General features: G+C 40.7%; 2 protein-coding genes across 3 annotated transcripts; one reads left to right on the top strand and one right to left on the bottom strand.

Annotated features, from left to right (window-relative positions):
• Window positions 1-20,911: 20,911 nt before the first annotated feature.
• On the bottom strand, window positions 20,912-22,246 carry LOC147630722 (uncharacterized). Its single transcript, XM_086810695.1, has one exon. It carries the CDS (start codon window positions 22,118-22,120, stop codon window positions 21,113-21,115), a length of 1,008 nt encoding a protein of 335 aa, XP_086666821.1. The 5' UTR covers window positions 22,121-22,246; the 3' UTR covers window positions 20,912-21,112.
• A 42,299-nt stretch (window positions 22,247-64,545) lies between these two features.
• On the top strand, window positions 64,546-68,673 carry LOC147630721 (protein KINESIN LIGHT CHAIN-RELATED 1-like). 2 transcript variants are annotated; one of them, XM_086810693.1, is made up of 5 exons: window positions 64,546-64,712; window positions 64,869-65,014; window positions 65,280-66,741; window positions 67,024-67,910; window positions 68,013-68,673. In XM_086810693.1, the coding sequence occupies exons 3-5, from the start codon at window positions 65,419-65,421 to the stop codon at window positions 68,260-68,262; spliced, it is 2,460 nt and encodes an 819-aa protein (XP_086666819.1). In that variant the 5' UTR covers window positions 64,546-64,712; window positions 64,869-65,014; window positions 65,280-65,418; the 3' UTR covers window positions 68,263-68,673. The 2 variants fall into 2 exon arrangements, with proteins under 2 accessions (XP_086666819.1, XP_086666820.1); XM_086810694.1 differs by having other exon boundaries at window positions 64,547-64,712; window positions 67,024-67,888; window positions 68,013-68,275.
• The last annotated feature ends 3,416 nt before the right edge of the window (window positions 68,674-72,089 follow it).

Genomic DNA, 72,089 nt, shown 5'->3' with positions numbered 1-72,089 from the left:
GTCTGCTAAATCCGCATATTCTGACCAGGCCGATGTACTTTCAGAGCTAGAGGCTCTCAAGCGTCAAGTTAGACGCTATCGTGAGAAGACAGCTAAATTGCGGTCTCTCAAGAATGACCCTGATGTGCAAAGGGTTTTGAATGAAAAGAAAAAGAAGGGTTCAGGTGACGATGCAACCTTTGAGGCCATAGTAGCAGAGATGGGATAGGAAGATCCTAAAGAGCTGGCCATATCTTATTTGAAAGGCAAAAAGGATGTATTGGGTGATGCAAGTACAAAAAGGAATCCCCGCGTGAAAGCACATGCAAATTCCAGTACATCAGAAGATGTAGATCCTCGTCACCGTTATGCCTCTTCACGTCGAGAGCGTTCTTCAAGTGAAGATTCTCACCACTCCAGGAGCGTGTCTCAAGTACGTGGGAAGAGACCCAAGCATGAGTCTCCTAAGCCTAGACATGAGGCTAGAGACATGTCTCGTTCCAAAAAGAAAAGCCGAGAGTTCAAGTCAAGAGACAAAGATGTGAAGTTTGAGAACTTCTATGGCAAGATGGATTCTACGAAGGCGCTTGCTTTTGTGAGACAGTTTGAAATTGCTTTTTACAATGAAGATTTCTTAGAGAAGTCTAAACTCAGGCATGTGGGTATGCATCTCAAAGAGACAGCTAGTGATTGGTGGATGGCCAAGCTTTTGGATGCAAGTGCTGCCCGCACATGGGATGACTTTAAAATTCAATTTTATGCTCAATTCTTGCCTCCAAACCTTGCCAAGAATGAAAGCGCAGAGTGGGATTGGTTAAAGCAGGATGAAGGGCAGACAGTGCAAGCATATATAGCTAAGTACTGGAAGGTACTACTGAAAGTTATTCCCTTTATGTCTCTTTCTAATGGGGAGAAGAAACGGGCGTTTGAATCAGGTTTACAGCCCATCATTCAAGAGAGCTTATAGGTGTACCTGTCATGTGCACAGTGTGTGTCTACCGTGTGCTACACGCACGCAAGACTAGCTTCGAGGTTTGGGGAAGCTTGGAGCTAGGCAGGCTGATTGGCGAGCTGAGTTAGGGATAGACTAACGGGCGAGCGTCCAAGTGTGGACGCCCAATGACCGGCCAAGAGCCTATAAAAGGGTGGCCAAGGTTAGTCATTAGTCATATTGAGTCGCGTGATTTGTGAGAGCTCTATGGTCTGGAGCCTGGATCTAGTGCAGACGTGCACCTGCTTCATGCAGCCGAGACCGGTAGCAATATCGAGGCCCGTGAGGGTAACTTCGTGGCGGTATGGGACGTCGCGAGGTGGAGATTGGTCGGTACGTCAATCTAGTTAGCTCAGCTCATGGCTCGGTGGAGACAGCCAAGACTGTGGGCTTGCCCACGGCTGTCATGGTTGGGAGGTGAGTCAAGCCTGCACCCCCTTGTTGTTTGTTTGTTTGCAAGTTTCAAGTCTCGTACCAGGAGCGTTCCACGAGGAGATCCGATGGGGTTTTGACAGTGGTATCAGAGCATGCCTGGTGAACGAGCAAGTCGGTAGGTAGAGAAGATGAGGTCAAAGAAAAGGTATGAGTTCGAGAAGCTTGCTGTATTTTCTATGCATGCTACTGTTTTTCAGATAGTATGTGCTTTTTTATCAAAGAAACCCGTGATGAGGGTGTAGGTAGATGGTAGGGTGGTTTTGCTTTGCAAGAATAAGGCTGAAGATTCGTGTTTGTGCAGTCGCATGAACTGTTGAGAGAAAAACGGAAAAAAAGCATGTTTGCTTTGGTTGCATGCGAGAGAGAGAGAGAGAGAGAGAGAGAGAGAGAGAGAGAGAGAGGACGCCGACTGTTGTATGCGCAGTCCGATGCTGGCCGAGTCTGCTAGTCAGGTGTGCTGCTGGTCGCGTGCTGCAGGTGCAGGTGTTTAAGCTGAAGGCAAGCCAGGCTGGCGTAGGCAAGCGACTATGCCTACGCAGGCAAGCGCCCAGGCCTACGAAGGCTGGCGCCCAGGCCTACGAAGGCAGGCGCCCAGGCCACGCTTACACAGGCAGGCTGGCGCAAGCACAGGCCACCTGTACAACTCAGGCGCAAGCAGATAAAGTCAAGGAAGCACCTATCTGAGCATTACTCGATCCTAGTCGGCCTTATGTTCTTGAAACTGATGCCAGTGACTATGCCATCGGGGCTGCTCTATTTCAAGATAGTAGACCTATTGCTTTTGAAAGTAAAAAGCTAGATGACACTCAATCTCGTTGGTGGCCGACCCTTGAGAAGGAGCTTTATGCTGTGATTCATGCTCTCAAGGTTTGAAGACATTATTTATATGGCTCCAAGTTTGTGGTATTGACTTATCATAGTCAATCAAGTATGTGTGTGATGCGGATAATTTGAGAGGAAGGAAAGCTCGTTGGGCTGAGTTAATGCAAGATTTTGATTTTGAAATCCGTTATCAGAAAGGGTCCATGAATAGTGTTGCAGATGCGCTTAGTTGAATTAGAGAGGTGAATACTTTGTCGTTCACCGAGATTTCTACTGACTTATTTCAGTCATTGAGAGGGCTTTGTAGGACTGATAGTTATTTTGGTCCATTTTGGCAAAAGATCCAAGACGGGAGCTCATTGATTGACCAAGACTCAATGACTTTGAAGTTGTAGCGTCGTCCTCAACACGATCCTTCCACTTGATCTTGTATTACGTGATAAGCGTATTACGCGATCTTCTTTCACTAAATCCAAGAATCTTTTCAGGTTCGTGTGGAACAAATGTCATGTCCTCGACATCTATAATTTCTTGAGTAACTAACTAGTCTCTTCCACCCAGTACTTCCTTAAGTCTACTGACGTGAAATACAGGATGAACTTTCACATGAGAAGGCAAATCCAATTCATACACAACTGAACCAATCAACCGTGTAATACGAAATGGTCCACAGTATCTAGGAGATAATTTCGGAGATCAACCTATCCGTAAAGTCTCAGAATCTTTCAGAACTCGCAAATACACCATCGTTCCTTCAGAGAACTCTCTGGGTGAACGATGTCTATTAGAATAAAATCTGTCTCAGTCTTGAGCACTTCTAATAGATTCCTTTGCAACTTGAAAAAATTCTTGCATATCTTGCAAAAAATTATGTGCTACATCATGCTGAAGTCCTGAGAATCCCACTGTAACAGGTAATCTAGGTTGAAACCCATACATAAGCATGAAAGGACTAAAACCTGTACTCGTATACTTAGTACTGTTATATGCAAATTTCAACATAGAAAGATAATCCTCCCATGAACTCTGTCTTTTGGATACATATGCTCGAAGCATATCCTCCAAAATCTGATTCACTCTTTCAGTTTGGCCATCAGATTGAGGATGATATGAGGAACTCAAATTCAAAGTTGTTTCCAACTTCTCAAAAACAAGTTTCCAAAAATCACTCGTAAACTTTCCTATCACTGACTATGTCATGCGGTAACCCGTACAGTCTAAACAATTGCTCGATAAACTGCCTTGCTAATTGCGTAACTGTAATAGTCTTTCGGGTCGATAAAAATCTAGCCATTTTTGTCAAGCGATCTACCACAACCCAAATAGAATCGTGGCCTTGATGTGTTCTTGACAATCCGGTAATAAAATCCATGGAAATACTTTCCCATTATTACCTGGGATTTGCAAAGGATGCAACAATCCAACTTGTCTAAAGCGTTCAGCTTTATTTGCATGACAAACTTGACACTTCAGAATATAATCTTCTACATACCCTTTTATCTTTGGCCAATAAAAAGTGTGTTTCACTAACGATAATGTCCTGTGTACCCCAAGGTGTCCGACAGAAGGGGCGTCATGACACTCCTTAAGAATCTAAGACCGAATGTCCGGGATCTGTGGTACACAAATTTTGTCATTACGGAATAGTAAACCATTCCAAATCATCCACTGGCCTCCTGCAACATGAATGGTAGGCTACTCAGTCATCAAGTCTTGGTCAATCAATGAGCTCCCGTCTTGGATCTTCTGCCAAAATGGACCAAAATAACTATCAGTCCTGCAAAGCCCTCTCAAAATGACTGAAATAAGTCAATAGAAATCTCGATGAACGACAAAGTATTCACCTCTCTAATTTGACTAAGCGCATCTGCAACACTATTCATGGACCCTTTCTGATAACAAATCTCAAAATCAAAATCTTGCATTAACTCAGCCCAACAAGCTTTCCTTCCTCTCAAATCATCCACCTCACACACATACTTGATTGACTGATAATAAGCCAATACCACAAACTTGGAGCCATATAAATAATGTCTCCAAACCTTAAGAGCGTGAATCACAGTGTCACAAACCCCTATATTCTAAGGACATGCGGATGCGTGTCAAGCCTAGAAACATGCGGATGCATGTATGTATTATACCTGGGCATGTGTATGGATCATATGAGTGGATGCATATGAGTCCAAGGACATGGCAGGACATTTGTGGACTTTCAGGCGGTGCCCGTGTGGATTCCGGCCATGCATACATGGTGTGTTATGATGGCAGGCGGAATATTTTCAAGTACAAGAATGATGATAGGTGGTTCTCCAAGTTTACATGTGCACAATGCATAAATGTGCATGCCATAACTTTATTTTATTTTGTGTGACATTGTCTTGCTGCCTGGACAATGCTTGTTATTTCGGCTTGTGAAGCCCGAGGGACCGGAGACGCCCGAGCACCTTGTGGACACGTGTGTGCACTCCTGTTTGGGCCTAAAACTGTGGGCTTATGGGTTTTGCAGGTGGTAAGTGCGTCCACACTCAATTTACAGCTTACTTCATTTACTACTAAGGTTTATTGGTTTGCAGGTCCACACTCATTAATAAGTGGCCGGACAACTTATAATGCGTTCGCATTTGGTTGGACCAAAATTAATGAAGTCCGGATAGCTTATGGCCATTTTCCATTTGGTTGGACCTAAACTTATACAAACAGGACAAATGGAGCACTATGGGCTGGACACCTACCTGGACACCTTATGGGGACACATGTCAGCCAGTATGTGTACCCACCAGGCCCCTTAGGTGGCACTGGAAAAAGGCACCTCCCTCAAGAGGCCCTTTTGGGCTGTTTTATTCATTATTCAACATATTGGAGAGCTGGTTGGAGCTTTGGGAGTTGCTACAGGGCTGGTTGCTTGCTTCCCGGACTCACACAAGCTTGGGCAACGATCCCCACACTCTTCTAAAGGGCTGGTTGGTAAATTTCAGACCTGCAATTTCTGGTTATTGCGAGTTTTGGGCTGGTTACAGGTGTCCAAAGTCAACTTGGACAGTACAAGACAGCTCTAGGGATCTCCACAGGGCTGTAGGACCCTTTACAGGTGGATTTCTCGTGACAGAAAGTTGCTGTTTTAGACTGATTATTGCACAAAATAGGCCGGACAGCAATGGAATATGTGAGCATGGATGTGTCTCAAGGATTCCTGGTATAGCAGGTGCTTAGGGCAAGCATTGGGGACACTTGCTCGCGGAGAACACAAGTTTCTGGATCAGTTTCTCGCGTGGAAACAGGGCCTAAAGATCCATTTACATCTTGTGCAGGGCGGAGTACCTGTGAGGATTGTGATACTCTTGTGCAGGGCGGATGTACCTGTGAAGAGGCTTGTGTAGGGCGGATGTACCTACAGATTCTCTTGTTTGAAATGTATTCATTCATAATGTATTTGGAAGAATCAGGTGCAGGCTGGTGGTGAATCCCCAGGCACCCGTAATCTTGTACTTTGCAGACTCTTTTGGTAATATAACCTAAAAGAGGGAGGGTCAGCCTATCATCGGCCCCTTTATGTGGTGTACCGTCATTTTCAGCTTTGTGGTTGTAATGCTCAAGTGTTAAGTACTCAAAGTCTTGTTCTCATTTATACGATTCCAATACATGCGTCCGCATCCCGTTACACACAGCATAAAGCTCCTTCTCAAGGGTCGACCACCAACGAGATTGAGTGTCATCTAGCTTTTTACTTTCAAAAGCAACAGGTCTACCATCTTGAAATAGAGCAGCCCCGATGGCATAGTCACTAGCATCAGTTTCAAGAACATAAGGCCGACTAGGATCGAGTAATGCTCAGATAGGTGCTTCCTTGACTTTATCTTTCAAAAGTCTGAAGGCCATATCCAGATCGTTATTCCAAGTGATAGGCTGATTTGACTTACATCCACGACCTTTCAACAAGTCGGTATCGGTAGTGTGAGCTAAGAGTATTTCCGCACAGATTTTCGAAGAAAAACAACAAAACCGAGAAAAGAATGAAGTTGTTTCACTGTTCGTGGTCTAGGCCAATCCAGAACCTTCTAAACTCGATCATAGTCAATGCTCAATCCATCTCTAGTGATCTTGTGTCCCAAGTAAATGACGTCTGTCATAAAAAACTCACATTTACTTAACTTAGCATATAGTCGATTCTGTCTTAAAATAGATAAGATAATCGTAAGGTGTCTTAAATGATCCTCAAGAGTACGACTATATATAAAAATATCATCCACGAACACAACCACAAATTTTTCTAAATGTTCACAAAAAAGATCGTTCATCATTTTGCTGGAAAGTGGCTGGAGCTTTGGCTAACCCAAAAGGTAATACGAGAAACTCGTAATGGCCATACCTAGTCCGAAAGGCGATTCTTACAACATGCCTTTCATGAATACGTATCTGGTGATAGCCAGTACGTAAATATATCTTCGTGAAATATTTTGCTCCCGCTTATTGGTCAATCAAGTCATCTGATCTAGGGAGAGGATAACGGTTCTTAATTGTCAACTTGTTCAATCTCTTGTAATCTATACACATTCTCCAGGTGTTGTCCTTCTTTCTCCTAAGCAACACAGATATACCCCAAGTTTACTTGGACAGATCTGGCCCATCCTCAAATAATCTTCGAGTTATTTAGCCAACTCATCTTCCTCAGCTTAGCTCATCCTGTAAGGTGAAATACTGACAGGATGAGCACCAAGGATCAGGTCAATACAATGATCTACTGCCCTTTCAGGTTGTAAACCCGATGGCAGTTCTTTAGGAAATACATCTTGACGCGAATCAAGTATCTTCTGTAATTCTTTGCTTTCAAATACACTTAATTCATTGATATCCATGAAAGGTATGAGAAATGAAGAAAGTGGAATCAATACACAATGAAAAGCGGTATACAAAGAAGAATCCATTATATTTCCAAAATCAACTGTATTTACAAGAGGTCCATGAGAGGGATGTATACAATCACCTAAGATACTAAACTCGGTGTTCATATGTTAAAAAGAAAAAATATGACTAGACCAATCTATCTGGACTTGAAGAGTCTTCAACCACTCAATCCCTAATAACAAGTCTACATGTTCTAGGTGCATAATATAGCATTCCAGAGTATCTTTGTAGTCTTGAATCCGGATTGGTAGCATCCCCACCTTTCGTTCCCATACTTGCCGACCCGCAAGTAGGCGTACCTCATAGATATGATCGTTGGGTGTCATATCAAGACCCAATTTCTGCACAAGTTTATAGTAAACAAAGTTGTCTGAGCTGCCAGGGTTTAGAAGAATGTGGATTCTATGGCCATTCACTTCCCCATAAACTCGAAGAAGATCATGCAAGCCAAAAACTTTAGAGTTGAACAAACAATTAGAACATGTACTAGGACGAGAAAGTACAGTAACTGACGTACCTGTCAAAGACAACTGGTTAGCTACCTTTGGCTTGGATCCTGCGTTGGTCTTTGCACCCTTTTAGTTCGGACACTCGTTACGCATGTGTCCTTTTTCTTCGAAGATGAAACAACGCCTCTCCTTCTTGAGCTTCAAAGCTTTAAGGCAACGTTTCTTCTTCGCTGGTGTCGAACTTGAATTCTTCGAAGGTTGGTCCGAAGATTTTCCTTCACTCGAGTTAGCCATTGGTACAGAGAACTTTCTTTTGTGCTTTTTCCCCTGCTCGGTAACGGGTTTAGACTTGGAAGAGACCATTGTATCATCATAGATACGAGCAGAATGAATGGCCTCGTCCAGAGTTTTAAATTTGTTATTTTTAACTTGTAAACGATATGAGTCGGGTAAACCGACTACAAAGAACCCCAAAAGAGTTGTGGGTAAGCTGCTTTTGCTCGCCCCCGAACTGTACCGGAGTAATGTTGGGACCTAAAGCAGAGGCCAAGGTATCCATACCCGAAAGAGTAGATAAAGTAGTGATCAAAACAGAGATGGAATTCTGCAAAGCCTCCATCTGCGCGGCAATTTGTGCTTGACGTTTCAAAAAAGAAGCTTCGAGAGCAACTTTAAACTCTTGGAAATCTGATTTTGACGCATAATCATCGAAAAGGTCGACATCGGTATCTTCCGTAGCCGACAGGCCTTCGCGTTCGATAAGGGGCTCCAACTCGGATTCTTGGGTCGACATCTTGAAGAGGGCAAGGGGAGAGAAAATTTGATCTTGCACAAGAAAAGTGCTAGAGAACTTGAGAGCTTGAGAGCTTGAAAACTTGAGAGATGTGTGGCAAGAAGCCCACTTAAGGGGTTTATATAAGCTTCCCCAAAAGCAATCTTGAGCTTTTGCTTTTGTGTTTATATATATATATATATATATATATATATATATATATATATATATATATATATATATATTCTGTTTTCTGTAAAAAAACACCTTTAAGCTTAAATGGGACTTTAAACTCTTTAATAAAAATCCATTAAAAAAACGAAAGCAAGCGTATGTTTTGTTTTTTTTTTAAACAAAAGCTCAATTCGGCGCTGATATGCTTTTACGCTTTTTTTTTCTCTATGCCCACCTGAATTCTGCGCCACGTTCTCGGCGTGGTCGGAAACTGTCGCCGCCTGCGAACTGCCTTGCTGCCTGCGAAAAGGTGTAGCCGCCTGCGCATAGGCGTCACCGCCTGCGCACGGCTACCTGCGCCTAGGCTTGGCCGCCTGCCTGCCTAGGCTTGGGTGCATGCCTTCCTAGGCTTAGGCGCATGTCAGCCTATGCTGCCACATTGACAGTCCATGCATGCTTGCGCCGCCAGTACACCTGCGCCCACAGCCTATGCAAGACCCACCCAATAGTACCCTGTGCAGACAACAGCCGATGGCTTTTTTGCTTTTTTTCTTTCTCAACAGTTCATATGACTGCAAAACACATCTAACCTTCTTCTTGTTAAGCAAAACAACCCTGCTAAACTCCCTACTCCCTCAGCACGGGTTTCTTCGATGAAAAAGCAACATACTAATCTGAAAAATAGTAGTATGCATAGATAAAAAACACCAAGCTTCTTGAACTCATACCTTTTCTTCGACCTCATCTTCTCTACCTACCGACTTGCTCGTTCACGAGGCACGCTCTGATACCACTGTCAAATCCCCATAAGATCTCCTCGTGGAACGCTATTGGTACATGACTCGAAACCTGCAACAAACAAACAAACAAGAAGAGGGTGCAAGCATGACTCACCTCCCAACCACGATAGCCGTGGACAAGCCCATAAGACTTGGCTGTCCCCGCCGAGCCACGAGCTGAGCTAACTAGATGGACGTACCGACCAATCTCTACCTTGTGGCGTCCCATACCGCCATGAAGCTACCCTTGCGAGCCTCGAGACTGCTGCCAGCCTCGGCTGCATGAAGCAAGTGCACGTCTGCACTAGATCCAAGCTCCTGACCATAGAGCTCTCACAAAGGCACGCGAGACTCTCTATATCTAATGACTAACCTTGGCCACCCTTTTATAGGCTCTTGGCCGATCATCGGGCGTCCACACTTGTGTGCTCGCCAGTCCATACTTGGGTGCCCGCCCGTTAGTCTATCCCTAACTCAGCTCGCCAATCAGCCTGCCTAGCTCCAAGCTTTCCCAAACCTCGAAGCTAGTCTTGTGTGCGTGTAGCACACGGTAGATACACACTGTGCACATGACATCAAGTAAGTGCTATTACAGGACTTATCAGATATGCGAAACTTATCATACAGATGATGATTTTCAGCATATATGGGCTGGTTTTCAATAGGGTATAACAGCCCCGAATTACTCCATACGTGATGGGTATTTGATGTTCATAATCGCTTATGTGTACATAAGGATTTGAGTGGATGAATGCCATGCACCACCTGATGCAGGGCATAGAGAAATCCTTGCCACTACACAGCCTTTGGAGAGATACTTTTTCTTGCCAGGAATGCGTAAAGACATAGATGACTATGTGCGCCAATGCATGGTTTGCCAGAAAGTTAAGTTTGACAAGCATAAGACTCCGAGGTTGCTTCAACCGTTGTCGATTCTGAATCAGCCTTGGGAGAGTATTGCCATGGATTTTATCACAGGACTTCCTAAGTCGCAACAAGGAAATGATGTCATTTGGACTATATTGGATAGGTTCAATAAGCAAGCACATTTTATTCCGGTACGGAAGACCATAAAGCCAAAGCATATGGCAAAGATATTTATGGCACAGGTTTTCAAGCATCATGGTATGCCAAAAACGATTGTGGGGGATCGTGATCCTCACACCACAAGTCTCTTTTGGCGAGCATTGTTTGATAACATGGGAACGAAGCTAAATTTCTCTTCTGCATATCATCCAAAAACAGATGGGCAGAGTGAGATTGCAAATTCAGCAGTGCTTCATCTTTTGAAATGCTATGTGGCTGATCTCAAATCAGATTCGGAGAAGTATTTGTCACTGGTAGAGTTTGCTTACAACAATACAGTGCATACTTCTACAAGCAAGGCGCCCTTTGAGATTGTTTATGGCAAGATTATCTTGCCACCTATCCTTCGCACGAAGGATGAGATATTTGCAGATGAGTATGTAAGGGATTTGGATATGGCCTTTGCACAGGTCCGAACAGCCATACAAAGATCACAGGATAAGCATAAGAAAGCTACAGATAAGCATAGAAAGCAATTGGATTTAAAGGATGGAGATTGGGTTTTATTAAAATTCCAAAAGGCTTGCCTTCGCAAACAGACTGAGAAAGATGGTAACTATCCGAAGCTATCTTGCAGGTATTATGGACCATTTCAGATCTTGGAAAAGATCAATGAGGTAGCTTACAGGCTGGTGTTGCCATATTATTGGCAGATTCATAATGCTTTCCATGTTAGTCTCTTGAAGAGATATATTGGTCTTGAGCCGGTGGAGCCAGTTATGGAAGATCAACCCGAGGTTGATGAGCTGGAAGAGGTATTGCAGCCTGAGTAGATTGTTTTTCACAAGGAACGGAAAGTTGCAAGAGACAAGCTTGTCCGTAAGTACCTTGTGAAGTTCAAGAACTATCCAGCACTTGATACGAAGTGGATGGACGAGGCATATTTTAAAGATTATCCAGATCTTCTTGCGGCCTACTTGGAAGCTTTTCAGTTGCGGGCAACTGAAAAGAAGCCGGGGGGGGATGTCACCACTTCTCTGGCAGACGTCTGGAATGATGTCATGATTGAATACATGTGGAAGGGCTCCATGGAAGGATTGGTATCCTAGTGTGAGTTCGTGGCATGATTTATGAACTCATGGAAGGGTGGTAACCCTGGTGAGTACTTTTTGGTCTTGTGTGGACGACGCCTATGAACTCATGGAAGGGTGCTAACCCTGGTGAGTGACTCTGGACTCATGGAAGGGTGGTTACCCTGGTGAGTACTTTTTAGTCCTGTGTAGACGACACCTGTGAACGGGCTAGGTGGATGTACAAGATGTAAGTTGGGCGATTTCATCCACTATGTTTGTGCACCAGCATATGTATGTGAGTTGCACATGCATGGATGACTTGTTTTTGATGCCTAGACATTGCTTTGTATTTTCCCTGTGAATGTCCACGAGCACCGGGGACGTCTATCACATGCACTCTTCACTCAATGCATGGTGTGACAAACTGGCTCATCATCAGCAGTGCAACAGTTGTACAGTATTAGAACCCAATAGGATGATATTTGTCGTACGCCGTGACCCCATTGTACATCCTCAGTCCAGGATAAGTCAAGCACGAGCTACGTATGTCATTCCTCGGCCTTAACGGGTCCGTCAGTCAATCAAGTCCCTTAACCCACTTGGAGAGAATCATTCATGCATGTAGAGTCAGTAGAAGCCTTAGGGTTTGCATCAGAAAGCACTCTGCATCTTGCATAATATGCATTCATATGCCTGTGCATCATTTAGAACATCCCAGAAGCCTTAGGAAATTTGCAAGGATTTATCTGGTATTTTTTCCATATTTTTGGTATTTAATTAGCATTTATTGTCATTTATAAATATAAACTTTATTAAATAAATGACCAGCCAACTTGACCAACCTCTAGTTAGTATAAATAGGCTTGCATAGGGCTTAGTTTCTCATTCAGTCTTCAGTGTGCTAAGAGCTTTCCTCCTCAGCCCTAGGAGTACCCTTGCCTTCAGCACTAGACTAGTCTCATCCAGCCCTTGGAGTGCTTGAGTTTGCTTCAGCCAACCCTGGTTCTCCAACGCAGCAGTACAGCAGCCCACAGATCTTCAACACAGCCAAACAGTACATCTACAGGCCTGAATCAGCAAGTAGACCTGCGTTTTCTGCATATCCAGCAGCCGGCCTGTGCACAGCAGCCCCTACAGTCTGCGTTTTCTGTCCAACATCAGCCTGCAGCTTGCATTTCTGTCCAGCATCAACACAGCCCTGCGTTTCAGTCCTCGCCTGCGTTTTCAGTCTTGCATCAGTTCTACAGCAGTACCCCACCTTCTGTGCATCATCCATACATGCAACAGTCATCTGGTGAAGGTAACATGTCATTCATAAGCAATTTCAGTATATTACATAGCTTAGAACAGTCCACCGCAGTCCTTTCTCAGCCTCAGGTGTGCAACCCTTCCTCATGCCCTTGGGAAGAGTGCATAGGCTTGAGATCAGTTCATCGAGGTGTTTCTACAGCCGTGTACAGTTTAGCCAGGCTTCCGACCGAGATCTTGCGTTTGGCTTATCTACAATCCACAGTCATTCTCTCTAAAGAAATAAAGCAAATACTACCTAGTTATCGGGATAGGGGGCCCTTCAGTGGGTAATTCAGGACCCAATCTGGTGTACAGTTCTCATATATCTCTCTCTCATCTCTTTAAAGTTTGAAGTACTAAAGTGGATTGCTAAACTCACAAAACTCAGGATACAGAAGACGGTGTGAGCATTTGTGTGATAGGATCTTCCAATACAAAGACTTCCGTTGCATATCACATTGGTATCATATTCAGATTGTCCACACACACCGTATCCTAGCGTGGGGGCATCCTTGGATGGTTAGATTGCGTTCCGGCACGACCATCGACTTCAGCATCATGTCTACATAAGAGAGTACTCATCAGCCGGAGGACGTCTCCCCCGAAGGAGACCATGTTCTTCCGCCTACAGCAGACACCATAGCTCTTCTTAGAGCTCAGAACCAGCTGCTCATGGAGCGTCTCCAACTCTTGGAGGCAGCAATAGCACGTCCTTCTCCACCTCCAGCAACACCCGACTACATCTCCCTCTTCTTTCAGATGGAGCAACAAAGGAGAGAGGATGAGGCCCAAAGAAAAAGAGAAAAAGCAAAAAGACGGGACTATGAGGAAGCCCAACGTAGGATCGACGAACGGCGTCAGGCTAAGCTCGCCGCTTGGGAACACCAACCTGAGCTTGATCGAGAACGTATGTTACTCAAGCACCAACGGGAAAAGGAGGCCATGGAAAAGGTATTAGCAGCTCTCCTCAGTCTCCCCGGTCATAGGTATCACCAACCAGCAATCCGCAACAGTATCAACCACCGTCATTCGCAGTCAACCAAACTTCAGTAAGTATGATGGTAAGTGTGATCATTCATCAGTTAATGAATTTATTCATCAGTTTAATGCTCATTTTTCATTAGCTAGGATCACAGACCCACAAGATAAAGTCCACTTAGCGGCTCCCCATCTCACTGGTGAGGCAATCACTTGGTGGCAACATTGGTCTAGTATTCATACAGACCAGGCCACAGGTGTCACAGCCTTTGACTGGGACATCTTTGTCAATGACCTAAAGACCTGATTTCTCCCACCCCTATACATGACCGGTCTGAAAGACGAGTTCTATGGACTCAAACAGAATGGATCCCCAATGCTTCAGTTTTCCGGTAAGGTTATTACTTTTTAGCACAACAGTTAGGGTTATCTGAGCAGGCTAAGTTGGAGCAATTCATTCGTGGATTGGACTCTAACATTCGGTTCACAGTTCGTAACTTTGAACCAAGTACATATGACCAAGCTCTGACTCTCGCTCAGAATGAAGAAATGAAGATGAACAGAGGCAAGCCCAAGCAATCATCTCAGTCCAGTACCAAACCCCAACAAGGGAAGGGTAATTCGTCTTCTAAAGACACTACACAACAGTCCTAGCTCTAGTTCAAGGGGTAAGAAATCCAAGCCTAAGAAAACCCCTCAGGAAAAGGCTCAAGCAGGCATCACTGGAGATTATCTTCCTCTAGAGGAGCAAAGACAGTATCAGTCAGAAAACAGATGTTTTTTCTGTCATACCATTGGGCATGGTAAGAAGGATTGTCCAAAAAGACAAGCGGAGCAAGCCTCCAAAGAGCCTTCTGCCACAGTTGCCGCAGTATCCCCCGCTCCTCCAGACCCACCTGCTACCACCAATGCAGTTCAGATCTTACCTTCTACGCATTCCATGCCATTCGTGGTACTTTATGCTAAGCAGGAGAGTGAGGCAACAACCACACAAAAAAGCCTGATCCGAGCTTATGGCTCTGCCAAGGGCCGACAGTTCATAATCCTTTTTGACAAGGGCAGTTCTGAGGACGCCATCTCTCCCCAATTGGCTACCAACATAAGTTGTACCTTAGTGCCCTATCATTTGGAGGTAGACGGGTTTACACCTGGTCTCCGCACCCACATCTCTCAGAAGGCACATCAGTTTTCTTTTCAAGTTCAAAAGGCCTCATTCCAACGAGATTTCATTGTCTCTTCTCTTTTGGGATGTGACATGATCTTAGGAATCCAGTGGTTCCGTCATGAACCTATTCCCAATTGGGGGCAGGACACCTTTATTATCTCTAAAGGTTTTCCTGAGTCTGTCATGATTCGGGGGGGTAGGAGCATTCTCGGCGTTCCTATGATTTCTCATCTCCAGGCCCAACGAGCTATGTGCAAGGGAGCAAAAGGAGCATTGATTTATGCTCAAACAACTTCTATCTCATCGATAACCGCTCTCTCATCATCTTCAGTCCCTCAGTTAGCAGATCTCCTTTCTCATTCAGACATTTTTAAGGATGATCTCCTACCCAGTATCCCACAGTTAGCAGAACCTCCTAGCAAGTTTTCCTCTCGTCTTTCCAAGAATTTCAAGGGCAAGCTAGAACAACAGTCAGTTCTCAAACATTTGAAACATGTTCCTTATGGACACATTTTCACAGTCACCACAGACCACCAAGCACTTAAGTGGCTCCTGATGATGCCAAGTGCCCAATGGAGTGCTCAGCACACTAGACAGGGTCAACTCTTCCAACAAGTTGGAGGAATGATTAAGTACATCCCTAGTCAGCATAACCCAGTAGCGGATGTTCTTAGTAGAAAGACTAGCATCCAGACCAGTCACACGAGTCTACCATTCTCAACATCTCTGGAAAAGACTTAGAAGATCAGTATGTCAATTCCGCAGAGTTTGGTACTCAACCCAGTTTGGCCCTCAATTTTGAGCCTGGCCATTATTCAGTTCACAGACATGCATGTAAGTTTAGACGAGATATCCACTTCAAGGAAGTGGATTGGGTCTCTCAGTGCATCATGAAACAAAGATTGAAACAAGTGGACAAATATTGTCCCAAGCTTTCATTCCATAGTTTTGGCTCTTTTCCAATAGTCAAAAAGTTTAGTGATGTCTCCATGAAGTTAAAATTGCCTACCAGTTGGACAATGCATGATGTTTTCCATGTTTCTTGGCTAAAACCATATGTTGGTCTAGAAGTGTTTGATGTTTCAAATGAACAACAGCCAGACGTGGTAGACGAAGCAGAAGTTATTGAGCCTCAGCAGATCCTTCTTCATCGATGGAAGCATGGTTCCGATCGACGGATACATCAATTCTATACAAAATTCCGAGATCGAGGCATCGACGAAGCCGTATGGCTAGACGAGAAGTTCTTCCAAGAGTACCCCCAGTTGTTGGCGGACTACTTGGAAGCCATGAACCTGCCGCCAAGCTAAGCAGAAGGGAATGTCACATGCACTCTGCACTCAGTACATGGTGACAAACTGGCTCATCATCAGCAGTGCAACAGTTGTACAGTATTAGAACCCAATAGGATGATATTTGTCGTACGCCGTGACCCCATTGTACATCCTCAGTCCAAGATAAGTCAGGCACGAGCTACGTATGTCATTCCTCGGCCTTAACGGGTCCGTCAGTCAATCAAGTCCCTTAACCCACTTGGAGAGAATCATTCATGCATGTAGAGTCAGTAGAAGCCTTAGAGTTTGCATCAGAAAGCACTCTGCATCCTGCATAATATGCATTCATATGCCTGTGCATCATTTAGAACATCCCAGAAGCCTTAGGAAATTTGCAAGGATTTATCTGGTATTTTTTTCATATTTTTTGGTATTTAATTAGCATTTATTGTCATTTATAAATATAAACTTTATTAAATAAATGACCAGCCAACTTGACCAGCCTCTAGTTAGTATAAATAGGCTTGCATAGGGCTTAGTTTCTCATTCAGTCTTCAGTGTGCTAAGAGCTTTCCTCCTCAGCCCTAGGAGTACCCTTGCCTTCAGCACTAGACTAGTCTCATCCAGCCCTTGGAGTGCTTGAGTTTGCTTCAGCCAGCCCTGGTTCTCCAACGCAGCAGTACAGCAGCCCACAGATCTTCAACGCAGCCAAACAGTACATCTAAAGGCCTGAATCAGCAAGTAGACCAGCGTTTTCAGCATATCCAACAGCCGGCCTGTGCACAGCAGCCCCTACACTCTGCGTTTTCTGTCCAGCATTAGCCTGCAGCTTGCGTTTCTGTCCAGCATCAGCACAACCCTGCGTTTCAGTCCAACAGCCTGCGTTTTCAATCTTGCATCAGTTCTACAGCAGTACCCTGCCTTCTGTGCATCATCCATACATGCAACAGTCATCTGGTGAAGGTAACATATCATTCATAAGCAATTTCAGCATATTCACATTTGAATGGCCAAGAGATTTATTGTTGTTCCTAATACTTCCATATACCTATCATTGCTTCTATGATTGCTTTTACCGCAGTCCTTTCTCAGCCTCAGGTGTGCAACCCTTCCTCATGCCCTTGGGAAGAGTGCATAGGCTCGAGATCAGTTCATCGAGGTGTTTCTACAGCCGTGTACAGTTCAGCCAGGCTTCCGATCCTCCGAGATCTTGCGTTTGGCTTATCTACAATCCACAATCATTCTCTCTATAGAAATAAAACAAATACTATCTCGTTATCGGGATAGGGGGCCCTTCAGTGGGTAATTCGAGACCCAATCTGGTATACAGATCTCATATATCTATCTCTCATCTCTTTAAAGTTTGAAGTATTGAAGTGGATTGCTAAACTCACGAAACTCACGATACAGAAGACGGTGTGAGCATTTGTGTGTCAGGATCTTCCAATACAAAGACTTCCGCTGCATATCACAACGTCTGGACAACCTGTGGATACGCTGTGCACACTTGTTTGGGACTCATATGGTTTCATTATGTGTTTTGCAGGTGGTAAGTGTGCACACTTAACCCAATTTATTCATTATTTCATGTTACTAAGGTTTATTAGGTGCAGGGTTCACATTCACTTAAGTGTGGGCGGACACACTTATAATTTTATAAGTGAGTTCACATCAAGCTGGACTATTTTTAATGAACCAAGGCCAATTATGAGAGATGGGCACCCGAGCACTCCCAAATAGCTCCACGAGTTGCTATTCTTGGTGTGGGAGGGCCAAAGTGGGCAAGCCTTGACTTGTAGAGCACTCATCTAAAAAACGTGGGCTGTTAGGAGCTGTTTGGACAGGAAAAAACAAAAAGTTTATACTTATTTTTGCATGAACTAGTACATGCCAAGAGCAAGAGTCCCAAGCTTGGCTGGCTGCTATTTCTCTCTCTCTCTCTCTCTCTCTCTCTCTACAGGGCTGGCCGACGCATCTACAGGGCTGTAGGTTGTTTAATTTGTTTCCATAAGCTAGCACATGGCTGTTGGGACTGTTTTTGTGCTACTCTGCTGAGAACAGGGCTTGGACGGAGTGAACAGAGCCTCAATAGTAGCTGGCCGACTGTTATAAGGGCCATTATTGGCTGTTTTTACAGGTTTGCACGAGGTTTCTCGCGACGAAACTTGAGCAAACATGTCCCTAGACAAGTATCAGGCCTGGGATGTGATCTGGTGGAACCTGTGGGTGGCTAGTGAGCCAAAACCATGGCTGGTTACTGTTTTGCAGGTTTGAGACAGCACTTTGTTAGGAGGGTTGGTGACCGCTCTATCAAAGTATAGGAGTGGTTGGTGATCACTCTACCTTGGTTGGTGACCGAGGGTATTTTCTACAGGAGCGGTTGGTGATCGCTCAACCTTGGTTGGTGACTGAGGGTGTTGCAACAGGAGTAGTTGGTAACCACTCAACCTTGGTTGGTGACCGAGGAGTTGCAAGTAATGTGTTTAACTATGTTTTCACAGTTGGATAAATCTGGTGTCGGTTGGATGAGTGTGTACTCCCCGGGCACCTGCATCTTGTACATATAAATACTTTTGTTGGTAATAAAGATACCTCAAGGGGGGGGCTGGCCCAACTTCAGCCCCTAGTGCTGTGTCATGTGCAAGTTGGTTTATGTTTGCAGAATGTATATGCTCATGTAATGTTTCACAATGATGGTAATCATGTATATGGCAGGAATGGTTGATGTATGTATGCTCTTTTGGTAGTGAATTGGTTCCGTACCAGTCATCAAATACTATGGTATATTCTCAGGCTTCTAGCCACTTCCTACAGTCTCATAGGCATGTAAGAGCACTAGACAAAAGCAAGACCTTCCTCACACTTAGGAGCTGTTGTCCAGCATGTATAGGTGCCTTTTTTACCTTCCCTCTGATCCTTGCGCATCCGCAAAAGGGATTTCTCCCTTTGTTGCTTCCCCGCACATCCATGCAGAGAAACCATGGCTTTCTTGTCAAATTCAGCCGCCGACTTGAGGGTACTATCTTGTACATCCTCCATGCCTCAATGCTAGCACCCCGCTCTGATACCAGGGTAAGGTCCTGAATTATACAGCCCAGCAGCCTATATAAGCATTAACCCAAGCTCAGATGTTATTACAATCGTCGAGTCTGACTCGTAGCGCATGGCCCATCGGGGCTACTCAACACGACAACACCTGTAGGGTGTGGTCTGGTGGCATGGGACACCAGGTCTTACTAGCAGGGGGGGGCTCCGCCCAAGACATAGATAGCTATGGCCTCTAGCGAGTCCAAAGAGAGTCTATGGCTGGGAGGTGGGCCTTACGCCTCGCTCCTATGTGGTTCCGAATCAGATTTTCCTCGGATAGGTCTAGTGAGACCTTACACTGGGTATGCAGTATTTCCACTTCAACTTGATGTGTAATTAAGAAAATTCAAAAACATTCTCTCATAAGTTTCCTACATGTCAAAGTATCTACCCCTTACTCCATTTACTCTTGGAGATAGAAACCATTAACTCTTGAGATTCTTGGCATACGGAGGGCATCCGAGTATTTACATGCTCACCACCACCTCCCCCTGCATGGGAAGGGTAAATTCCTATAGTCTGGCTAGGTGATGGATACCAAGGTCCAGGGGATGGTTTCAAAGAAGGAAGGCTAACACTCTGATGACAGACACACGGACAGACTCTAAGGTCACAGAACCCTTTCTGCAAAGGCTACACATGGGAGGTGGTGAAGCACCACACTAAAATCCTCCATATTAATCTCAACAGATCTACTCGTTTGTTCAAAGCACGTTCATGGCTGCTAGGGGGAGCTGCATATAGCTCTACCTCCTTGAACCAGTGCCATGGTCAACCCAACAGACAGTCTCTTCTCTCTGCACAATATTCCAGAGACTACACAATGAGACAAGATGTTAGCAACTCCACACGACAACCTTCCTCCACTGCTGGCCACATGTGTACAATGTCCCCGGACTGGTTGACGATGACAAGCGGCACTCGTCTGCACTACCTACAAGGGTATTAGAGCCAGATTTCCACAGCTTTTCATGGACGGTTCCTCAATTGCAGCTTTTCTTTCCCAAACTAGGTCAGACAATAGCCTTGGCAGTATCATCTGTCCGCTTGAAAGACTGGTGTAAACTTAAAATGCCCTTGAAGGCCTATTCAGCTTTGGCCCCTCTAGTTCTTTTCTCATTGCTATTCGCCCTTCTTAATTGCACACGGCATTGAGACCACGTAGCCTCACAGGCCACAAAAGTTTAGATACAGGCTTCACCCAACCCCCTCCCCATTCCCCTGCTTGACCCCCATAAAACACCCCTACCAGCCCATATGCCCCCTTTCCTACCCACACATCACTCAACTGCCTGGCGCCATATCAAGAAATGCACCCCACCCCATGAAGCTTCCCATTATCCTCCCTGAAGTAACCCCATGAACTGTTCAAACCCTCCCCTCCACAAATCCACCGACCCCGAAACCACGTGCACCTGTTGGATACCCAATTGCATGCAAAACAGGCCATGCTATGCACATCAGAGGGTGAATTAGAGCTTTAACAGAAGTGACCAGGATCAGGATTTAAAGGGCTTACCTCTCTCAGTGTCCTTGACATAGCCCTGATGAAAGGGCTGCTGCATAACAATAGCATTTAAGGAAAAGCATAGTAGTAGATTGTGCCTGGGCCCTCTTAGGTGAGCCACGACATGCCCTTCAGGAGAAAAATACCAGTAACATCTGAAACCTTGATGCCAAGTAGAGGACTCAGGATAGTAGACATAAGTCATTCTGTGAAAATTTTGGTAGTAAAAATTTGGTAGCAGCAGCCATACAACAACAGGTCCACCAAAATACAAGTACTGAAATTCATAAACATAAAAACTTAGAAACTTTCTCCAAGTCTTCAAAACTTCCCAAAAAGTCAAAACAATAACCTTCAGAAGAGCACATTATGCAAATGGATCAACCAGTGATCTTTGCAAGGACATAATTCAACCATGCTTCCTGTGTTTACCCGACCGGTACCTTCTCTTTTTGACACGTTTCGCATCTTCACCTTCGGACGTCTCATCAGACTGTTTGTCACTGTGTTTGCTCTTACTCTTACTGTGTTTGTGAGAATGCCTCCTCTTTTTTCTCTTCCGTTCAGCTTCACTGTCACTGTCTCTGGAATCCTCATCAGATCCTGATTCTGATGCACCTTTGAGGATTCTTTTCGACTTCAAACGGTGCTTGGATTTCTTCTTTTCCTCCTCAGAGCTACCATCATCATCTTCAGATGCATCTTTCCTTGATTTTCTCCTTTTGGAATGGGACCTCCGCCTCGTAGATTCAGAACTTTCTTTCTTACGCCCTAATTTACTTTTGTGGGAAGAAGACTTGAGGAGGTTCCTACCAAACTTTGCTGCGATGGCACGCTCCATCTCAGAATCCTCGGAGCTGTCAGAGAGGCCGCTTTCTTCATCGTCTGAGCTCTGATCTTCACATGAGAGGTCAGATCCGGTGTTGCCACCGTCATTGCCACGTCCTGTGCCACCCTCCCGCAGACGTTTCTCACGGCCTTTGTCTTTGCGATGCGCCGCACCACCGCCATCAGTGAAGCCAGGAAAAGAGGAGGCAGCCGCAGCAGCAAGGGCGGCCTCATCTTTGAGAACGAGGAAATTGCGGCACTGGAAGGGGAGGTGTCCGACACGGCCGCACTTGCGGCAGGAGCCACGGGCCTCGTCGGCGTTGGAGCCAGTGAGGCGAGCGAGGGCAAGAAGGCCCTGGAAGCTGTCATAGGCGTTCTGCTGATCGGAAGAAGGGGCATGGGCGGCCACAGCGTCGCGGTCGCCTGCAGCGGAGCCTCCTGCGGCGCCTCCAGCGGGGGGCTGCTTCTGGTCGGGGGCGTAAGGGTCATAGCCGATGGCGCTCTGCCAGATCCCGTGCGTCTGCAAAGCAGCGCTGCTGTGCACTCTATTGTTGGCGGGCATCCGCACACGCCCTGCTGTGGCCGGCATGGCTGGCTGCGTGCAGAGATAACGTAGCCCACTGGGCAAAACAAATTTGAAGACACACAAGACCCGAGGGTTAGAAGACCTCGGGGTTGCGGGATGCTAAATAAGCTGTGATGGAGGTTCGAGAGCTTCTTTACGCTTTCAAATTGCTTTTTGCTTTTTGGTGGTGCTCGAGTGTGAACTCCAGTTCCTTCTCTCTTCTCTCTCCACACGCACACATACCTAAACAAAACATGGTACCTAAATGTGAAGGGAAGGGCTCATATGTTTGCATATAACTACAACCACACACACTAAACACCAATAGGCCAACCTATAACATTTTTTTGATTAATTTCTATGGAATATGCCCTTTTTAATACGAAGGGCGGCTAAGGTAAAAGGTTTATAAGGCTAAATGGGTGTTAGGAAGGATTTAGCATGTGTGAAATTTTTGGGACAGTGTGCATGCATGGGGCTGGCTGGCAATTAAAGAGGTACATGGGGCGGCTCGATCGTGAGCGTCCTCTGCTCCTTTCTTCATGCGTGCTGATCCTTTCGTTCTAGGTGCACCTCGCTCATGCGTTGCATGGGGCGGCTCGGTCATGCTACTGCTGAGGGGAGATGCGAACGTTCTGTGCACCTCCTCTGCTGTGGGGCGGCTCAATCATGGGCATCTCCTGTGCACCTCCTCTACTCCTTTCTTCCTGCGTGTTGCTCAGAGTGTCCACATGTTGAGTCGTCTGTGATGGTCCGCGCGGGTTTTGATTTCATGAGAACCTTGATTTTATATTGTTTAGTTGCTAATTAATGCTTGTTTGGTTTGATTTGTTTAGTTGTTGTTTAGTTGCTGGTTCGATTTGATGAGAATCTTGATTAGTTGTTGTTTAGTTACTAATCAATGCTTGTTTGGATCGATTTGTTTAGTTCTTGATTAGTTGCTGGTTTGATTTGATAAGAACCCTGCTAATCTTGCTAATCAATGCTTGTTTGGATCGATTTGTTTAGTTCTTGATTAGTTGCTAGTTCGATTTGATAAGAACCCTGCTAATCTTGTTTAATGCTTGATTAATGTAAGGTTTATAAGGTTAAATGGGTGTTAGGTATGATTTAGCATGTGTGAAATTTTTGGGATAGTGTGCATGCATGGGGACTGGGTGGCAATTAAGGGGGTGCTGCTCCTTTCTTCATGCGGGGGTGCTCCCTCATGCGTTGCATGGGCGTCCTCTGCTCCTTTCTTCATGTGTGCTGGTCGTTTCGTTCTAGGGGGCGCCTCGCTCTTGCGTTGCATGGGGCGGCTCGGTCATGGGCGTCTCTTGTGCACCTCCTCTTGTTAGAATTAGGGTTAGGGTTGTAACAATGCACACACACAAGATAGAGAAGCTTGAGAGCACACAAACTCACTAGATTAGAATGAACAAATGTGTGCCAAATATACAAAAGATAAGTACACACCCCAAAATTAGTAGATAAGAGGGTGTACATATGCACGGGGGAAAAAACCTCCTAGTGAGGGAAAAAGTGCCCCGGCAATCCTAAGTGTGTTCACACACATCACTATCATATAATGCTACAAATCCCCCCTGGAGTGATGATGTGAACATGTACAAGGTATGGCCGATCAATCCTGAAAAGGCAGTAAGCCCAAAGCTTTACGAAAAGCTTCGAACTTTCACGAGGAAGAGCCTTCATGAATAAATCTGCCATGTTGTCATGTGTAGGCACATAAACCAAGCTGATCTCTGCTGCACAAAGTCTTTCCCTGACATAGTGGTAATGCACCTCAATGTGACTCAATGGACAACTTCTTGACCAAGATCAAAGATTTTAAGAAGTATATCCTGATAGTACATTGGTTCCCACATTTCTCAATGCATTGCTGGATTCTTATCAGAGTTTTGCCTCTACCCTTAGACTCGTGATGAAGGGAAATCCAAATGCCCTTACATTTGATGAGCTGGTTTCAGTACTCTTTCAAGAAGAGCAGTCTAGGCAAAACAGATCTGTTATGCGAGTTGGTGATCAAGCTTTTGTTGCCAGTCAGAAAGGCAAAGGTAAAGCTTCTTCTCGCAAGGTGGCTATAAGCCAAAATTGGAATCCTCAGGTAAGGATGCAGAGAAAGAAGGTGATAAGCCTAAAAAGAAGGGCAAGTGTCACTATTGCAGGAAACCACGGCACTACATAAATGAGTGCAAGAAAAGGCTAGAGAAGGAGAAAAAGAAAGAATCAGGCATAGCTATGGTGGCTGATGCATCTGCACCAAGTGCAGAGAAGAAGGAATCTGCAAGTTTTGCTCAAGATGATTGGGCATGGACTGTATGTACATTGCAGTTATGACCCTTCTGTTCATGATGTATGCATGTCAATGGGCAGAATTGGATGCTTGGTACTTTAACAATGGTACTAGTTAGCACATTACTTCACACAAAAAATTGTTCTCATCTCTGGAATCTGTCCCAAGTGCAGGAACCGTCACATGTACAAATGGTTCCTTATATCCTGTCAAAGGAGTTGGTAGAGTTGTGCTCACTGCAAATGGGGACATATTTACTCTTTTTAAAGTTTTATATGTGCTAGGCATTAAGAAGAACTTGCTGTCAGTTTCAGCCTTAGCCTTGTCAGGCTTGATGGTGAAATTTGTGGATGATAAATGTACAGTTCAAGATAGAAATGAGGGTTATTCTATCATTATCTCAGGTACCTTGTTTCATGGCCTATACAAGATGGACGTATTTGAGAAGTTGCAGCATGATGCTTGTTCAGTCTCTACGGCTCGTGCTACGAGTGATGCAGAATTATGGCATGTACGATTTGACCGTCTAAATTATGACAGTTTGTTACACCTTTAAAGGCATGATATGGTGTATGAGTTGCCAACTCTTGAGATCCCTGCTAGACATGTATGTGAGGGGTGTATTCTTGGTAAAATGCATGGGGCACCACTTCCAAAGGATGGATATACGAGAGCTGTTAAGAAATTACAACTTATACATAGTGATGTATGTGGTCCTATGAGGACACGATCTAGTGGGGGATATCTCTACTTCGTCACTTTTATTGATGATTACTCCAGATATAGCTGGGTGTATCCATTAAAGTAGAAGTCATAGGTTTTTATGTGCTTTAGGCACTTTGTATCCATGGCTGAAAATGCATGTGAATGTAAAGTTGGCACCCTTCGTTCAGATCCGGGGGGGGGAGTATATATCCAAGGAATTTCATGCATACATGGCTAGAAAAGGCATAAGGCATCAGTGTTTGTATAGTGCCATACACACCTCAGCAAAATGGTATGGCTGAGAGGAAGAATAGGTCTCTTATGGAAATGGCACGATGTATGGTGAAAGCCTAAGATTTACCTCATGGTTTTTGGTTAGAGGCAACTATGCGCACAAACTTTGTGTTGAACAAATGCCCTACCAAGGCCTTGCAGTCTAAAACTCCTTATGAAGCTTGGCATGGCAGGAAGCCTTCTGTGGCTCATTTGTGTGTTTTTTTTGTCTTGCTTATGCTCTTGTGCTTGAGCAACAACGCAATAAGCTTATGCTCTTATGCTCTTATGCTTGAGCTTATGCTTATGCTCTTATGCTCTTGTGCTTGAGCAACAACGCAATAAGCTTGATGATAAGGCAGTTAAATGTATATTTATAGGATACAGTTCAGAAAGCAAGGGATATAGACTCTACCATCCGGCCTCAAAGTGGATTTTGGTAAGTAGAGATGGTTTTTGTCGAAAACTCAGTTCAACCCATGCTTTCATACAAAAATAGCAGAATGTATGCTCACATGACATGTTTAATTCGCTCCTACCTTTGTTTAATGGAGGGCAGCTATATGTAGAGCAATTGAATGCTCAACCAAGTGCTCAACCAAGTGCTGAAATGTAGCCTTTGCAAGTGCAAAATCAGCGTTTTGATGAGGCAATTATTGAGGATGTAGTGGATGAGGAGAGAGCAACCATAGAAGAATCTAGGCGTATGCCAAAATGGCTTGTGTAGACATTGAGGGATAGCAAGTTGGCAGCTCCTTTACCTAGCAGAACTCGTGCAGGTTCTCATCATGTAGATTATTCTCATGTGGATGATGTTTTCATTTCTACTTTATGTATGGAAGATGAGTATACCTCTATACTCAAGAATGACACCTGGTATTTGATAGATCTACCTCATGGCAAAAAGGCCATTGGTATTAAGTGGGTTTACAAGTTAAAACGCAAAGAAGATGGTAGCATTGATCGCTACAAGGCCAGACTTGTTGCAAAGGGGTATGCCCAGCAAAAGTGCATTGATTATGATGAGACCTTTGCACCCACATCTTGTATGACTACCATTAGGTGTCTCATTGCTTTGGCAGCACATCATGGGTGGAATGTACATCAGTTGGACATTAAGACTCCATTCTTGAATGGTGATTTACATGAGGAGGTATATGTATTGCAACCTCTTGGTTTTGCTGTGAAAGGAGAAGAGTCTAAAGTATGCAAGTTGAAGAAGGCTCTTTGTGGCCTTAAGCAAGCGCCTAGAGCATGGTATGAGAAGATTCATGCATACTTGGTTGCAAATGATTTTTGCAACAGTCCAACAGAGAGTACCCTCTATGTGAAGCTCTATGTGAAGAGGAGCAAGGACACATTTTTGGTCATCGTTCTATACTTTGATGACATGCTACTTACGGGACCCGATATAGATCAAATTTCAGCCTTTAAGGCTGATTTGCACAGTCATCGTTTGAGATGTCAAATTTGGGGCCCTTGTATTACTATTTGAGGATTCAGTTTATACAACAATAAGGATGGCATTGTTATGCTGCAGTCTAAATATATACAGAAGCTATTAAAGAGGTTTAATCTTGAAGACTGTAAACATGTGGCTACACCTATGGAGATAGGTAGTCGACTTAGTCTTCAAGATGCAAGAGACTCTTTTGATGCTAGTCAGCAGAGCAGGGTGTTGGATCCCTTCTTTATTTGTGCAACACGAGGTCAGATATACATTATGCGGTCTCACAATTGACCAGATTTATGCATAGCCTAGGTACGAAGCATTGGAAGGCTATTAAGTGGGTTTTTCGCTATTTACAGGACACGCAGTATTTTGGATTATTTTATCCAAAGGGGGGTGAGTCAGCTGCATACTTTCACTGATTCACATTGGGTTGGATGTTATGACACATGAGTGTCCACTAGTGAGTTTTTCTTTTGCCTTGGTGATTCATGTATATCATGGCTCAGTAAGCAGCTGCCTACAGTGGCCACTTTCAGCTGCTGCTGTGAAGCTGAGTAAAGGGTAGCTTTTATAGCTACAGTTGAGTGTGTGTGGCTCAGACGTCTTATGGCTGATTTGGGTGTGGCTCAGTTGTCTAGCACTACAATTTTCACTAACATGCAAAGCGCATTAGCAATTGCGAGGAACCCAGTGTTTCATGCTCGCACTAAGCTCCCTTATTCATGTGCTTAGTCTCCAACTATTTGCATAGATATGCAACACGTGCTTCATTGCGCACTTGGTATAATGCAGCAAGTACATCCCATGCCTGTTTTGAAGTATTAAATGACCAAGTATGAGGAATAATGCTTCGCTTCATAGAAAGTGCAAGCAATGCATGTGCCTATGCATCTCTTCCATCCCATCTCGTTTGAGCAGCAGTGGGAGGTACTTGTGGTGCATGTGGAGGAGACACATCTATATCAGATTCTACTTCAGATGTACCTGCAGCACATGGTTGCATTGGTAGTTGTGAAACAAGATGCGTTTCACTACCACTGACCACATTCCAAAGGCCTTTAACAACCAGTACATGCCTCATCATATAGGACCATAATGGGTAGTTAGTCCCATCAAGTTTGTCCTAAGCAGGCAACATGTTGAATACATCACTACTGCCAGGCATGACTGTCTACCAAATGCAAAATCTTTCAACACACTGCAAGTACTCACTATTCATTGAGAATGCAACCCCGAATGGCTGCCAAAACTGACTGAATCACCTGCAAAGTGTATGAAAAATAATATAGAGTAGAGAATAGAGTGTTACTGGCAAAATTATGATGGTCGATGTTGTTGAAGACACTGTAGATGTTACTGCACACCAAATCTTTGCCGCTGCACAGCCCAAACACCCAAAATCAAATAGAACCAATCCAAAGTGATGCCTCTCCAGAACGTCTGCAGAAACCTTGCGGTGCCCAAATGCACCGTGAACCCCAAAATTTATATACTTTGTATACATCACACTACAGTATATACCTTCTTCTCCTCCTAAGAGAGTATCTTAATCGGAGACAGAAAAATAGGGTCATGAGAAGGGAGGCAGACTACTAGATCAAGTGTCAAGGAAGCTAGCTCTGATACCCAATTGTTGGAATTAGGGTTAGGGTTGTAACAATGCACACACACAAGATAGAGAAGCTTGAGAGCACACAAACTCACTAGATTAGAATAAACAAATGTGTGCTAGATACAAAAGATAAGTACACACCCCAAAATTAGTACATAAGAGGGTGTACATACGCATGAGGAAAAAAACCTCCTAGTGAGGGAAAAAGTACCCCGACGGTCCTCAGTGTGTTCACACACATCACTACCATATAGTGCCACACTCTATTGGCTGAGGTGAGATGCGGGTCACTCCTTTCTTCCTGCGTGTTGCTCAGAGCATCTGCATCTGTGGTGGCTTGTGATTAGTTGTTGCTGGGTGGTCTGTGATGGTTCGATTTGTTTAGTTGCTAATTAATGCTTGTTTTGATGAGAACGTTGCTAATCTTGATTAAGCTTGTTCTTTGTGTAGATTATTCTGTAATTTTTGTAGGTCGGCCTCGTGAGGGCGCGTATGGCTTAGGTACGATCGTAGGTGCGATGCGATGTTAGCTGGGGCAATAAAAGGGTAAGCTCTGGGCTTGGGAACTCACTGTTGGGTCATAGGCTTTGTGTTCTGGGTAGGGGTTGGGCTGGGTTTGTCTGGCTGGGGGGTTGGGTTGGATTGGCTCTATGTTGTGTGCTAAAGACATCACTAATGTAGGTAAAGACACCACATCCACACGATAAAGGGAAAGTCTTGGAGGCTACTGTATCCACGGGTGCCCGTGACAAAGGCAAGGGCGTGGCAGATTCAACAAATCCTTGTATTCTCACACCCCCTAAAGGAAATAAAGTGGTTAGAAATCTACATATGGTGAAGACTAGGGCAAGGTCTATAGGTTTTGACCCTAGTGTTAACAATACCACCAAATGCAAAAAAATGCCGCTTGTTAGGTTGACCAGGTTGCTTGAGGTTTCTGTGACTGTAGGTGTTGGGAATGGTGACATAGATATTGCATTCGGGGAACCACTAGAAGACTTTGTCCGGTCTGAATGTATTAGTGGTTTGTTTGCTCTTTAGAAGGGTGGAACATTGAATCATATCCACTTCCAAATGGTCATTAAAATAATGACAGTTTCCTTGATCTCTGTAGGCAACCTTATCAAAAAATATCTTGCATGGGATGTATTAAAACCAACTGGGGGCATTGTCATGTGCAAGGGTTTAAAACAAGTTTGCTTACACACATTCGAAGGCATGTTGGGTTATTGCATGAAAGACATGTTTAAACGTCATTTTAAGTTTTTTTGTCACAATGTAATGGTGAAAGAAATTACAAGGGGGCGGGAGCAATATGCATTGTATGGAGCTGGAGATTTAAAGAACAAAGTCTCTCTGTCTCGCCAGTGAATGTATTTGACCGAGCATATGTGTGCATGGATAACTACATTCCTAATAGGCTTGGGGCAACATTGGAGTCAACACTTTTGCGCATGCTGCGCATGCGAAAGTACCACCTCTCTGCCCACTGGCTGATCCCTAAAACTGGAAATGGGATGGACAAAAAAAGAGCGGCTACAGCATGGAAAGTGATGAAGATACCACATCTCACTCAACTGATTGATGTTGATCAAATTTTCTTTTTGGATTCTCCTCATTATAAGTATTATCCGGATGTGGATGTTTGGCAATGAAGAAGATGATGGGAATCCTGGTTCGAGAAGCAACCCCATCAATCTTGAAAGTGACGAAGATGCGTTGTTTTGTGGAGAGGGTGGTTCGTTGTCTGACGAAGGGAATCATGGATCTTTTCTAGATGGCTCCGACTATGTGCCTTTGTTCCATGCTTGCAAGACAACCAAAGATGTTGTTTTCATGTGACTTTCAAGAAAGAAACTGTTTGATGCAATGTAAATAGTACTTTAGCCTTGTACATTCCTGAAGCAATAACCTCGTACATCCTCGAGCAATAATTTTGATGAATATATGCAATAACTTTTCAAAAAATGTCTATCTTTTCAATTTTGTACAAGAGAGATTTTTTTATTGCAAACCATTGAATTTAAAATATTTATTGCAAACCATTGAAACCAAGGTCTAAACTTACCAAAAAAAATACTAAGGTTCTTTAAACTTACCGAAAAAAATACTAAGGTAAGAACCTTAGTAAATTAATGCGAAATTTTTTTCCACCCTTTATTAATGCAATTTTTTTTGAGTGAATAAGTATACAAAATTTTTGTCACCATAAGAAACCCCCAAAAAAATGGGAACCAATTAATTAGAATATTTGGGCCTTTCTCAAAGGTTGAAATCTAAAAAGTATGTCTCATACCTCCTATAAATGGAAAGGAGGATGCCACCTAGCTTGAGGCATTATCGTTCAATACATTGGAAATACTTTAAACTTTAGAGTTCAATAAATAATGCCCACCATTTCTGGTAAGGAATGCCAAAAAGAGTGACGAGGGAACACAAATTAATATCGTTTCATATAAGAATGCCAAAAAGAGTGAATAGGGAACATAAATTAATATCACTTCATATAAAGTTTTCCTTATCCAAACCTAGTTGGTGGTGTTTTGAATGTGAGGCTTTTGATATGTTTTTTGGCTTACCAAAAGTGTCAGACTCATGTTTTTGGTGTATTAGCCCAATTTACTATGGTTTGTAGGCTCAACCTAGTTGTGGCAATTTGGGTTGGGTGATCCATGGTGGAATGCAAATATGTCACCTAGAATCTGTATTTTTGTGGCAACTTTTGGGTTAACACGTGCTTTTTACCCTATTGTATATTGTAGATCGCATTATCCTCGTTAGGTCCTCGTCAAGTAAGCTCATTAGCTTTTATGTGAATATGCATATTCATGGACTTTCAAGCAATAGGCATCCAACCTTACACAAATAGTTTTACAATGATGATAGGCCCCATAGCTCTTGAGTTTATGATATCTTGAAGCTTAAAGAAAACGTAGAATTATCCAATAACACATAGAGGAAGAGGGGGTGTTAGATATCCTTTAACTTTGGTGTAAGAGACACTAGTCTAGTGATACATATAGAAAGAAGGGGTGTTAGATATCTTTCAACTTGGGTGTAAGAGATACTAGTCTAGTGATTCATAGAGAAAGAAGGGGTGTTAGATATCCTTCAACTTGTGTGTAAGAGACACTAGTAATACATAGAGAAAGAAGGGGTGTTAGATTTTTTTCAACTTGTGTGTAGGAGACACTAATTCCCTTAATACCTACGTTTGTGGTGGGCCTTGGATAAGGGATAAGACAATGCACATGGCATGCAAATTCCTTCTACTTGTTGTTACCAATTAGCAAGTATCGTGGGTTTATAAATTGCAAGCCTTAGTCAATATATACTTTATCTAGGGAAACACAAGTGGTGCTAACATGTTTAGAGTCATCTTCTTTCGTAAATGAAGTGACAAATTGAAAGAATTTGATGAGCCTCGGCCCTTTACACATACTGGATAAGAATTATTTCCCATCCATCTTCTTGGCTCCATCATCATTATTGTGTATGTAATCACCTTTCACTTTACTAGCTTTCCTAATCAACCAAGGGCACTTTGGGCCAAGTGTTGAGCATTATTATATAAAGCTCTTGAAATGATCTTCCTTTTGGAGTTCATGGTATCTTGACAAGCTACAAATTTAAGAATATATAAGCATGCCATAATTTGCTTGCCTTATTTGGAATTCATACAAACACTAAGAACGATTTAACAAAAAACAACTATTTTGAACTTTTATTTATTATAAAGGCATGCTTCTTTTCTATAGCAATGCTTGATACAAATTGGTCATTGCAAGTGAGCAAATGCATGCACTATACTACTCAACTATAATATAGAGAATAATGCAAACTAAACACCCTTTACATGGCATGTATATCTACTTATTTGTTTCACTTGCAGTGAAGTACAATGCTGTGTACACAATGAACTCATCACATGTGTGCCTAGGGTACTCCAAAATTTGGACAATTATGTGATATTTTTCTACACAAAATCCATTATATTTAGGTAGAACTACGCATATATTATGTACAGTGATGCTCTGAAGCACAAGATTTAGACAATTATGTGATATTTTCTACATAAAATCCATTGTAATTAGGGAAAACTATGCGTATATTGTAAGAATGTGGCACAGCGAAAACAGATACAACAAGAGAAAGTACACTAGACAATGCAATATAGAGAATGGAAATAATTTTAAAATTTTGATTATACCAAACAAGAGATAGGTACAATATGATGGTGTTGTCCACTCGTGCGCTCTAGTGTAGATCTTAGATGGCAATCTAGACGGACTTTGGATGGAGAGCATAATGAGAGTATAGGGAATTTATACTCACAAGCATTGGATACCTTTTCTTGTGCCAACTATGTCCATTTATAGTGATGCACGTAGTGCGATGGACGCGTCCAAGACATGGCTACGCTGCATTGATGCGGCTAACTACTCGCGTATTCATAACACGTCCCAACCAACCATCGCCAATAATGATGAAATTAGTATCTGAGGGATTATTTCTTATACCTTTTCAAGCCAGCTAATGCATGTACCACTCATCATCTCTCCTAACCGTCTCAACAACGGTCATAACCACGACCCCTTCTAGCATCTAAGTTGGGATTCCCACTAAAGATATGTGCACCAATGGCTTCTCCTCATAATGGGGGCTGTACAAATGTGTACCATACATTAATGTGAGATACATGCTGAGAGGCGGGCATTGAACATATATTATATACAATGATGCTCCCAAGCACAAACTCATCCTTTCTAGTTCAAGACTTTGATAAGTTTAGTAAAAAATTTAAGCTAGTCCCATTCATACTTATGAGCCTTATATGTTGTGGTGCTTGTTATAAGCCATAGCTGTCCTTTGCACTCAACACCTCATTGTGTATAAGGTAACTATCTATTATTTTTCCCTCTTTTTGTATCATGGATTTCTTGTAACAATCCTCCAAATCCTTGTTTTAAATTATATGGTAAACCAAATTTGGAGCATGTGAAATTTTTAATGTTGTAAACCAAAGAAGTTGTTCAAACCCTATGTTAAAGTTTATTATCTTTTTCCTTGATTACATTCCTACACATTATAGGTATTTCTCTTAAGTTTTCTCCATGAGTGTGTTTCCTCATGCTCAATACACACTTTAATATAGAAATGCATCTAGGTGTAAACTTCTCTTAAATTTTCTCCATGGGCGTGTCTCCTCATGCTCGGTACACACTTTACTATAGAAACACATCTAAAACAACTGTAAATGAGTCTAATATGGAGATTCAATTTACCACCACTAGTACTATTATTCATTTAACACTAGCACACTTCACAATAGAGACATATCCAAATGGGCTATAAAAATGAGCTATCACAAATGGAGGTTTTAGGCACTTGTATTGTAGTTCAGCCAAGAAAATGGTGTCAACCCCAAAAAAAAAATTAATGAAGAAAATTTACAATTTTGTAATAAATAAGAAGGCGAATAAACTCAAAGTCTATGAAATTACTTGATTATGCTTGGTTAACCATGCATCTACACATGGTAATAGTTTTGAGAAAAGATTATGTATCTAACTTGTAATTTTTTAAATACTAAAGTGTCTTGATAATGGTGTTATAGCCTTACAACATAGCCTTTCAATTGAGGAGAAGTATTGTCTTCAATATGGCAATAGCTTTACATTTATTTATGTACGTATGGGATTTTGTTTGTAACATGCTTAAAATTTTGTTTCAAAGATTTAAAAATGATAACTTTTTCTTAAAAATTATCTAAATAAGCACCATAAAATAATAACTTTTGAAAAAAAAATTGGTGCTTCATATTTTTTTATTAACTACTACCTTATGTATTTCCCTAGAAGGAAATTCTTTGAAACCTTGTAGTTAAAAGTGAAGTTTTGAGAGATGAAGTGGTGAGTCCCAAAAATTAGAACTTTCTCCCCAAAAATACATGAATGAGCACCATAAAATATTAACTTTAAAAAAGAATCAGTGTTTCATATTCTTTTCAACTACTGCCTTGCATTAAGAGTGTTTCCTTTAGAAGGAAATTCTTTGGAACTTTATAGAAATAGAGAAGTAATTTTTTATACATGCACTAGTGAGTCCTAATTATTTGGAGCACCTTAGACATAATCTTGGAGAGAACTTCGTTGACTTAGAGCCTATGATCAATATTACCTTAAACATCATAAAAATGTTATGGAAATTCACTTACCTATAATATAACATATTATTTTATAACTCTACTTGGGTAGTATATGTGCCTATAATCAATATTACCTCAATAGCATAAAAGTGCTATAGAAACTCACTTACCTCATGCACCACAAAAGTGCTATAGAAACTCCCTTAACATAATGAATCAACTTAGGAATCTACTTGGGTAGCATGTGCTTGTGGAAGGTGAGGAAATCTTTCAAGAGGGATACTACAAATCATGGGAGAAATCAGGAGCACCTTGCTTTGCTTCCCAAAACTTGAAAACACACCTCTTCAATGCCAGTGTGAAAGTCACTATTAAAATTGACATAAGTTTAAAGTGGAGAAACCATGATATGACATGCTCAACACACGACATAATTAAAATGGAAAAAAAGGTAACCCATTTAAATTACAATCTAAGATAGTTACCCACTCTGATTAACATGGTTTTGATTGTAAGGTTTGCCATCTTAATTTTGGCAACACAATGGAATATATGAAGCAGCCTTACCACCAACAAATGGGGAAGTCATAGAATTCATGTATTAAGTCTAGACATAGTGGCCATGGACTATTTTAAGTTATGACCGACCAAGTGTGAAGTAGCCATTTGCATATAAGGTAATGTTAACATTAAGTAATGCATAATCATTCCCCTTGCAGTAGAATACTTATGAGCTCTCCCTCTTCTCCCTTGTCTCTTGCTTGCTTAGATAGGTTGATTGTAGCTTTTTCCCTTGCATGAGCTTTTGCTCTTCTATCCCTAAGATAGGTTGCTTGTAGGTTTTTATCTTGCTTAATGAATGCTTGCTTAGATAGGTTGATTGTAGCTTTTTCCCTTGCATGAGCTTTTGCTCTTCTATCCCTAAGATAGGTTGCTTGTAGGTTTTTATCTTTCTTGCTTGATAGGTTGATTGTAGGTTTTTCCCTTTCTTGCTTGATAGGTTGATTGTAGGTTTTTCCCTTTCTTGCTTAGATAGGTTGCTTGTAGGTTTTTCCCTTTCTTGCTTAGATAAGTTGATTGTAGGTTTTTCCCTTGCATGAGCTTCCACTCATCTATCCCCACGCTAGGTTGATTGTAGGTTTTTCCCTTTCTTGCTTGATGGATGCTTGCTTGGATCAGCTGAATGTAGGTTTTTCCCTTGCTTGCTTGATGGATGCTTGCTTGGATCGGCTGAATGTAGGTTTTTCCCTTGCTTGCTTGATGGATGCTTGCTTAGATCTGTTGATTTATAGGTTTTTCCCTTGCATGAGCTTCCCCTCTTCTTAGTGAAATACATAGCATAGGAGCCTTCTCTTTCTTGGCTCAAGCTCCTCCTTCTCACACCCCATGTCTATGAGGAGCTCTTCCATGTAATAATGAAGTGAGGATCCAGATGATGGACTAGCACACCCATAACAACTATGGGAAGTCGCATTTCATGGCTCTAAAGGTTGGGTAAGCTCTTAAGTTACATATTTAGTGCCACCCTCAGGGAGTAGCCTAAGGGCTTAGCTAGCTATTGATATCACCCAATATTTCTCAAAGTTGATTTAGGAGGTCATACTCCGAAAGACATATGGTTTTGGAGCCTTGCTTATAGATGTGTTTATTGTGTTATTTTTAATCTTGTATATGACATTTAATTTGCAAGTTTTGGAAGGGGAAAACCTTACTTTTTTCCCTTCTAATTTTTAATCTTGTATATGACATTCAATTTGCAAGTTTTGGAAGGGGAAAAATCATAATTTTTAATCTTGTATATGACATTCGATTTGCAGGTTTTGGAAGGGGAAAACCATAATTTTTGCATTATTTTTAAGCCCAAAATGCTTGGCTTTTATTGCATTAATGTGAGGATCCTACTACCCAGAATTCCCTCTATGTCCGATGTGCTAAGTAGTTGATCCCCCACTTTGGGCCTCATCAGACAATGTTTAGCCATTAAGCATCCTTGTCAAACTTCTAGTCATTGTACTCAAGGAAGTCTTAATGGTAGTTAGAGTTGATGATTCCTCCAAGGAGTTGACCTACTAGATAGGTCCCCTCCCATTTAAATCTCACAACAATTAGGCAATGAGCTAGTAACATAAATCACTGAGTGGCCATTCTCATTGCTTAATGGAAGCAACTCCTATCTCTATAACCTACGTAAGTCCATTTTCCAACTACCTAACTCCTATATCGTGATGGTTGGATCCATACATGGATCTTACCTAATTTCATACATGGATATTTTTGGAAAGTACTTGGGGTCATTCGGGTCCACCCTACTACCCACTTTCCAGATTGTGTATCCCTTTCGACTATCATATCTGGGAACCTAGCCTAACTCTAATCTCAACATTATAGGTTAGCTCTCTCCCAGCCCCACCACCACTGGGGGTCAAGGGATTTGGCATTTACTCATGCAACCAATCTCCCAGCCCCACCCATTGGTGTCCTTGTCCATGATTATCAACTCATATACCCACCAAGAACCATGTATGAGGACTTAATACACATGCACCACTTCAGTGGACAAAGTGGAAAAAGATGCGAGTCAGAAGATGAAGCTTCCATAGTTTCATTACCAAACCCTGAAGACAAGGAAAACTGGATGCACTTGCTCTACCCCCATGGGAACACAATTTTGTGATGAAATGGTAGAGACATAATCCGAGTCAGGACTCTCACCCTAGTGCTTGCAAAAATAGAGACACTAATTTCGCTAAGGAAGGAGGAATAAAATTCGAGGGAAAAGTCTTCCAAAGAGCCAAAAATTATACCAATCAGGATTTAATATAGTTTCTTTGAGATAATAATTGTGCAAAGATATCATTACAATACTTTGAATAATCTTTACAATATTATTTCAATAATTGAAAGAGAGATTCTCATGACATCTTGACATAATCGTTTTCCCTTTTTAACTCACCCTCACTAAGGTTATTTCTCCAAAGAATGTATCATTTTTACACACCCACCCATAGAACCTTTCTTGTAAGATACAAGAGGATAATTGTGCAAAGATATCATTACAATACTTTGAATAATCTTTACAATATTATTTCAATAATTGAAAGAGAGATTCTCATGACATCTTGACATAATCGTTTTCCCTTTTTAACTCACCCTCACTAAGGTTATTTCTCCAAAGAATGTATCATTTTTACACACCCACCCATAGAACCTTCCTTCTAAGATACAAGAGGATATTTCCTACCATACACATATACACAACTTTTAGTCTGAAAATACAGTTTCTTCTTAATTAACAAGTTATATTTCTTCTTCTAAAATCACATACCCACACAGTTATTTCTCTTCAAAAGATAATGTTTAAAATGACTTTTCTCAACATCATTTCTCATAAGTTTATCTCTAATAAGAAATAATAAATCTTAAGTTAAGTCCTTTTACTCACACACTAACCCTTTTTACTAGTCCTTTCACAGACACACTAACCCTTTTTACTAGACAAGGAATAATATCACTCTTCTAATCTTACCACTCTAACCAATCTCCTACTTATCCCCTGCTGCTTCTCTCATGATATAATCTTGGGGAAACCATAGCTTGTGTTATGCCCATTGTTAACCCATGTTAGGGTTAATAAGGAGTTGCCACCATATTTCTACAAATAGAAAAGATGGAGACACCAAAAGCATGTATGATCAATCTATGAAGTAACATTGTCTAAATCTATAACTTGGACAGGCGCCCAAAAATGGTTTGATGAAATACTTATGGTGGTTATTCCGTTCCAAGTGTGTGTGGCCAACAAGCTAGAATGGATTCCTTGTGAATATACTTCACGTATGTATTGTCAGATTAAGCATAGTATAAGAAATAGACCACTTATGAGCCTTAGGCACTTGGTTTGAACATAATTTAAGTGTGTGTGGACACTTATGGTATTGTAAGAATATGGCACAGCGGAAAAAGATACAGCAAGTGAAGGTATACTCGACAATGCAATAGAGAGAATGGAGAGAATTTTAAAATTTTGATTATACTAAACAAGAGATAGGTACAATATGATAGTGCTGTCTACCGTGCACTCTAGTGTAGAGCTTAGATGGTGATCTAGATAGACTCTGGATGGAGGGCGTACCGAGAGTATAGGGAATATATGCTCACAAGCATTGGATGCCTTAGATTATGCCAACTATGTACATTTATAGTGCTGCAGGTACTGCGAGACACATCCAAGACGTGGGTGGCTACGCTGCATTGACGCGGCTCACCACCTGCGTATTCATAATGTGTCCCAACCGACCACCACCCACTAATGATGAAATTAATATTCAAGGAAATATTCTAAGGAATATTCCTCAGACCCCAGTTAACGCTTGTACCCCTCATTATCTTCTAACCATGAACAGTCACAACAACTAAGACCCCTTCCAACATCTAAGCTGGGGTTCCCACTAAAGATATGTGCACCAATGGCTTATTCTCATAATGGGGGCCATACATCAATGTGAGATACATACTGAGAGGCAGGCATTGAACATATATTTATAGGTATTGCATATAAGTCACTTCATCTCATAGTACAACATACTCTCACTTTGTGCATAGAGTCTTGCTCTTTCTAATCCTCTAACTACATTCTCTAATGCATGATAGTGAGTGTGTATGAGTGATTAGAGGTGAGAGCCAGCAGGTCGAGGACCGGTAGTCCAATATAACGGTGTGACAATGCTCATAGAGGTGGTGATGGAAATTGGTACTCATAGAGGTGTGGAGCTCTTGAAGTGGTGTGCCTGAGCTCGGCCATTGGAAAGATCCCCCCACAATAGTTGTAGATCATGAAAGGTAAAATTTTGTGAACGTGTTTCTAGGAGCGACTAGAACATGTCATAACATCTTTGGCACCACTACCCTTTGGCTTTTTTCATTGTTTGTTTGCTAAATCTACGTACAACTCTTGCCCATACTCTTCAGTAGTGGATTTTCATAAAAAACAGATGGTTTGATGGAGATTTGTGGTGTTTTGCTCTCTTTTTTGTTTTGAATATTGTTTTGAAAAGAATATCATTTAGCTTAATTTGTTTATTTTATTGTTTAAATTGATTTTAATGGTTTATTTAGCATACATATAGGTTCATCTAGGCTTAGAATGCAACATTTGCATCACATTAAGAATTTGGAAGAACTTTAGTGAAAGTTTTACTCTCTTTTGTATTTTGTACATAGACTTTAGATGCTAATTTTTGAATTTCAACAAAAGAGATCAAAGAGATACCTTGCAATTCCATAATATGTACCAAGGTCTTAACCGCGCCGTTTCCAAAGAAACTCAAGGACTACCCCAATCCCATGTTAGAGAAAGAGAATGAAACAAGCGCAAGAGCTTGTGCATAAAATATGGGTTTTCTATATCTCTTGTGCCTGAACGACATCTGAATGGTGAGACACATATATAACAGTGTGTGGGAGGTGCCACACACTTGCAATCTTTGGTCTCACATCGACACCGACAGAGAAAGATATGGTACTACATATCACGTTATCTACACGAGTTTCTCCAGAAGGGCCCAAATGCATAAAACATGGGTTTTCTTGATCCCGTAGTGCCTGAATGACGTCTAATGGTGATGGAAATTTACACGTGTATGGGGGTACCTCTCTCCATACACTTGCAAGGTTCAGTCACCCATCAAATGACATCATTTGGGTGACATATGATTCTCCATCTCATGTTTTCTACACAAGTTTCTTCAAGAGGACTCAAACGCATAAAATATGTGTTTTCTTGATCTCCTTATGCTACCCAAACGACATTCTGTGGTAACCTAACATTATAAGTATGGGGGTGAGATGGGTGTTTCATCTCATGTTTTCTATGCGGTTTTTCCAAGACCTAAATTTAAAACCTAGTCAAGGGTAAGAGCTCAATAAATAAAGAAATTATTTCTCTAGAATCATGAGGATAAATCTAGGGTAGAACAAAAATAAATATATTAATTTTTAGGAATAAATTCATTAAGTTTGAGCATAAGAGTGTATTCCCTAGGGATGCATACAAATGTGCACATGGTGCACGTAGTTTTGATTCTAACATTTTACAAAATTCCCATGGGTTTTGCGGTGGTTCCGTTAGCCAGCTTTACCATTAGACTAGTTTTTGGTCTAATGTTGGTTTTTTTCCATTTTTCCTAGCATTAATTGGTGAGGATAGATTGTATAAATTGCATGCCCAAGTAGTAGTGCAAAATATCAAGATCTAACATCTCAAAGTTTGAGGCAAGGTCATCTTTGAAAGTTGTAACGAAATCCTCATTGGTATGCCTGTCTCACTAGCATGTCATCTACATAATAACAATAAGAAAATCTTGCTTGTCCTTTTTCACATATAAAGTGCTTTCCATAGGACTATTTTGAAATCAATGTTCAATCAAATAGGCATGATCTTCTCATACCAAGCTCTTAGGCAAAACCAATTGGTCGACTTAATAAACTTCTTCCTATAAGTCACCATTCAAGAATGCTATTTTAATGTTCAACTATTGCACTTTCTATCCATGATGGTCGGGCAAATTTATAACAAATGAGATAGTGGTTATATGGGAAGTGGGAACAAAAGTTTCATCATAATCAATTTCTTTATGCTGGGCATAATCTTTTCCAACATGTCTAGCCTTGAATCTATCAATGGATCCATTTTCCTTTCTCTTAACTTTTAAAACCACTTTATATCAATGGCTTTCTTGCTAAGTGGTAGATCCACTGAATCCCAAGTACCATTTTTTGAATGGCATGAATTTCATCCTGCATAGCTTTTACCCAATTTGGATCTTCTTGAGGCTCTTTAAAAGACTAAGGTTCATCTATATCATGTAGAGAACTAAGAAATGCAAACTCAACAATATTTGGTTAAGACATGATTCTAGCACTAGATTTGGTTCTACTCTGCAAAGGAGCAGACAATTTGCTATCCTACTATTATGGCTCACCCTAACCCTCCTTGAAACACCTCCAAAAAGAGATTACCTGGTGAACCGCAACTGTCGTGTGAGAATCTTTCCAATGGTTGAGCTCGTAATCCTTGAGGTCTCCAAGCCCTACAACTCCTCGAGAAGCAATTCCATCGTGTCTCCCGTGAGCATTGTCACACCATCGCGTTGCACTACGGGACCTCGTCCCTCGTCTCACCTCACTTCACTCACACACACTCACTAGCATGCATTAGGGAGAGAGGTTAGCAAGAGCAAGTCTCAATTGCACAATGGGAGAGTATGTTGTATTATGAGAGAAATCCACTTATATACATGGCCATAAGTGTTCACACTCACTTAAACTATGGCCGACCGGCCACTTTAGGCTCATAAGGGGTCTAATTCTATTACAATGACTACTCTCATAATATATCCATGAAGTAAATCACTTAGGACTTCATCCTAACTTGCTATGCTCTTAAAGCGGGAATCACCATAAATACTCCGTCACACCATTGCTGGCGCCTGTCCAAGTTGTAGCTTTGGACACTATTGCTTCATATCTTGAATGTATGTTCCTTTGGTGTATCTATCGTGACTCCTTGATGTAAGATAATGGTGGTATCTCTTGTTAATCCTAGAATCGGATTAACATCCCCCCCTTGACGATCGCGTCCTCGTGATCGTGTCGTTGAAGACCTTTGTGTAGGGAGAATGAACAAGCTTTGTCGATGGCTTTGATGTTGAATGACGTTCAATGGTCTTTTTTCCTCCGGCGGAAATAAGAAATTCTAGTTAATGAATGAAGAGGTTAGTTATGTATTGGGAATTCCTAACGGGGTGGGGGGTTTTTGTGAATGATTGCATTTTATATTTGTGTGAGCCCTTTTTTTTGGCTCACTTTGTTTTTGGCAATCATCGACAAAGTTACGTGTGATTTTTGTTAGTGAGGACACTAAGAGATGTTAATAATGGGACAGAAGAGAGAAGGATCCGGAGGAACGTAGAATTTATCATCAGAACGAGATTGTGATTCTCAGTTCTTCATTTGATTCATTGAAGCGACATTCATCCTTTGAAGTGATTAGCTTGTGAATGATGTCCCTTTGTGTGGCAGGATTCTTGTCAAATGTTGTTGAGTAGAACCTAATCCTGTCTTCTTCTGTCCATGTGCTTTTTATGTTTTTATGCATATTTAAGTGCTCTTATGAAGCAGATTTACATGAAGTATGAGAATTGAGTCATATAGACTCTTATTGAATTGCTCTGTGGTGTTGAAGTAGACACTTGTTGGTGTGAGAGAAGAGCATTCCTTTGAATGAGGTTTTGAGAGACTGTTTTAATCTTGTAATAGGGAATTATCAAATTCCTCATGTGCTTTCTCAAGCCTATAGTTTGTACAGTCTGTTTCAAATGACTCTTCTGTAAAGAGTATGTCTTCCTCTTGAAAGGGAAAACGATACTCCTCTAGGCTTTGTGTCTTGGTTGCTGTTTTAGGCTTGGCATAATGAGGCTCAATCACAACCGATGACCTTGTGAGACATTCAACCAAGCTAAGCATGCTCTAATGAGCTTGCTTTTTACGTTTCACATATGTCATGTGATCATTATTATCCATTTGGGGTGGTTGGAAGGGTTCTAGTTTCTTGATTGGTCTATGTGGTGCACTGAGTGAAGAGTAAGTACTTGCTTCATCCTCCCTTAGTGATGTACTAGAACTTGTTTCATTCTCTAACTTTCTTTGGTTTGTCAGTTTTTCATTATGTTTACCCATGTGTGACGAGATCGAATTTTCTTTTGGGTTTTTGTATCCTGTGTCTCACGTATGGGTGTCGAGGTTTGTGTGGTGGTCTTTGAGGTGGTTGCTTCTGCATCATGTATAGCTTTTGGCTCTTTCTTGTTTATGTCTCTTTTTGGGTTTATGTCCTTTATAGACTCCTTTTCCCTATCTTTTAATTCGACCTTGGCTTCGACAATTTGTTGTCCTTTGTTTTTCTTGGTTTTAGAATGTTTTGCTCCTTCTTTTGGGTTCTGTTTTTTGAAGCATGTTCTTCTACCCATGTTGAGGTGTTGTCTTTTACATTCTTTTTGACAGTTTGGCATGCCTTGGCTTGTAAGCGTGTAAGCACATTGAAGGGCACCATGGACAATTGCCCTTTTTGTACACTTAAGATGTGAAGAGTTGTATTTTGTGAGACAAGTTGCACATTGATGCAACTCGTCTTGGGCAATCTTGGAACATGTGATCAATGCCACATCATTCACACATGGGTCGCAAAGGAGTCAATGACTATGGGCATGGAAGTATTCTAAACTGTGCAGTCTGCCACCTTGTGAGATCCACGATAATAGAAACACTGAAGTGTTCGATTAACTGCCTCCTGAGCAGTTTCTACTCTTTGGACTGTTTCTATTTGGTGCACGGGAGATAGCGGTTTTGAGTACATTATGGATGAAGCGAGACATTTTTTAGTATCATGGTTAAAGGTTTTACAATATATGCAATAAAGAAGAACATGTGCCTTGTATGTACAATGAGGATTGGGATGGTCGTAGTGATTGAATTCAACACAAGGCATTTCGCTCCTCACTTTTAGAGGCATTAAGGATGTCTAGTTTTGAAGGTTTTCATCCTCTCTTAGAGATGTTAGCTATAAGGTTTTAAGAAAGGCTGTATAAAATTTTGGGAATGTCGATTCCGAGATCGATCTTTCTTTTGCCATTGCTTCACTTGGTTTAGATGAGGAACACCTCGTAGCACATAGGTTGTATTAGGCTTAGCTTGCATCCATTGCATCAAACAATGCAATAGAATGCAATTTTTAGTGAATGTTAGCTCTCTTTAGTGTTAAACATAGAACTAAAATCATTAATTTTAGCTTAATTGTGTATTTTTTGTTTGAATTGTTCGCATTAGAGTGTTAGCAAGCATTAGGAGTATCTTAATCCTTTAAAAATTTTCTAAAAACCATAAAAAAATCCTTAAATTTGATTAATTTCTCTTAATGGATTGGCTTTTGTCATTAAAAGTGATTAATCTTGTTTAAGAGGTAAAAAAATTTAGAAAATGTGTTAATTGGGGTTTGAATTGATCATATGACTAGTCGAAATTGGTGTTTTTGAGTGTTTTGAGAGCTTCTAGATACATCAAAACACCTAATTACATCAAATGTTTTCATTAATTGGAGAAATTTTACTCGCTTTGCTTAATTTTACCTTAAAAGAGGAGACCACAATTAAGAGTCTAATTAATCTCCTATTTTAGATTAATTTACACCTTTGTTGATGCACAAAGATTAGCATTCCCTTGCTCTATCCAATGATGTGCTCAATTGTGTGAATTAATTAGGAATTAGTGATTAATTAGAGTCCTTGATAGTATAAAAGAGGGAAAGATTAGCAAAAGGATTAATCTTAGATTATTTCTTAATCAAATTTTTTACATAACTCATTAAGGCTAATGAGCATTCAATGAGTAGATGCTCATGAGTTGTCGAATTGTCCATTTTGGAGGTCATTTATGAAGGGTGTAAGTGGTGTCATAAAAAGGTTGACTTTTTGATTCTCACTTTTATTTTTGGGAAAATGCACATATCTCTTTAATTTTAAATTCAAAAAATATCCCCCCCAAAAAGGGAAATTCGTATTTTCCACTAGACTTCAAAAAAAAGAATTTAATCTTTTTGTGACGTTCGGTTCACGACGTGAACCAATAAGGCTTCACGACGTGAGACCCTTCGTTCATGTGATTTAAAAAAATGAATTTAATTTTTCTGTGAAGTCTGGTTCACGGCGTGAACCATTTCTGCAACTTCACAGCCTAAGGGTTTATGCCCTAAAACCTGCACCACAAAAAAATAAATTTAATTTTTTAGGGGAGTTTGGTTCACGGCGTGAACCAATAAGGCTTCACGACGTGAGACCCTTCATTCATGTGATTTAAAAAAATGAATTTAATTTTTCTGTGAAGTCTGGTTCACGGCGTGAACCATTTCTGCAACTTCACAGCCTAAGGGTTTATGCCCTAAAACTTGCACCACAAAAAAAATGAATTTAATTTTTTAGGGGAGTCTGGTTCACGGCGTGAACCATTTTTGCAACTTCATGGCCTAGGGGTTCACGCCCTCAAAGCTTGTGCCACAAAAAAAATGAATTTAATTTTTTCGTGAAGTCCACGAAGTTCACGGCGTGAACCGATAAGGGTTCACGGCGTGAGATCCTTCGTTCGCGCGACAAAAAAAAAATAATTTAATTTTTTCGTGAAGTCCGGTTCACGGCGTGAACCATTTCTGCAACTTCATGACCTAAGGGTTCACGCCCTCGGAACTTGCGTAAAAAAAAATAAATTTAATTTTTTCGTGAAGTTTAGTTCACGACGTGAACCATTTCTGCAACTTCACGGCCAAGGGTTCATGCCCTCGGAACCCGCGCCACAAAAAAAATGAATTTAATTTTTTCGTGAAGTCCGATTCATGGCGTGAACCGATAAGGGTTTACAACGTGAGACCCTTCGTTCACGCAACTAAAATAAAATAAAATCAAAATTTATAAAATACGTGAGATCCTCTTCACGGCATCAAAAGGTGTTCGTTGGCCAAAAAAAACACCCCTATTTGGAGGCCCGTATCTCCTAAACCGTATATTCGATGAAGGCGCTCTAGGGCTCATCGAAAAGCTGACATCGAGCTCTTCGACTTTGGAATTGACTGTCTGAAGTCAAAATCGATCATTTTGGCCTCCGGCTAGCGGCCTCAAAATTTGACCCAAAAATCGAGGCAAAAAACAGCCCAAAACCACGAAAAATCATTAAAAAACAGCGTGAAAATGACGACGAGCCATATTCGGGCTACTTTTTGAGAGTTTAAAAGACAAAATCACGGACGACTCAGGGAAACAAAGTTGTACTCCAAAAATACTACAACTCTCTCATATAGAGTTTTTCAAAATTCTTTTTAAAACACCCTCAAAAACGTGTTGCGAAACAGGGAAAGAAAATTCGTGAATTTTTTTTCGTCTTGAGATAGTGATGGAAAATAGGTTTTAGGACCTCCTCTTCTATCTGGGAAGCTACTAGCATATGCTTTTTCTGAAAAATTATCTCTAAGGTCGTTCACGTGCGTATACCGCCTAAGCTAATTAGGGCAAACGGACACCCGTTTGACCCAACGAACAGAATGTGAAGCCTCGTGAGGTTGTAACGGGCTGTGAGAGAATATAAACAGCAAAAAATAAAAAATAAAATTGTGTTTGCTCATTAAGGAGCATTTACGCAATCAGATATGGCCATGATAGAGGGATTGCCAGGGATCAGACAAGGACTAAACCCAATGGCTGCTGACATCTTCGAGCCATTAAGATCTATGCTGTAAATGCACCTCCCAATACCATTGGCTATGCCTATAACAAGCGTATCATCGGGTTTTACACCCCCTATCACTTCAATTTCATCGGGCTTTGGTCCCTTACCTATCATTCCCACAAATCCTATAGGTACCAACCCTTTCCTGGATGCCCACACCCTGGACATACTGACTAGTCTAGGAAGGGGGGTAGCCTAAGGACTTAGTGAGTCTCTCCCAACAAAAACACTCACATTACGGTCTCAACAATGACTCATACAGAAATACGATCGTACAAATTTCTAAAATTTTGGGCAAATACGATGGAACAAAAGACCCTGTTCAATTCATTCAAATGTTTGAACAGAGATGTGAAGCCTTTGGAAATCCGGATTGCCCCACTAAGGTACATGCATTGAACGTATGCTTAGAGGGAAAAGCTAGTCAATGGTTCATCACCTTGATGCCAGCGATCAAGAGACCAACTTCAAAACCTTGAAATCAGCCTTTATACATGGCTTTTCCAAACAAGGTGATCGGTGGAGTGTAGCAAGAGAACTCTATTCAATTGAGTGTCAACCAAATGAATCTATTAGAGATTTTATCCTTTGGATAAAACTCTTGGACTCACAATGTGAGTCATGGGAAAAATTAAACGATTCTCAATTGAAGAGATATTTCATGATGGGCTTGAAGAATAATAGCTTACACAACTTGATCATTGTATCCAATCCGAAAACATTCGATCAATGTCATAAAGAAGCAATACGTTTAGATGACAACATGATGGAAGATGATCATGCTATGAGGTGTTCCTCATCTAAACCAAGTGAAGCAATGGCAAAAGAAAGATCGATCTCGGAATTGACATTCCCCGAATTCTATGCACCCTTGCTTAAAACCTTCCAATTGACATCTCTAAGAGAGGATGAGAACCTTCAAAACCAGACATCGTTAATGCCTCTATAAGTGAGGAACAAAATGCCTTGTGTTGAGTGCAATCACTACGACCATCCCAATCCCCATTGTGCATACAAGGTACTTGTTCTTCTATACTGCATATATTGTAAAAGCTTTGACCATGATACTAAAAGAGTCCTGCTTCATCCATAATTGACTTAAAACCTCTATCTCCCGTGCACCAAACAGAAACAGTCCAAAGGGTAGAAACTACTCAGGAAGTAGTTAATCGAACATTTTAGTGTTTCTATTGTCGTGGACCTCACAAGGTGGTAGACTGCATAGTTTGGAATACTTCCATGCCCATAGTCACTGACACCTTGCGACCCATGTGTAAACAATATGGCATTGATCACATGTTTCAAGATTTCCCAAGACTAGTTGCTTCAATGCAACTTTCCTCACAAAATACACCTCTTAACATCTTATGTGTACAAAACGGGCAATTGTCCAAGGTACCCTTGAATGTTCTTACACGTTTACAAGCCAAGGGACGAGAAACAATCAAAAGGAACGCAAAAGACAATACCTTAACATGGGTAGAAGAACATGCTTTAAAGCAAAACCCAAAATAGAAAATAAAACCTTCTAAATCCAAAAACAATAAGGGACTACAAACTATGGAAACCAACGTTGAATTAAAAGACACGGAAAAGGAGCCTGTAGAGGAAATAAACCCAAAAGGGAAAGTAAACCCAAAAGAGCCAAAAGCTATACATGATACATAAGCATCCATCTCAAAGACCACCATACAAACCTCAAAACCCATATGTGCGCCAAATGGTACAAAAGCCCAAAGAAAATTCGATCTCGTTGCATGGGCAAGCATAATGAAAAACTGACAATCCAAAGAAAGTCAAAAAATGAAACAAGTTCTAGTATATCACTAAGTCAGAATGAAACAAGTTCTAACTCTTCACTTAGTACACCACATAGAACAGTCAAGAAACTAGAACCCACCCAACCACCCCGAATTGATAATAATAATCACATGACATATGCGGAACGCAAAAAGCAAGCTTAGGAGAGTATGCTTAGCTTGGTTGAATGTCTTACAGGGTCACCGGCGGTTGTGATTGAGCCTCATAATGCCAATCCTAAAAAAGCAACCAAAATACAAAGCCCAGAGGAGTACCGCTTCCCCTTTCAAGAGGAAGACATACTCTCTACAAAAGAGTCATTTGAGACATATTGCACAAATTATACGCTTGAGAAATTACGTGAGGAATTCAATAATTCTCTTATAAGATTAAAATAGTCTCTCAAAACCTCATTTGGAGGAATGCTCTTCTCTCTTGATGAAGCCAGCATCACATTGGCACTTGCACCTTTAACGGCTCAACATGAGTTATACCAAGACATAAAGAACTCCATAAAATAGGACTGTGAGGATTGACAAGTATCCAAACAAACCTCATTAAGAATTCTCAGAGGGCCAAGTGTGCCAGTGTACGCATTGGGTACTCTTGAAAAAGCTGAGCGCCAAACATAGAATGAAAGTGAATGGGAATATGAAATAGACCTCGTGCTAGTCACAACATCATGCAATAGACACTTGGGTGTCATTGTTGGGACAACCTAAACTCATCCCTATAGACGATAGTCTTGCAAGAGGAGCCAATTGACAAAACATTGAAGTTTCAGTTACTTTTACTACACTAATCAAACAATTGGTGGAGATATGGAATTTACATTCCATGTTACCCTAGATTTCCATGAGTATGATGTCATCCTTGGTGGAACTTGGATAGGTGAATCGTTGTAATCAATATATGAATCCATGCAAACAGTCACCTTGAACACTGCTGCTATAAGATCCATGTCCCCACCGTGCAACGAATTCAAGGGTGCTAGCAGCCAAAGTAGCACTTCTTGCACGGGGCAGGGTCCCACACTCGGGGCCTCGCCCACGGATATCCAAACAAGAGACTAATCCATCGGTTCTTCCAAAATCGAGCCCAGAAAAACTTCCCTTGCCCGGAAAGCTCAGGCGATTCCTCCGGGATAAATTTTTCTCTAACGTAGTCAAAAACCTTAACTAACTGAACTGATCTGACCAAACGTGTAAGTCCCATAGTCAGATCAGGGAAAGATTGCACTTGGATCATAGAGACCAACGATTTTTTCCTCATTCAAAGGCACAGCCGTTGATTCTTTTCCATAGAACAATTTTTGTCGGGGATTTACTTCATCTAGCGTACCATAACAGAATTGAGTCTCAATTTAGGGATCCATCAGTCCAGCCTAACCCCATCCAATCCCATGGGTTAGCCAACCGCCCAAGCCAACCGCCCAACCACTATAGTGATGGGAATCCAATTAGAAATTTGGTTAGGTTTTGTCTTGGTACTAGGGAAAAGAGTTCCCAGGCCCCCTAGCCGGATATTCATGCAAACTTAAAACTAGTCACACCACTTACACACCCAATATGAAATTGCCCTTTTCAAAGATTCAGCTGTCTTTAAAATAATTATTTAATGAAATCATAGTTACTGATCAATATGAAATTGCCCTTTTCAAAGATTCAGCTGTCTTTAAAACAATTATTTAATGAAATCATAGTTACTGATCAATATGAAATTGCCCTTTTCAAAGATTCAGCTGTCTTTAAAACAATCATTTAATGAAATCATAGTTACTGATCATAATTCTCCAAAAATTTTCGGTTGAATTTTAATTTTCAATCATTCCTTCCTCAGTGTACCTATGGCATCATTGGCAACCAGAACGCTCACCACCTGTCCACTCAGGGGTCTTTTTGATGGTTCCTAGCTCATAGTACTCGACAATATTCACATATCAAAATGGAATCTTCGTTGAAGATCAGCAAGATCAACCAACAGATCCATATAAAAGAACCATAGACTCATCCGTTGAGGACCAGCAAGGTCAATCAACCAGATCCATGCCCGAATTCAGAAAACAACTCTTACTCCTTGTTCCAATATCTTCCACGACGCACGTGTGGGTATCGTTGGTGGTGACCCAGAGCACGAGCACCGTATGGTCAGCACCCTCTAGAATCCTTTGCAGGTGACCTAGCGCTTCACTCATACGCCGCTTCCTTGGTCCCTCATCCACCGTACCGGAAGCTTACCATTTTAATCGAACCGAGGCTGGTCAAGACCTCGGCCCCAGAGACGTCCTCCAATGACTCTCTGTCAGCTGTTGCAACTTTATCAGATTAGTTCTCCACGACCTCATTCACAAGATGGTCAAAATGCTTCTCTAGCATTCTTGACATAAAACAGTCATTTAAAAACAGTTCAAAAATACAGTTTCTATAACAATCTCTCGTCTTTCCACATTGCTCCACATCAAACCACATTAATTAATTCCACAACCATTTCATAAGTATTCCTATTCTCATCCAATCAGATCATAAGTATTCCTATTCTCATCCAATCAGATCATTTTCATCTCATCACATCTTTCCTCAATTTATCCTCATCAGATCTCATCCACTCGCATCTACCCATATCCACATCTCATCACATCACATTCATTCACATCCCATCCATTCAGACCACATCACATTTACTCACATCACATCTCATTCATTTTACCTCACATCTCATTCATTCACATCTATCCTGATTCACATCACATTTTACCTCACATCTCATTCATTCACATCTATCCCGATTCACATCCCATCCCATCACATTCATTCATATCCATCACATTCTCTTTCATTCATATCACTCATTCATTCACATTCATCCCATCCCATCACATTCATTCATATCCATCACATTCATTCTCATCACCATTATATCACATCACTTCTATCCACATCATATCTCATTCATACACATCTCATCTCATTCATCTACATCCATCCAATCGTTCACATGTACGACTACTCGCATCTATCCATACATTCATATCTATCACTTCACATCCACATATATTCATGTCACATCTCATCTCTTTACATCACATCATATTCTTTCACATACACATCTATATCCATTCTTTCACATACATCCACATCCATTCTTTCACATACTCATTCACATCCATTCTTCTCATACACATTCACATCCATTCTTCACATACACATCCTTATCCATTCTTTCACATACTCATTCACATCCATTCTTCACATACACATTCACTCACATCTCATATCTTTCATTTACATTCTCATTCACATGACATGACATCTCATCCATTCTCATTCACATGACATGACATCTCATCCATTCATTCACATTTTTCTGATTCACATCACATCTCATCACATCTCATCACCTCTATTCACATCACATCTTATCACCTCTATTCACATCACATCCATCCATCCATTCATTCCCATATATCTGATTCACATCACAATCATCACATCTATTCACCTCACATCTCATCACCTCTATTCACATCACATCCATCCATCCATTCACATCTATCTAATTCACATCACATCCATCCATCCATTCGTATCTATCTAATTTACATCACATTCATCCATCCATTCGCATCTATCTAATTCACATCACATCCATCCATTCAATCATCATCTGATTCACATCTTATCTCATCACATCTATTCGCCTCATATTCTCATCACTTCTATTCACAGAATTTAAACATAGAATTTAAGAGGATTCTAATTTTTGATCTAAAGATTCTTTACGTATCTATTTATGCATAATTTAAACATAGAATTTAAGAGGATTCTAATTTTTGATCTAAAGATTCTTTACGCATCTATTTATGCATAATTTAAACATAGAATTTAAGAGGATTCTAATTTTTGATCTAAAGATTCTTTACGCATCTATTTATGCATAATTCAATTTTAAGAAAAATAACACTAAATTAAATCCTTTAGGTATCTTCTTATGCATAAATTCAATTTTAATGAGAATAACTCTTTTGAAATAAAAATAATTCTGTTATGCATCTTTCTATGCATAAATTCAATTTTAATGAGAATGACACTTTTGAAATAAAATTATTCTTTTATGCATCTTTCTATGCATAAATTCAATTTTAATGAGAATGACACTTTTGAAATAAAAATAAATCTTTTTTGCGTCTTCCTAGGCATAAATTCAATTTTAATGAGAATGACACTTTTGAAATAAAAATAATTCTTTTATGCATCTTCCTATGCATAAATTCAATTTTAATGAGAATGACACTTTTGAAATAAAAATAATTCTTTTATGCATCTTCCTATGCATAAATTCAATTTTAATGAGAATGACACTTTTGAAATAAAAATAATTCTTTTATGCATCTTCCTATGCATAAATTCAATTTTAATGAGAATGACACTTTTCAAATAGAAATAAATCTTTTATGCATCTTCCTATGCATAAATTCAATTTTAATGAGAATGACACTTTTCAAATAAAAATAATTCTTTTATGCATCTTTCTATGCATAAATTCAATTTTAATGAGAATGACACTTTTAAAATAAAATAATTCTTTTATGCATCTTCCTATGCATAAATTCAATTTTAATGAGAATGACACTTTTCAAATAAAAATAAATCTTTTATGCATCTTCCTATGCATAAATTCAATTTTAATGAGAATGACACTTTTCAAATAAAAATAAATCTTTTATGCATCTTCCTATGCATAAATTCAATTTTAATGAGAATGGCACATTTGAAATAAAAATAAACCTTTTATGCATCTTCCTATGCATAAACTTAATTTTAATGAGAATGACACTTTTGAAATAAAAATAATTCTTTTATGCATCTTTCTATGCATAAATTCAATTTTAATGAGAATGACACTTTTGAAATAAAAATAAATCTTTTAGAATGCACAAACGGAGGGAATTACTCTTCTAGAATAACCTAATGATAAACTTTAGTTCCATAAAATTTAAGAAAATTTTGCATAACCTCCTTTGTATGGCTGACCATTTCTCAATTTTATCATTCAATTTATGACTTGAATTAATCCAATTTGAATTCTGATATCTCTAATCTACTCCATTTTCTAAAAATCAAGAGAGTAAACAATGAAAAGAGTTTAATCAATCTTTTAATTAAAATTTCTAGGATTGAGAAGGGCTGAATTGTAAAGAAGAGAAGGGGGTGGCCTTTCCATCAAGGCATAGCATCATATTTTAATTTAACATTTACAAAGCATAAAATTTGAGAAAACCATAGATTTAAAAATTCACAATAAGTAAGAATTAAGCTTACATGGAGCTTGTAAGCTTTCCTTTGGCTTGAGGGATTTAGGGTTTCACTCTTGTTTATAGCAAGAGTGGCCACCAAATTCACTTGGAGAGGATTAGGCCAAAAAAACAATTGAATTATCAAGAAATTCAATGTTAAATGGCTCAGGGAGACGACAGAAGCAGAGTAATAGTGCATAAACACGATTAAGCTTTTACAAAGGGGGAGGCTTCTATTTATAGAAAAAAGCGAGCCTCTAACCAAGGAAACTGATTCTAGAATTTTCCAGATCAGTTTGGTCACTTTTTGATCATTTTTAGGTCAGTTTAGCTTACTTTTTGGATCTAGTTGAAACATGAGAGAGGAGAGATGAAAATATCTCATTAGTTGTGAGTTTAAAACTCATCCACACATGTGAAATAGGTTCCTCCTTCATGAGGGGTATTCCCCACACTGAGGTGTCAAAAATGCATCATTTCCTCTAAATATCTCTTCTTTTTTAACTAATAAACCTTGTCCTTAGTCAACTCTTCAACTTATGTGAGTATTTACTCATTTTTGAGGGATTTTCTTTTATTCTTCAATTTATCTCCTCCCTACATTTAGATTAATCTTATTGGTCCATAGGAACCTTAATCCAAAATTTTCAAAAAATCTGGACCCTCAGGATAAGGTCCTTTTTACCTATTTTCAATTTATTCCAATTGCACATTGGAAAGTTCTTTTTGAATTTTTGTTTCAGGGAAATTTAGTTTAATAAGAAAGGATATTTTTTCATCCAAAGATATCTAAAAACTAAATTATCTCTCTCTAGAATATTTTCTCTCTCTAGGCCAAAACAGGTAGAAACAAGATCTTTTATTATTTTGAAAAGGGGATTGATTTTTACAGGGAAAAAAACTGGACATCTTGAGGGGCTGGGGAGGAATCTTGCATTCTCTCCCACTTGAAAAACGTGAGATGTCCTCATCTCATGTTTTTACAGGGGAAAAAACTGGACATCTTGAGGGGCTGGGGAGGAATCTTGCATTCTCTCCCACTTGAAAAACGTGAGATGTCCTCATCTCGCAGGTGGAGTATGATCTCTTTCATCATCTTCTTCTTCTTCTTCAATTACTTCCATTACTTCCAGCGTTACTGCCTTGGAAGTGGACGGCCGATTTGGAAATATCTCTTTGCCTTCCCCTATTCTGAGGTGGAGATCTTGCATTACTTTGGATTGAGATTGCCGGTTGGTTAGAGGGTCTACCTCTGGGATTTTCTTGATTTTGGCGGAAAGAAACCTAATTACTCTGGAAGGAAGGATTTGGAGTCTGGAATCTTGATCCCTGATTTTCCTGCCCCGAAAACCTTGATCCAAAAGGTGTTGGGCAATCCATACTGTGATGACCAAATCCTTGACAGTTATAGCATTTTACTCCCTTGTTCAAGGGTGGAACTTTTGAAGTTGAGAAATTTTTTAAAGAATTAAGCTACTCCTAATGCTTTCTAACACTCTAATGCATACAAATCAAACAAAAAACATACAAATCAAACAAAAATTAATGATTCTACTTCTATGTTTACCTCAAAAGAGAGTTAAAAATCACTAAAAATTACATTCTATTGCACTTTTTGATGCAATGGAAGCAAACAAAGCCTAATACATTCTCTGTGAAAGCCCTAGGAACATTAAAAACTAAATTAACAACAACCAAAACAACAATTTAAGCTAAAAATTATGCCAAAATGTATTTTTTATCAAACAAAAAAGAAAGCTATTCTACACACAAATCACCATCAAAACCACATATTTTTCATGGGAAACCATTAATCAAGACAATGGGTAATGGTGGGTAATGCGTAGATTAGAGGAAAACGATGGAAAAATCCAAGGGATGATTCCCTGGCATCAGCGCCAAAAATGTTATGGCTCACCCTAACCCCCCTTGAAACACATCTAACAAGAGATTACCTAGTGAACTACAATTGTTGTGTGAGGATCTTTCCAATGGCCGAGCTCGTAACCCTTAAGGTCTCCATGCTCTACAACTCCTTGAGAAGAAATTCCACTGTGTCTCCCGTGAGCGTTGTCACACTGCCGCATTGCACTACGTGTACTCGTCCCTCCTCTCACCTCACTTGTTAAAACCCTAAGATCTCTCTAGATAATTGTTATGCATAAACATGCATAAATCAGACATAAACTCATCCACCCGACCACCCCCGAGCCCAAGGGATGCACACATGAATAATAATGAAATATATCATACCTTTACCTTGATGTCCCATACCATCAAGAGGTATAACTCCAATCCAATAGCATGTAGCTATAGTGTGTATTGGTGTGTACATGGGTTATATATATATATATATATATATATATATATATATATATATATATATATATATATATATATATATATATAGAGAGAGAGAGAGAGAGAGAGAGAGAGAGAGAGAGAGAAATGTCCTATGTGTTACATGTGAAATATCTTGCAAAAGTGTGAAATATGTGGGTGTGTACATGGGTCAATAGAGAGAGAGAGAGAGAGAGAGAGAGAGAGAGAGAGAGAGAGAGAGAGAGAGTGAGTGAGTGAGTGAAAGAGAGAGAGAAATGTCATATGTGTTACATGTAAATATCTTGCAAAAAGTGTGAAATGTGTTGGTGTGTACATAGGTCAATATCCCGAGAGAGAGAGAGAGAGAGAGAGAGAGAGAGAGAGAGAGAGAGAGAAATGTCATATGTGTTACATGTGAAATATCTTGCAAAAAGTGTGAATTGTGTTGGTGTGTACATAGGAGAGAGAGAGAGAGAGAGAGAGAGAGAGAGAGAGAGAGAGAGAGAGAGAATAAAATGTCCTATGTGTTACGATTTCAACCAAGCACACTTATTGGTGTTTTTCGTGAATTGTGTGTGTGTGAGAGAGAGAGAGAAAGAGAGAGTGAAAGAGAGTGTGTTACGATTTCAATCGCTTGCCAGTTTTGCAAAATTGCTTGCCAAAAAAAAGCACCCAAGCATCATGTGAATTCCATCTTATTTGAGGAACTTGAGGGTGGATCTATTGGCCCTGACCTCTTTGAGAAGTACCAGGAGAAATTGTGCCAAGGCGGGGCTTATCACCACACTGACATGACCCTACAAGCAACAAGGACATTTAATACCATAAAAATCCTTAGGGAGTAATTCGACCCATCTGATTTATCCTCTTTGGAAAGAATACCAAACAAATCATTCATAGAGTTGTTGGCCCTACCTGACTGTTGGTGGTGAATTTGAGAAGGAAAGATGCAAAAAGTAAGCTTAACTAAAGTTTGTAGGCACTGAGATGACCCGCCTCGATCTGATGGTGGAGTGAATGTCAGGCCTCTCTGATGGGAGCGTGTCATGTCGGTGGAGAACCTCACGAATCTGTCTCTGTGTGGTGGAGTCCTGATGCTCTGGGGGTTGGGGAAGTATGGCTTACAGAATGGATCGAGCTCTCTTGCGCTAAGAACTCCTATGGGGCGTGGAGCTGGAGCGTGGGTATAGGTGATGGGCTCTGATGTTATAGTAGAGGAGCTGTTGTGGGCAATGGATTTCGATGTGGATGTGTGTACCATAAAGAAATCTATGATGTCTCTCTGTGAGGTGTCCTTTGTTCTCACTTCATCTCAGGAACATACACATATGCAATACACCCAAACACTTTCAAGTGAGACACATCCGGTCTTATGCTTGTAAACTTCTATTTAGGTGTCATACCATGAACAACTGTAGTGGGTGTCCTGTTCATAATGTACATAGCAGTTGCTACTGTTTTTGTCCAAAAATAATGTGGCATATTCTTTTCAGACATCAAGGCACGTGCCACTTCTGCAATGTGCCTATTTTTTCTTTCTACAACACCATTCTATTGTGGAGTGTACCTGCATGTAAACGTGAGTAACTGTTTGTGATGCAACACATGCTCAGTTCCATAACATGAGATGTGTCAGGATTTCAAGATACATGGTATGCGGATTCTAGCACCTCTAACCATATGACCAGTCATGCTGAGTGGTTTAGAGACATGTAAAAAATGGAAAAACCAGGTTATGTAGAAACAGGTGAAATGGCATGGGTACTATAGGTAAGTGTGCTAAGTAGCTATCGTGAGCTAAGCTATCCCATAAATCACCCACCACTACTAAGTGATTATTATAAGCATTCGTTTTGATTTCAAAAAATATACAAGTAGGGCACCACCCTCGTGCAAAGACCCAAGCAATGGTCTAGAGACCTCATATAAGAGTATCTAAGAACTGCTAAGTACCTCCAATGATGGTTTTTTTTAAAGGCCCTTTATTTGATAGATTTTTAGCCATAAGGTCCCATCCCATGGAAATCAAGGCTATGGTCTCAAGGCTCCATCACTACGAGCCAAAAGTCCTACCTAGATCACACCCTTAAAGAAGAATCGAACGATCCTTGAAAGTGAAATCAGACAATCCTTAAAAGTGGAATCGGTTGATCACAGAGTAGAATTGCTAAAAGCAGAAAATAGAGTCGGATGATCCTTGAAAGTAGAGTCGGGAAATTCAAGAAAGTAGAATCGATCGATCACTATAAGGTCAATCATTGAAAATAGAATCATCAATTCAAGAAAGTAGTATCGGTCGATCATCACTGAAAGGTCGAAGTAGAATCACTGAAGTTCAATTGCTAAAGTTGGATTGCCAAGGCAGGATCACCGGGAGTTAGATCGCTGAACAATTTGACTTTTGGAATCGCCTGATCAGACTTTTAGGATCATTAATTGAACCACGAATCAGCCAAGTGGAATCGATCAATTGACCAAAAATAATTGCAAAGGAAAATGATCATAAAAACGGGTGATTCTATCTGCCACATGTTGCTTGCTAGTAGTTGGTGAAGCGATGGAAAAGTAGGATCATATAGTTTGATGCTATGCTACTAAAACGATTCACCTATTATAGTTTTGGCCAGTTGGAGTAATACCATTTGTTTGGCTACATCGATTGTGTGGAGCTAAGTCGTTTGTGAGAATTGACTATAGCAACATTGTGGTTTGAAGTAGAGAATCTTCTTTAGTGCTGGGAGAGAAAGCTTCAATGGAAGCTTGAACAGAAAAGCTTCAAAGCAGCAGCACAATGAAGAGTTTCACCCTGAGCTTTAACCACCTAATGAAAACTAAATAGAACTAGCTATGTAAAGCTTCAACACAAGCTATGGAAAATCTTTGCTTTGATACCCATTGTTAGCTCATAGAATGGAGCTGTTAGCAATTGGATTATATTCTGAGGTGTACTAGATGGTGGTACTCCCATAAAAGTATGTAAAGGAGGTGCATGGACAAAGTCACTATCTTACATTTTTAATGGAAAATTAATAAATGAAATCTCTCTCTCTCTCTCTCTTTGTTTTTTATAATTTATTTATTTTTAATGTTACATATTTTAAAGTACCTATATTTATTAACATGTGGTAATGCTAAGAATATATCTTTTTATAACTAATTAAGGAGAAGCGTAAGAGTAAAAAAGGCTACTTGTGCTATCAATGTGCAGTGTCACATGGGCGTACTTCAGGGTCAAAGTAAAGAGGAAGACAAAATGGACACATCAACATAGAGTGACATATGAGCAGATAAGAAAAGGAATTATCTTGAAAAGGGAGGAAAGCGTGGATTTATATCAAGTTTTATATGTTAATCGATTTCTCTATTTATATTACTTATCTTGTGTGTATCCTCATTTATATTAATTAACTTGTGTTTTGTTTAAAAAAATGCTTACCAAAAATTATGCCCATGCTTCCATAGTTAATGGGATTAGAGATTGGTTCAATCATGGATATACATGGGTAAAGGAGCAGTTGTCAAAGCATGGAGTCAAGCCATTAGTTGAGGTATATGCATATTCTTTTCAAATTCACTTATTGTATATTAATTTTTCATTGAATCTATGTATCATCAAAACAATATATATTATGTATTAAAATATAGTAATTATATTAAACCATTTGCAAGAGGCCAGCGCAGAGGTGTCTCCATCACATTGTACGAGTGGCGAGGTTGACAATGAGGATGATACATCACTATGACTTTTGAGGATATTTAGAGACACAACTTGCAGTAGGATACTTACACCAGGATTTTGGTAGCTTATAGACAACTAGTTTTTAGTCACTTTGCCACTTTTTGCACTGATATAACAATGTATATTTGTATGGACTCAACCATATTGGATATTTTATCACAGAGTGACTCAATTATGGATATTTATACATGTATTATTTTTTGTCTAAAGACTTGATGTGGATGTTTACAGTAGACTATTTCCCCACATATATACTCATGTATATTGTCACTTTGTTTTAATTTCTCTATGGTTTCAATGTATATATCTGTTCATTATTGTACAAAATGTATATGTTCATTCATGAGTTGCTCCGATTGCATTGGTTTATACATTTTTTTAACATTATAGTCACCCCTCTGAGTTTTCCTAACTTATTATCTCCTCATTTTCCACAACCACCTAACCCAAAAGTATCTTAAGGCCTTGTAAAATAAAAGTATTTTTTAAACATTATAGATCATTACATTTTCCCTCCTTATGAAAGGTCTTTGATAGGTGTGATTCCTTTGTCACTTTGAATTTCATCCTGGGTTTTTTTCACTTGATAAATTTGCATATACTTATTTGATGCATGATTTTGACATAAATCTGAGCTCCTTGATCTCACTCACTATTTTATAATAATCAAATGTCTTATTAAGGTATTGTTCTAGAGATATGCCTCGGTCCTATTTGAATTTGGTTATATTCATCTCTTTTTATATTATTTTCTTGACCTTGGTAATATTACCTTTAATATAAGTTATAATCACTAATATACAAATTGCATGCATCACATACTATTCTCATTTTCTAGATATCATTGCATTAAAAAATCTTTTATTTGAAAAGTTCAATTTTAAGGAGGTCACCATACTATTCTCATTTTCTAGATATCATTGCACTATAAGATCTTTTATTGAAAAATTCAATTTCAAGAAGGTCACCATACCATTTTGAGAACCCTAAATGTAAAGCTTAAAAATGGTCCTTGAATTTCTTGTTAATTACATAACTAAAGATTTTCTAAGATTTTTTTTCCATAAACCTCTTAGTAAATAGCAACCTTTTCGAAATCCTCCCTAAACTACTAGGAGTTAGTGATTCTAGTTTTTTGTTTATTGACATCTACAACATGTGGGGGTGGGCACCGACAGCTATTTATCTCTTGTTTGGATGGTGGCAGGTAATAGCTCTTTCTATTCGATAAACAATTCAGCTTGGAAAAGCTAAGTCTAAGCACTCACATCCATTTCATTTGAAGAAGATGTATTGTTGGAAGGGCTCTTAATACCAATGTTATGTCCTTCATTTCTATAAAGTTGCTCCCTATGTGCATTGAATTTCATTACAAAACCTAGTTTGTCATTTCATTTGTTATCCATTTTCCTATGAAGGGGGTGTGTAATGTAACACACACACACGCACACATGCATGCACGCACACACATGTACACATGCACACACACACACACACACACACACACACACACACACACACACACACAAAGAAAAAGAAATATTGAGGAATAAGTAACACATGTATGCTATCTTAATGAAAGACACATATGAACTTCCAACATTCCCATAAACTTTGTGCTTGTGGGGTTTGGGAAATCGCTTTTTTACAAAACATCATTTATCATCACATAGATCTCAATGAACATACTCCTATGGATTTTGATGGTCATGTACTTCATGTTTTGACCGATTTAGCTTTCATGAAGGATATATTGTGTACCTTAGCATAGGATATTAAGAAATGGTTTTTCAATAGGAACACAAAATATACATCCTTTGAAGTGCTATTTTTACATATAAAATAGACAACAAGTGATTCACTTTAACATAGAAATTAAAAAACATGATTTGAAATGTTTCTTTCATGTGTATGGAAAAGATATAATTATAACAACTACTTCTCACCAAATGATTTTTTTTCAAGGGGTTATGTTAGAATTGAAGGTGAATTTTTTAGCACTCCATATAGTTTAATCTAATGGTTCTTATAGGATAAGCATAGGTGTCCTCCTTGAGTGAATCTTTATACTATGTCAACGAATGATTACATATTATACATAAACCTAAGAGAAAGAGAGTTAATTTCTATTATGTAATAGTAGGATGGCTTGTCCAACACAAACATATATTTTTAAATATCACAACATTCGGGCAAGTGATTCCATCTTGAGTTGGTTTTATAATGGTTTATGCCCAGTTCTCATTCATTAATGTCATAAAATGAGAGAGAGAGAGAGAGAGAGAGAGAGAGAGAGAGAGAGAGAGAGAGAGAGAGAGAGAGAGAGAGAGAGAGAGATTTGCTCATGAGGTTTGAATAATATCTCAAACATGGTGGAATGAATTGGGGTTTCAAATTTGAAGTCGTTTATTTTACTATGCCAATTCTCAATGGTTGCTTGCTTATTCTTAAAGTCAATGTTATTGTTGTAGTTGATAACAAGCAGAGTTTGGGAGGTTTACTAAGCGATTCCATGCCCTTCACTTGTCATCTTTCAGTGGGTTCAAAATGGCCATCACCTTTTGTTCGCATGCACTCTTTGTGTCATTAATCATTCAATTGTCCTTGTGGGTGACCATACATTAATTTTAAATTGCCATAATTTCTAGTCATGGTTGTTGAATATTAGACCACAAGGCATTAATTTAAATCATGCCTAATCATAAGATAATTGTTTTGTTTTGTGAATCTTTGCATGTTCCTACCATATGCTTTAGGTGTGAGTATGAAATATAGGGAAAAGCTGAGAAGCTTATGGTTAAAAGTGATGGCTATTGCATAATGTAAATATAGGAATAACAAGAACACATATTGATGTAGGCCTACCTAGAAGGCCCATGGAACCAGTCCCCCCACGTGCGTGCGTGCGTGCGCGCATGCACACTCATATTGTTCACCAAAATCAAGAACAAAAATAGAAAGAGACCCTAGGAGTAAAACTAGAGTAGAAGGACTACTTTGGGGGGGGGATTAACTTAATGACCATGTAGCTATCTCTTTGACACTAAAGAACAAAGAATCGAGATTCTTTGAAAGTTTGAGCATCTACACGATACTACTCTTAGGAGCTCACTTTCGCACAACTTAGAGGGTGTGTAGCTATAGAAGGTTAGCCCAACAACACCAGAAACAATCAATCTATGTATTAATTTATATTTCTCCTCCTCCAAAAAAAAGAAGACCATGTTTTGACTTAGCTAACCTTTATGAACTAGCTAACCTTCCATTCTCAATTGCCTAATGCCTCCACTAGGAACAAGAACACACATCTTGGCTAATGGGTGTTGAATTGTTGAGTTGTAAGTATGCTTTGGCTTTTGGTATAGATGAACAAAGCTATCCATCACATATTAAGCAACTGCGTGAAAATAAGCCCTCTTCATCGATTTCACATCCAAGTGTGTAAAGGCCAACCTCAATGGATATAATGATAAAAAAGAGAGAACAACTGTGTGAAAATAAGCCCTCTTCGTCGATCTCACATCCACGTGTGTAAAGGCCAACCTCAATGCACATAATGATAAAAAAGAGAGAACAATTTGCCATTTTGTAAAGGCCCACAAAACAATATGCTTGAGGCTATGTAGTCTTAGATAGAGAACATAGAGAAATATTTAGGCCAGCTCCTTGTCAATTGTAGTTAAACTTTAAAGGTTGCTCTCGTGCACAAGATTGAGGTGGTCTAGCGAAAAGACATTCTAGCTAACATGGTGCAGGAGCTCTTCAATGCTAAGGGCCCTTTCCCACGGCCCAATTTACTCACTCATGAAACATTTATGCGCATTAAAATGCTAGTCACACTCTTACGTTCAGACGGTGCGAAACTATCTCATGCCTACATGGTTGGCCAAGTTTTTGAAGGGAATTGTAATTGTGCCGATTTTGGCGCACTTGACAAAACGCTTGGCCAAGCCAAGTTTTCCACGAATATAGTGCCCTCCTATATTCTTGCTAAACTTCAGGTGTGGGAAAGCTTGGTAACTAGTCCAGCCTATACATAGAAGAGTTGGGGGAAAACTTTTTCTCTAGCAGAGGGAACTTCTTTAATATGGTCAAAATTGTAAAAATTTTATTGGTTTTCTCGAGGACAATGTAAAATTCTGTACCAGAGTTTTTATAGGTTGAACTTCTGCAAGATACACTAAATGCTGGCTTTTGTGGAGTACTATTATTTATTTATTGGTCATGGGAGTATGGTGTACTATTTTATCATGGTAGGAAGTATGTTTCCATAGCCAAAAGCTTGGCATGGGAGCATTCTTGCTTACATCATGTCTTCATCAGAAGGCCCATCACAACAATCAAAACATCCCTCTCCCCCTCTCTTGAAGATTTGTGCACACATTTTTTCCAGCTCTACCAATTGCCTTCTTGGCCCCCAACCGCTCTGAAGGAGACTAGTTGCCCACTGATGATGATGATGATCAACCCTTTTTTTTTAATGATCCCATGTTGCCCCCTTTCCAGTTGGCCTTAGTCGGGCACACGAATCTTACAACCTCGTGCTCCCGCCGAGACACCCACACACATCCTCTACCCTATCCCTGCGTGCAAGAGACAAGCTATGTGCATAGAGATAAGAGCTGTGTTTACCTGCAAATTAGGGCTCTCAGGCTCTGTGAGTTGAGAAGTTTTTTACATTACACGCGCGCGCGCACACACCCCCTCTCCCCCCGCCCCAACACACGCACACACACACGCACACACACACAGAGATTGCATTCACAACTCGCCCGATTCTCAACCCCTCTCTTTTTCCTGTGTTTCTCTGCAGATTAGCGTTTAACGGCCTCGTGAGTTAGGGTTTTTCAAACCCTTCAATATTACCTTGGAACCTTGCAATTAAGCGTCGCCCAAACTCGCAAATTGTAGATTGAATGTCTGAATTTTGGATTTTTGCAATAGAAGCCCACAATTAAGGTTCGCCCAATCTTCTAGTGTCCAGCATTAGTGTTGTGGGCTATTGAAATGTGGAGCTTATCAGCAGATTAGGGTTTAATGGCGCTGATTTGAAGCTTGATGTAGGGGCGATTTCGATTTCGATTCGAAATTTTGCAATTAATCTTCGTCCAATTGTGAATTCTAGATTTGAAGCCTCAATTCATCAGCCCCAATTGTAGATTGCTTACTTGGGTTTTTAACCTTAAATGCTCGCAATTAAGCTTCGCCCGATTGTTGGTTGCAGATACGAAGCCTGGTTCTAGGAGTTTTAACCCTTACTATTCGTAACTAAGCTTCTCTCAGCTGAGTTTCTGATAGAAGATTGCTCTTGAACTGCTCCCAATTGTGCAATCTGCATAATTGGTGCTTGTGGGGGATTGGAAATGCCGAGCTTAGCGGACAATGAGCCTCTTTCTCTCTTGCAGAAAGACAGGGAGAATGTTTCTGCAGAAAATTTGAGCCCCGAAAGCCCTCTAAGCCCCAGGAGTGTGCAGAATTTCGCGTCAGAAAGCACCAGACATGAGATTGTGGAAGCGCACATGGGTGACGGAGCTGAAGAAGAAGAAGAAGCCGCTTTCTGTGCTGAAGCCGAGGCTTTTGCGAGGAAATGTGATGTTCATGAGCTTGCGGTACGAAGATTAGTACAGGATTTGGTTGAAGATGATGAACTGGAGGCATCAAAGGAAATGGGCAACCCATCATCAGCTATGGAAAGCAGTGAAGTGGGCTCTCTTTCAATCACAAAAACTCCCATGGTGGACACACCCGAGCAGGAGAACAATCTCCGTAGACATACTCAAAATGGCAAGTCTGCCATAGTGGGTGCCCAACGACAGGAGAACAAGTGCCCTGGCCTTACCCAAACTGGCAGAAATTCACATCACCTTGATCACCCATCTAGCAAGAAACGTATCCATCCTATGAGAGAGAGAGTTCAGGAGAAAGCAGCTCCAAAGAGCCCATCTAAAACACATACTGCTACCCTCTTGAAGCCTTCCAAGCTGTCCAATCCCTCATTAAAAATCCCTCTCAGGAAGCCCTCTGCAGAGCCCAACAAGATGAGCCCCAACTCCACTTCAGCCAGCAAGAGATTCACCCAAGAAGGGAGCGAAACATGGGCCTCATCAGAGACTGACGAAGTCCAAAGAAAAGTGAAGGAAATTTTTCAGAAGAGGAAATCAACTATTGTATTTGGAAACAGGAGAGCTCTTGGAGACAATGGCAGTGTTATATCAAGTGAGCACAACAGTCCACTTGGCCACGAGAATCCCGATCTGGGCCCTTTCCTTCTGAAGCTTGCAAAGCAGGCCATTGCATCTGGGGACAAGCCCCAGAAGGCCTTGGATTTTGCCACCCGAGCAGCCAAATCTTATGAAATTGCTGCTGATGGCAAGCCCAGCTTGGACCTAGTGATGAGTTTGCATGTGCTTGCTGCCATTCATTGCTCTCTTGGGCAGTATGATCAGGCAGTTATGGTGTTGGAGCAGTCTATAACTGTGCCTGACATAGAAACAGGTGGGCAGGAACATGCCCTTGCTGCCTTTGCTGGCTATATGCAACTGGGTGATACCTTTGCACTGCTTGGAAAAGGTGAAGAAGCCCTCTCTTCCTATCATGCAGGACTAGAGATTCAGATGGGGGCCCTTGGCAACAAAGATCCTCGCGTAGGCGAGACATGCCGATACTTGGCAGAAGCACATGCTCAGGTAAACCCAAATCCACTTTGCATTTGGCTTTTCTGCATGTGTGTACTTCTCCATATTTCAATCAATAAGGGCTGTAGATTTCCAAGCATCTCATGATATTATGCTCTCTCTCTCTCTCTCTCTCTCTCTCTCTCTCTCTCTCTCTCTCACTCACACACACACACACACACACACACACACACACACACACAAATTTTAAAAAACATCTCCTCTGCACTCAGGTGATATCATACATTTTTTGGGGTGACGACTATGTGATTGACAGATAATTGATTTCTACAGGCTTTGCAATTCGATAAGGCTGAGAAATTGTGCCGGCATGCACTGGATATTCATAAAGAGCATGGTGCTCCTGCATCCATTGAAGAGGCCATTGATAGAAGGCTTATGGGTCTGATCTGTAATGGTAAAAGCCAGCATGAAGCTGCCTTGGAGCATCTAGTGCTTGCAAGCATGGCTCTTCTCACTAATGGTAAGGATGTGGAGGTGGCCTCAGTGGATGCAAGCATTGGAGATACCTATGTCTCTCTAGGCCGGCTTGATGAGGCTGCGTTCGCCTACCAAAAAGCTCTCACGGTTTTGAAGTCGTCAAAAGGGGAGAGCCATGTTGCCGTTGCATCTGTGTATGTTAGCTTAGCAGAGCTCTACAGCAAGACAGGCAAACTCCGTGAATCAAGGGCTTCCTGTGAGAGTGCTCTTAGAATCTACAGTAAACAAGGAGGAGGTGGGCATCAACTTGAAGAAGTGGCAAGTGGGTTGACAGAAATAGCTATCATATATGAAACTTTGGATGAGCATGAACAGGCCCTGTCTTTCCTGCATAAGGCCTTAGCTATCCTGGAAATAGCTCCAGGTCAGCAAAGTGCTGTTGCTGGTGTGGAAGCACAGATTGGAGTACTCAATTACTTGTGTGGAAACTACATGGAAGCCCATGTTTTCTTTAGTAAGGCTGTGTCCAAGCTGAGGGCAAGTGCAGAAAAGAACTCCTCCTTGTTTGGCATCGTGCTGAATCAGATGGGTCTTTCTTGTGTGCAGCTTTCTGATGTACAAGCAGCTGTAGAATTTTTTGAAGAGTCCAGGAGTATTCTAGAAGCGGAGTGCGGGCCTCACCACCCTGACACACTCTCGGTTTATAGCAATCTGGCAGGTGCATATGATGCCTTGGGGAGGTAATTCTAAGAGCACACGAACATTTCTATGCAATAACATGTCAATCTGCATTTCTTGTCTGTACTTAGGAAGCTGAAGTTTCCCGCAATGTTGGATGTCAGGTTGGATGACGCGATCACGGTGTTGGAATATACTCTGGAGGCAAGAGAAGACATGTCAGGATGTGCAGATATGGAAGTGGAGGATGAGAAGACTAGACTGGCAGAGTTGTTGAAAGCGGCAGGGCGTCCAAGGGCAAGGAGATACAGTGGCACACTCGATCCAACCATGCAAAGAAACACAATGCCAATGTCCACAGGTGGGCAGCATGCTACTGCACCCACTGCTCCTGCGTTTGGACAGATAAGCTAAGCTGCAATTGAAAAGTAAAGTCAGAGGTTTACATGATTGATCAAGTTTTATCATAGGAGCACCAGCCTCCTGGAGTTCATTCACATTGTTGATGGTGGGCATGCTACATTTGTAGACTCAGCAGTCAGGTATTTGAACTATTGGCTTGGGCCTTGGTGTGTATGCTTTGTGGTGAAATGTGCTCAACCATGACCATCCATGTTACATACCCATTCTTGAACATCACTGCCTTTGAGCATCCAGTGCACGTGCATGCTAGGACAGCCTCGAGAGTAGTGAATGTGATACACATTAGTGGAGAAATAAAGTCTCTTGTTTAGTGGTGTGGGATTGAATTCTCCATTACTTCTAATGATGTAATTAAAGCTCTTTGAGCTTGTATTGTATCAACTGCAGAGCTAATTGTCATCAGATAATCGTCAAGTATGTATTGTTGCTGTGGTACGTGAATCTTGCAGAAACAAGCCAAAGGAAATGGCCAAATTGGCTTGTCTCTGTCGAACACCATGCGCACACACATGCACTCTAGATTTACACCCATGCTTCGTCGCCTCAATAATTATTGAAATGATTTGTTGCTATGATATAAAACCTTATCTTGAAGCAACAAGCCCGTTTATAACAAGGTGCCACACTCACTCTACACTTTGCTACAAGATAAAACCTTATCTTGAAGCAACAAGCCTGAGGTGCCACACACTAAGCCTTCACTCTACACTTTGCTACTTTGTAGTCCTCCCAACCTACTCCACAATCAAGTCCCATACCCTTTGACATTACGTTCAGGACACGCCTAGGGTTAGGGCTAGGGACGTGTACGATCCCAAGATTAGGGTTAGGGTTAAACCAAGGGGACTTGGAAGGTTCACATGTGGGCTAAGGGCTCTAGCAAGATTAGGTCTAGATTGGCTAAGAGCTTATAATTAATAGCCTAGAAAGCTAGTAAATAAAGTAAGAAAGCTAGCAAGGGCAAATAATAATAGCCGAGTTATTGCTACATAAGTGACCTTGGGACACTTACGAGTTATGGAGGTATCCACGCAGCAAATAGGAGGGCTACCAAAGGCATGCAAGACCTCGTGGCCATGGAGCAGGAAGGTGGGTGGTTTGGCCTTGTGGTATGGCATATGCTAAGTCAGGGCCATTGGTACCAAGCAGACTCTCGGTAATCAGCCCTTAAGTTGGGCTCGCTAGCCGCAATCTCTCACGGTCATGTGATAGGTACGATGTATGTCGGGGCTATGAAACCTTGTTAGGGTTTCAGTTCTACATCAGATGATCCTTAAGCGTGAGCTATGGACACATCACATTAGTATCAAAGCATGGATCTAACAAGTGCTACATCGACGTGTGAGAGAGACAAGGAAAAGCAAGAGCCCTGAGCATGGATGTGCATACGGCAAGAGAGAAGGTAAAAAAGCACCATGATCATGTAGGCTAAGAATCGCCTCCATGGAGTAGATTTACCCTCAAGTTGACCAAAGGTTTGACCTTGGTGTTTCGAGAGGAATTCAGTTGCTTCAAGGCTAGGGTATAGGGGGGAAGTTAGCCATTCCACCTATGATCATGCTTAAGAGGGGTTGTGTGTGCGGTGTGCTTTGGTGGTATGGGACACGCGAGTGTTGTATTTCCATGTAGGATCTCCTGAGGCTTCACGAGTTTCTTGTCTAAGACACTCTATGCTTTGGCATAGTTAACCTCCGGTAACTATGAGGAGTAGTGCTAGTCTATGAGTGACAACAAGATAAGGGACTTACTTGTTGGTTGTCTGAGCATTGGCATGTCACTCGTAGGGTGACAAGTTTTATGATTCATGACACACTCTCATGATCGCCACAAATGATATTGATGCATGAGACAGCCTCATAATTGTACATGAGTGATGAGAAGTTTAGAACTTCTCCATCTCAGACTAAATGTTTAGACCAATTTGATTGGTCAGATCCCATAATGGTGGTCGGAGATACTCTAGGGTGGACACAATTCCATGGGATTATTTTGGTTCCAGGATTTGGAGTTATATCGATTTTTTTCGCCTGCTCAACGGGATGTAATCCATGGACATGTTACAGGTGGAATATATGATAACCATTGTCCTTCAAGATCTCTATTAATGGGATTGCATGGACTTTTGGTAACCTTAAGTTCATTCCAATTTGGTGGGTTGAAAAGTAGCATGTTGTCTTCAGGCTGTTCTCTACGACATGAGACATGCAGAAACTGATGGGGAGTTTTATGCTTGCCCTAAAAGTAGACATGAATATCTAGTGGCTATGTGTGAAAATAAAATCTTTGTTCAAAATTAATGGAGGATTGGACATGCGAGATCTTGTGGTTAGAATATTGTACTAGAAGTACATGGCACTAGGGCCTGTTTGTGCATTAAGTGGATAAGTGATTGCTGACACTAATGCAAGATGTCATTTGGTATGACAATTGAGTTGTGTTATGGGCCTCTGTTAGGGTTCTTAAGGTAGAGCTTGTTGCACTTTAAAATTGGATGTTCTATTGGGATTCAGGTCTTGATAGTAAACAATCGGCTCTTTGTATAGCAGGGTCTACAAGAGGAGTCTTACACTAGCCTAGGGATGGATGTCCAAATCCACGGATTCACATATAGGCTTGTCTACTTATACATTCAGGAGGACATGAATTGAATAGAAGGAGAGAAGTATGTTACGTTCCGAGACAAGCCTAGGGTTAGGACTACGGACGTGTACTAACCTAAGATTAGTGCTAGGGTTAACCTAAGATTAGGGTTAAGGGCTTAGCTAGGTTGTGAAGGCCTTGGAGGATTCACACGTGGGCTAACGACACCAACAAGATGAGGCCTAGATTGGCTAAGAGCTTATAATAATAGCCTACTACTAATATGGCTAAAAGCTTATAAATAAAGCAAGGGCCAATAATAGCCGAGTCATTGATATATAAGTGACCTTGGAGACACTTATGAGTTATAGAGGCATTCACACGATAGACAGGAGGGCCACCAAAGGTTTGTAAGACCTCATGGCCATCATGGAGTTGCAAGGTGGGTGGTTCAGCTTAGTGGTACGGGATGCTAAGTCGGTTCCCCATCTTCTTCTTCACCTTCTCTACCGTTCTAAGAGAGAGACGAACACCCCAATAAATAGAGGAGAGTTATCCTTTTCTCTACTACGTGTTACATAAGATTTGAGCATTGGTGGAGTGATAATGTCAATAGTCCAATCGAGACACCTTTCCACCACACGAAGGTTGCATTAAGTTGCTAATTGTCGAGTCCCCTAATGATCCTTGCACTTTTTAATCTTCTCCTCATTTGCAATCTTTTTGAGTCCATTTGGGTAAACATCTTTGGTGCTATTGTCAGGGGGAAGCTGATCCATCCATGTGTTTATTAGGGACATTATATTTTTTGTTCTTAATGGGGACGCCCATGTAAACTATGGCAATGGGCGTATATATTATTTTGATACTGGCTAAATGATCAGTGTGGATTGATTTTCATGCCTGGGTGGAATCCCATGTGTTTATGCTGACATTTTGGTCATTTGGTATTGTATTTTTATTGTGTTGTGCCTATTTCTTGTGATTTCATTGGGATTGATTGATGTGACTTTAGTTGATTGTTTAACTGATGTGGATTACATTTGTGAGTTTTAGGTAATGAGTTGTGTGAGTGTACCAATAGAGGTGTCATACAATGCGAGGGTACTAATTGAAGAATGTAGATTTTCTCATGATTTTTAGTACTATTCTACAATTGATAATACCATATCTATGAGCTGATGAAAAGACATTGCTATTATTAACTTAAGACAAGACTGGATATTATTAAGTTGACC

Source organism: Cibotium barometz, chromosome 16 (genome assembly GCF_041138505.1).
Source record: "Cibotium barometz isolate CiBa-2024 chromosome 16, ASM4113850v1, whole genome shotgun sequence".
Taxonomy (NCBI): domain Eukaryota; kingdom Viridiplantae; phylum Streptophyta; class Polypodiopsida; order Cyatheales; family Cibotiaceae; genus Cibotium; species Cibotium barometz.
Note: the sequence above shows the minus strand (reverse complement) of the source record. Positions and strands in the feature narration are given on the sequence as shown.

Coding starts and splice junctions, on each gene's coding strand:
- LOC147630722 (XM_086810695.1), bottom strand. CDS start 22,120: ATGCCGGCCACAGCAGGGCGTGTGCGGATGCCCGCCAACAATAGAGTG.
- LOC147630721 (XM_086810693.1), top strand. CDS start 65,419: ATGCCGAGCTTAGCGGACAATGAGCCTCTTTCTCTCTTGCAGAAAGAC. Junction 66,742..67,023: donor TGGCAGAAGCACATGCTCAG/GTAAACCCAAAT, acceptor TGATTTCTACAG/GCTTTGCAATTCGATAAGGC. Junction 67,911..68,012: donor GCATATGATGCCTTGGGGAG/GTAATTCTAAGA, acceptor GTTGGATGTCAG/GTTGGATGACGCGATCACGG.